Source organism: Crinia signifera, chromosome 4 (genome assembly GCF_055691185.1).
Source record: "Crinia signifera chromosome 4, ASM5569118v1, whole genome shotgun sequence".
NCBI classification, from domain to species: domain Eukaryota; kingdom Metazoa; phylum Chordata; class Amphibia; order Anura; family Myobatrachidae; genus Crinia; species Crinia signifera.
The window spans coordinates 332156873-332228343 of NC_139220.1; the positions used below are offsets into that span (position 1 = coordinate 332156873).

A 71471-nucleotide genomic window follows, 5' to 3' on the forward strand; every position below is an offset into this window, starting at 1 on the left:
CCTCTCTCTGGACAATGTTAATCTAACCCCCAATCTGGTTTATGAGGGGTCTCAGATCCTTATCAGACAGCCTAACTTCAGAGAACATTACAGATTTGTTCTGTATTCCCTCAGAGTGACAATCTCCGAGCCTCCCTGGGGTTATGTCCACAATGCTTACAATCTGCAGAGGGAAATGACAGGCAGCCTCCTTAGCCCTTTGGGTCACATTAATTCGCAAGCAGAACACAAGAAAACATTTATAATACACAGTTATAGGAAACAAGTTTTTGCGATCTGATCCTGTAATTAGGGCCGGTGCAAGGCACCGGAGCGCCCCAGGCGAGTCCGGGTGGTGGCACACCGATTCCCGGGGTACCTGTTGCACTGTCTGGGGAGCGGGCAGGGGGGTCCATGCTGGCGTCTGACAGGAGCCTCCAGTGGTGTCCTTGCCATGCAGGTACCTGTGTATAAACACTGTACACTGTGTATAAAGCTGGTGGCAGTGTACACTGTGTATAAAGCTGGCGGGGGCGGGGGGTCCTTGCAGTGAATAAGAAATAACTAGCACTATGTGGCTTCGCCTGAAGCGCTTCTGTTTTGAAAACACTGGCCGCACGCTGATTGACTGAATCTCAGCCAATCAGCGCACGGCCAGTGTTTTCAAACCCGGCAGCGCTTCCCACGCCGCCGCATAACCCGGCGGATAGTGCTATTTATTTCTTACTAGCTGACCCGCCCGGCGTTGCCTGGGAAACCCTTGGGGTTTCTTTATTTCCAAAATTGCTGAAAAATGTCATCTTACAGTATGCTGTGCCAAAGACCTAAGATTGTAATTTGTTATAGATTCCACCATAATGTTAGAATGTGTTTGCATTGATACTCAGTGACGGCAATGAAATCAGGTGTGGTGGTGTTGTTTGAAACACAATGCTCCTGAGTTGATAACTTGTATGTGTTGATGAATTCCACATCCACTCCTGAGATTTAGCACCTACTGTATGACATATCCTCCAACATCTGAGGGTCAAAAATCGGTACAAAATCAGAAAGGGACGTGGCCACACCTCCATTTCTATACTTTCAAATTGTACAGTTTCTAGGGTGTGTAATTACAGGCACTGAGTGCGAAGGGACCGGGGTGGGCGTTACTTACCGCGCCATAATTAATTAAAAATTCACTGCTCCCTGCCACTGCCACTCCCCTCACCGAACCTGCAGCAGTCTCTGAGGTCTGGGGATCTGTAAAGCACATGCACCGGGCATCTCTACCAAACAGTGGGGCAGCCCCTGAGTGTGGGAGCAGGTCCACGGCCTGGCCACATGATGTCATGACGCGACACACGCTACCCGCACCACTGTAATGCCCCACTGGGAATGGGTGCAATGGGCCAAATTCTTCCCTAGACCCGCCGAGCCAATCCACTGATCCAGCCATCACAATCATCAATGGGTGCATTGATAAGGTTTGAGTGTAAGAAGTTGAAGAATAAGACTGAGAAAAAGAATTGCCATGTTACAAAGTGTACAATTTACTCAATAAATCGTGAAAAAAATGTAAGTGTACATAGAAGTATAATCAAGAAATGAAAGTAGGATTAAAAAATAAGTTCTGATTCAAACTGATAATTGTTTGGATGGGGTGGGTTGTGAAACAAATCTATAGGTGGAGGGGGTATGGATATTGTGGGTATAATTGGTGTTTGTTACACCTACATGGGGCCCTCAATTGATGGGATTTTCACTACAGTGTCACGGTCACATTGTCACCATAGGGGGATTCCCAATTGGGGTCCAGGTGGTCTTTTAGGGACCCTTTACAATCCCGTAGGTCTCTTCTCCTTGAGCTTACGGTCTCCCTTAATGATAGTCAATTACTGATTGAGTCCATAGGCTCCAGGAGAAGAGACCAACGGAATTGTAAAGGGGTCCCTAAGAGACCACCTGAACCCCAATTGGAAATCCCCCTACGGTGACACTGTAGTGAAATTTTCTCATCATCTGGGTACAGTGTTCCCTCTAAGCTGTGCGCGTGTGCGCGGGCACACAACTCGCCAAGCATGCGCACAGACATTACAACAGAGCGCACAAAGCAGCAGTGGTCCCCTTTTTGCAGTTGTGGACTAAATTAATGTGTGTTTCACCCAATAACTACATTGTGTGCTGTGTTTTGAATGTTTAAATGTTTTGAATGTTTAATATCACGTTGTTTTCCAGTTATATATAGAAGTGACGCACAAAAATAAAAATTTCCTTCCAAAGTTGCACAGCCAAAATCTTTTGCCGCACGCAGCCTTCGTAAAATTAGAGGGAACATTGTCTGGGTACCCCCTGTAGGTGTACCAAAAACCAATTATGCCCACAATATCCATACCCCCTCCACCTATAGATTTGTTTTGCAACCCACTGCCATCCAAACAATTATCAGTTTGATACATAATTTATTTTTTAATCCTACTTTCATTTTGTGATTGTACTTCTATGTACACATTGAGTAAATTGTACACTATAACATGACAAATCTTCATCTCAGTCTTATTCTTCAACTTCTTAAGCTGGGTACACATCTATACAATCCCTGTTGTCTTGTGACCGTTTGACCGACCGTAGACCTGCTGGACCGTCCACAAATCACAGCCGATACGCACGTACACACCTGTACAATTTTACTTGCGACGTCTGATGTACTCCCGTCCAAACAGTCGCAAGAAAAAGATTGTACCACCGTACACACTCTCCCGATTTGGGCTTTTGACAAGATATATATAAACATAATTATCATAATGGGCTGGGTTAAGGGCATACCAAAACAAAGGGGCGTGATTACAGAACCTAAACAAAATATATAGGTGGACCACTATAAAGACGGGGTATGCGTCAGCCGGCAGTGTGACTAGGGACAGATATGGCAAAGTGACTAGGTAGTCGCTTTCCGCATCTTTATATCAGCCGGCAGTGTGACTAGGGACAGATACGGCAAAGTGACTAGGTAGTCGCTTTCCGCATCTTTATAGCAGCCGGCAGGGTGACTAGGGACAGATGCGGCAAAGTGACTAGGTAGACTAGATGCGGAAAGCGACTACCTAGTCACTTTGCGTTATCTAAGTCACCCTTGATTAGAATGTAGCCCTTATGTCACAACTAATATATACTGTATGCAGTGAACTTTTCTGAATCAGAACATTGTCTCCAATAAATATCTCAGGGTGTACCCGGTGGGAAGGCTGGCAGGCAGTACCCAGTGGGAAGGCTTGATGCGTAATATAATTATCCTATACTGCTGAGTTACCACACAGTACCTCAATGTCAATTAATGTGGCTCACAGGACTATTTCAAACTATGCCACCATGTTGTATCTCAAATAAATCCAAAATCATCGGTGGCTGAGGGTAATTGCTGTGTTCACACAATTAACCTATTGTTAATATTCTCAAACCAGAGCTTCAGGCTCTTTTGGTCACCATCTAACCTATATATATCTGCTGTATAATGTGATCATATAGGATGGTCCTTCATTATAATACATGAAACGGAACACGTGCAGTGTCTATTATCGGCATTATCCATAAAGCCAGCTGTTTGTTCAATTGCCGGCTCTGCTGTATGTGTTATATAAATATCAGCACCTAAATTCCATTGTTATATCGGAACTTGCAAATACACACAATATCAGTGGCGGTGAGGTGGCCTGGGTCCCGGAGACGCAGGGTAGCTCGGGCATCAAGGCTGTACGCGGTGGGAAGGCAGAGTGGTACCCGGTCGGTTGCATCAGCCGGCATTCCTCTGAGCCCCTGCATCCGTGCTGCCTACCCTGCTCCCCCGTCGCTGCACCACGGTCACTGGCGGGTGCTCCACGACTATGGAGGCGCCCGTACAGTCAGGACACAGTCGCCTCAGACTTCCTTTCACAGCGATAGCGCTGCTGCCCCGGTTCCCATAGTCGTGGATCGCCCTCCAGTGATCGTGGTGCAGTAACGGGGGAGCAGAGTAGGCAGCACGCCACGGATGCAGGGGCTCAGAGGAATGCCGGCTGATGCAAACATAGTGTAAGCTGCCCGGGTACCGCTCTGCCTTCCCACAGCTTACAGCCTGCCATTCATTCCCGAGCACTATGTGTTCCGTCTATGGTATGTGTTCCGTCTAGCAATTAAAAGGTGCTCTGTTCTGAACATGAATTTGCCAGACATGGTACACATTATGTACACTGTGGCAATGTAATGTGTAACATAATGTGTACCATGTCTGGCAAATTCATGTTCAGAACAGACCACCTTTTAATTGCTAGACGGAACACATACCATAGACGGAACACAGACGAATCAACAGCACAGTGTGACATACTCGCGCGCCAGAGCATCCAGGACAACATTACCGCAACAGGCTCCCGCGTCCTCACTGCCTCACTTCCAGTCACAGCGAGTGCTGGGGAAAGGTAAGGTGACCCTCACCAGCACAAGCAGCAGCACCACCACCACCACCACTCTCCACGTGGTATGCGGTGCACAGCACGCTGCACCTCATCTTGGGCTTGTGCCCCCCAGAGCTGCCTGTCACCAAGTACCTCCAGGGCCCCCTCTCCTCGCTTTCTGTGGCCCTGTCTGTAGGGGAAGGGGGGGTCCCCGCAGCACCCTCCCCTCGGGATGCTGCTCCAAGCTGCCCACTGTCTGCAAGTCCGGCACCCTGATCATAGTGCGCAGACACAGGGGCTCCAGCTGTAGTGCCCATCGTGCTTGCCCCTGCTGCCATCATCCTCCTCCCCCAGTCCTGTTCCTACTCTCTGCCTGCGCAGTGCATATCCTGCTGGTCCCCCATCCCCAGCACCATAACCCGCACACAGCAGCATTAACAGCCTCCAGCGAATCGCTGTTGTGCTACCGGGTCCGTGCAGTGGCCTGTGGCACCCCAGCTGTGGATATTAGGGGGGCAGGTGCAGGGGATGCTGCCTGTACCCCACACTACCCAGGTATCACCTCACCTCTCCCTGTATCCTTCCTGGACTGGGGGGGGGGGGGGCAGTGAATTTAAGGGACTGGCAGGCCACAGTGTAACATAATGTGCACCATGTCTGTGAAATTCATGTTCAGAACAGAGCACCTTTGAAATGCTAGACGGAACACATAGAATACCATAGACGCACATAGATGGAACACAGACTCTGTGATACGTCTATGTGTTCCGTCTAAGGACAGCGGCAGGGAGCTGCGGGGCTGCAATTATCTACTAACCTGAAATGTAAACTACGGTGCGGCCATACTACATAACCTATAATTTTGTTTACTGGCAACACCAACAAGCAGAGAAACCTTCCACTTTCCATTCAATCATCTTAATAGTGGCCGTGCTTTATTCCACCCGCAATAATCCCCACTGTCCAGTGTAATGACACTACACATACTTGCCGCTGCAATCGTACAAATCCATGTAGTTTTAATGTGAGAACACTAGAGACGCGGGATGTCATCAAGACATCACAATTAGCTTTACATTTATATTTATGGCAGACCATTATTTAAACGCTGCAGTTGAAAAAATCATAGGGACCATTTAGTAGACACCGGAGCCCCGCATGTGCTGTTTTTAAACACGTACTTACCTAACTTTGTTTGACAATATTTGTATGTTTTTTTAATATTTCGCAGCTATGGAGAGATTATACAGCTATGGAACGCCCACATGGGCTTTCCAGCTTTGGCAGTATAGTCGCAAGGACGGCAGCATATTGATCGAACGTGCGTACACACTACACTTTTGTTCCGATATGGGGCCGTCCTGTCGGATGAAAATTAAACAGCAAAGAACCTTCGATCGACCGAGTATGGAGGGTCAAGACAGTTTTTTGCCGTTTATCGCTCTTACGGGACAGCGTACACACCTATACAATTGAACGGCTGTCCGACCCAGAACGGAAGAACGGCCCGACAATTGTATATGTGTGTACCCAGCTTTACACTCATAACATTCAAACAAATGCATGCAGCGCTCATGCCCATCGACCAAACATTATCTATAAACCAAAAGAGTCTGGGAAACCCTTAAGGCAGAGCAGTGCCTGATATCCAACTGACTAACAGGGTGAGTGCACTGTACCCACTTTGTATTGATCAATGGGTGCATTGGCCAGGACAAAGATTTCTCAGTGCAACTGGAGGACTGGAGAGACGGATATGGGGAACAAAGTAGAAATGGTACATTAGGAACAGTTTTTATTTGCCGGTACAGACTGTTAAATAAACGGCAAATTATTTTTTATGTGTTCTGTGTGTTTGTGTGTGTTGTACTGTTTTTGTGTGTGTGTTGTAATGTATGTGGTTTTGTGTGTTATATTGTATGTATCTGTCCAATGCGTATGTGTGAGAGGTGTGCTATGTATATACAGTATGTGTGTGTTGTGTCTTTGTGTATCTGTGCAAAGTTTAAATGTGTGTTTTGTGTGTGTTGTACTGTTTTTTGGGTGTGTGTGGTGAATGTGGGTGTGTGTTGTGCTGTTAGAGGTATGTTATGTGTGTGTATCTGTGCAAAGTTTAAATGTGTGTTCTGTGTGTTGTACTGTTTTTGGGTGTGTGTTGTAGTGAATGTTGGTGTGTGTTGTACTGTGAGTTGTGTGTTATGTTGTGTGTATATCTGCCGAATGTGTAAGTTTGTGAGGTGCGCTACGTATATATGTGTGTGTAGTGTGCTGTGCATATCCTGGCAATGTTTAAGTGTGTGTGTTCTCTGTGGCGTAGCTTGGTTTGGGGCGCCCCCCCCCGCCGTTAATGGGGGGCGCCTCCCCCCCTCCCCGCCGGCCTCCCCACCCCCACCATTAATGGGGGGGCGCCCTCCCCACCCCGGCCGCCGGTGCCACACCCCCCCTATCGCCGCAGGCTTACCTGTCTGCGCGTCCCGGCTCCCCTCCTGGCTTCAATTAATAATTCTATGCAGACGGACCACGATAAAATGGCCGCCCCCATGCCGCAAACAGTTTCAGAGAACTGTCTGCTTTATGGGGCGGCCATTTTATCGTGGTCCGTCTCCATAGAATTGATTGAAGCCAGGAGTTGTGTGTTTGTTGTACTGTTTTTCGGTGTGTGTTGTAGTGTGTATGGATTTGTATTGTACTGCATGCGTTGTGTTTCCAGCAATTTCAGCCCCTATCTCCCCCGTGTGTACACAGCTTAAGTGTGTGAGGTGCTCTACGTATAAATGTGTGTGTTGTGTGCTATGTGTGCGTATGTGGTGTACTGTGTGTGTGTGCGTGTACAATGTGTACGTGTGTGTGTGTGTTATGTGTGGTCTATGTATATCCTCAATTATTTCCTAATTGTTTAAAGCCTTCACCATAATGTTAGAATGTGTCTGTCATACTCAATGACAGCAATGAAATCAGGTGTGGAGTTGTTCCTTCGTCCACGGTTTCCCAGATCGTCGATCTTTTCCCCCAGATCATCAATGAAGGAAAATTAAAACTTGGTGTTTTTTTAAATTCGAAGTGAAATTTCCCAAAAACGGCTTCGAGGTGCACACCACCGGGTCCAGAGGTATCTTGTTGCCAAATTTGGTGTCTCTGAGTGCCACGGTGTGTCCGCAATGCGACAGACACGCACACACACACACACACACGCACACAGACTCTTCAACTTATTATATACTAGCTGACCCACCCGGCGTTGCCCGGGAAAACCTGGGGTTTCTTTATTTCCAAAATTGCTGAAAAATGTCATCTTACAGTATGCTGTGCCAAAGTCCTAAGATTGTAATTTGTAATAGATTCCACCATAATGTTAGAATGTGTTTGCATTGATACTCAATGACGGCAATGAAATCAGGTGTGGTGTTGTTGTTTGAAACACAATGCTCCTGAGTTGATAACTTGTATGTGTTGATGAATTCCACATCCACTCCTGAGATTTAGCACCTACTGTATGACATACCCTCCAACATCTGAGGGTCAGAAACCAGTACAAAATCAGAAAGGGACGTGGCCACACCTCCATTTCTATACTTTCAATGGTACAGTTTCTAGGGTGTGTAATTACAGGCGCTGAGTGCGTGGGGACCCGGGGTGGGCGTTACTTACCGCGCCATCATTAATTAAAAATTCACTGCTCCCTGCCAGTGCCACTCCCCTCACCGAACCTGCCTGCAGCAGTCTCTGAGGTCTGGGGATCTGTAAAGCACATGCACCGGGCATCTCTACAAAACAGTGGGGCAGCCCCTGAGTGTGGAAGCAGGTCCGTGGGCCTGGCCACATGATGTCATGACGCGACGCACGCTACCCACACCACTGTAATGCACCACTGGGAATGGGCCAAATTCTTCCCTACACCCGCCGGGCCAATCCACTGATCCAGCCATCACAATCATCAATGGGTGCATTGATAAGGTTTGAGTGTAAGAAGTTGAAGAATAAGACTGAGAAAAAGATTTGCCATGTTAAAAAGTGTACAATTTACTCAATAAATCGTGAAAAAAAAATGTAAGTGTACATACAGTAGAAGTACAATCAAGAAATGAAAGTAGGATTAAAAAATAAGTTCTGATTCAAACTGATAATTGTTTGGATGGGGTGGGTTGTGAAACAAATCTATAGGTGTGGGTATGGATATTGTGGGCATAATTGGTGTTTGTTACACCTACAGGGGGTCCTCAATTGATGGGATTTTCACTACAGTGTCACGGTCACAGTGTCACCATAGGGGGATTCCCAATTGGGGTCCAGGTGGTCTTCTAGGTACCCTTTACAATCCTGTAGGTCTCTTCTCCTTGAGCTTACGGTCTCCCTTAATGATAGTCAATCACTGAGGGAGACTGTAGGCTCCAGGAGAAGAGACCAACGGGATTGTAAAGGGGTCCCTAAAAGACTACCTGAACCCCAATTGGAAATCTCCCTACGGTGACACTGTAGTGAAAATTTCTCATCAACTGGGGACCCCCTGTAGGTGTACCAAACACCAATTATGCCCACAATATCCATACCCCCCTCCACTTATAGATTTGTTTCGCAACCCACCCCCATCCAAACCATTATCAGTTTGAATCGGAATTTATTTTTTAATCCTACTTTCATTTCTTGATTGTACTTCTATGTACACATATTTTTTTCACGATTTATTGAGAAAATTGTACACTATAACGTGACAAATCTTCATCTCAGTCTTATTCTTCAACTTCTTACACTCATAACATTCAAACAAATGCATGCAGCGCTCATTCCCATCGACCAAACATTATCTATGAACCAAAAGAGTCTGGGAAACCCTTAAGGCAGAGCAGTGCCTGATATCCAGTGTAGCCACTTTGTATTGATCAATGGGTGCATTGGCCAGGACAAAGATTTCTCAGTGCAACTGGCCGGGGAGCGCAGTGACAGGCTGGAGGACTGGAGAGACGGATATGGGGTACAAAGTAGAAATGGTACATTAGGTACAGTTTTTATTTGCCGGTACAGACTGTTAAATAAACGGCAAATAATTTTTTATGTGTTCTGTGTGTTTGTGTGTGTTGTACTGTTTTTGTGTGTGTTGTAGTGTATGTGGTTGTGTGTGTTGTATTGTATGTATCTGTCCAATGCGTAAGTGTGTGAGGTGTGCTATGTATATACAGTATGTGTGTGTTGTGTCTTTGTGTATCTGTGCAATGTTTAAGTGTGTGTTTTCTGTGTGTTGTACTGTTTTTTGGGTGTGTGTGTGTGGTGAATGTGGGTGTGTGTTGTGCTGTTAGAGGTATGTTATGTGTGTGTTGTGTGCATCTGCCCAATGTGTAAGTGCGTAAGGTGTGCTATGTATAAATCTGTGTGTGTGTGTAGTGTGCTGTGTGTATCTGTGCAATGTTTAAGTGTGTGTGTTCTGTGTATTGTACTGTTTTTGGGTGTGTGTTATAGTGAATGTGGGTGTGTGTTGTACTGTGAGTGGTGTGTTATGTGTGTGTGTGTGTGTGTTGTGTTGTGTGTATCTGCCGAATGTGTAAGTTTGTGAGGTGTGCTACGTATATATGTGTGTGTAGTGTGCTTTGCGTATCCTGGCAATGTTTAAGTGTGTGTGTTCTGTGTGTTTGTTGTACTGTTTTTGGGTATGTGTTGTAGTGTGCATGGATTTGTATTGTACTGCATGTGGTGTATTGTGTGTGTGTGTGTGTATCTGTCCAATGTGTAAGTGTGTGAGGTGCTCTACGTATAAATGTGTGTGTTGTGTGCTATGTCTGCGTATGTGGTGTACTGTGTGTGCGTGTACAATGTGTATGTGTGTGTTATGTGTGGTCTATGTATATCCTCAATTATTTCCTAATTGTTTAAAGCCTTCACCATAATGTTAGAATGTGTCTTACATACTCAATGACAGCAATGAAATCAGGTGTGGAGTTGTTCCTTCGCAAACGGTTTCCCAGATCATCGACCTTTTCCCCAGAACATCAATGAAGGAAAATTAAAACTTGGTGTTTTTTAAATTTCTATGTGAAATTTCCCAAAAAGGGCTTCGAGGTGCACACCACTGGGTCCAGAGGTATCTTGTTGCTGAATTTGGTGTCTCTGAGTGCCACGGTGTGTCCGCAATGCGACGGACACGCACACACACACACACACACGCACACAGACTCTTCAACTTATTATATAGACTAGAGCATGGTTGCAGAGGAAAGGCTGGAACATTTTGGAGTGGCCATCGCAGTCACCAGACTTAAATCCGATTGAGAACCTATGGTGGGACTTAAAGAAAGCAGTTGCAGTGCGCAAGCCTAAGAATTTGACTGAACTGGAGGCTTTTGCCCATGAAGAATGGGCGAAGATACCCGTAGATCGCTGCAAGACACTTGTGTCAAGCTATGCTTCACGTTTAAAAGCTGTTATAACTGTAAAAGGATGTTGTACTAAGTACTAAGATTGAATGTCACTTGGGGGTTGAATAAAAACTAATAATGATGTGAGCACAGAAAAGACATTTGTGGTTATTTCATTATAAACTTAAGTTTATATTTCTCTGACCTACAAGTGCCTCTTTCATGTAAATGTAAGCAAGATGACTGAATGATCAAAATCAATGTCAAACTGGCCAAAGCATTCAATTTCAGTGGGGGTTGAATAATTTTGAATACAACTGTATAGGTGTGTGTTGTGTACTATGTGTGCGTATGTGGTGTACTTTGTGTGTGCACGTGTACAATGTGTACATTTGTGTGTGATGTGTGGTCTATGTATATCCTCATTTATTCCTAATTGTTTAAAGTCTCCACCATAGTGTTAGAATGTGTCATTCATACTCAATGACAGCAATGAAATCAGGTGTGGAGTTGTTCCTTCGCAACGGTTTCCCAGATCGTCGATCCTTTTCCCAGATCATCAATTAAGGCAAATTAAAACTTGGTGTTTTTTTTAAATTTCTAAGTGAAATTTCCCAAAAACGGCTTCGAGGTGCACACCACCGGGTACAGAGGTATCTTGTTGCAGAATTTGGTGGCTCTGAGTGCCACGGTGTGTCCGCAATGCAACAGACACGCACACACACACACACGCACGCACGCACACACGCACGCACGCACACAGACTCTTCAACTTATTATATAGAAGATTCACTGCAGGGACCCCCCACCATCGCCAGCTTTATACACAGCGCCCCAGGTACCCGCACGGCAAGGACCCCCCTGCCCGCTCCCCAGACGGCGCAGCAGGTACCCCCTTTGCACGAGGGGCAAACTGCCGCCCTCCAGTGGCTGGTGCCCTAGGCAAATGCCTAGACCTGCCTAGTGGTGGCGCCGGCCCTGCCTGTAATGGATCATGACAATCGGTAATCATGCCGGGGGTTAGCCCCACCCACCAGCTAATAAGGAGTGGCTGGTGGGTGGGACTAACCCCTGGCATGTGGGAGGAGCCGCAAATGTAAACAAACATTTATCAGCCTGATGCCCACCGCCCTCCCACTATTCTGGGAGGGGGTCCCCACTTCTCCAGGGTCCCTGCCTGTGCTGACCAGCAACAGGAATAAATGCATTGGCCAGGGGAAATGACATAAAAATTTTCTCACGGCTGTCCGCTGTTTGCTGTTTGGGTCTGGTGCTGGTTGCAAAAACACGGGGGACCCCTAGTCATATTGTCCTGGTCTGGTGCTGGTTTTAGAAAACCGTGGAATCCCCTATGTCAGGACAGGCCAACCTGTGGCTCTCCAGATGTTGTGAAACTACAAATCCCAGCATGCCTTGCCACAGTTTTAACACTCCCTTATAGCAAAACTGTGGCAAGGCATGATGGGATTTGTAGTTTGACAACATATGGAGAGCCAAAGGTTTGCCAGGCCTGCCCTATGTTTTTGTTCTCCCGAATTTGTAAAACCAGGACTGGTTCTATGAGCCACATTTTTTTAACATTACCATGTACATATCGCACTGTCATTTTGGGAAAACATAAAAGTTGAAATATTTCATCCCAGTAAATGTCACCCCTTGTGTCCATTAGCGAATGTATTGCAACACTATCACAGATCGCTATCCACTCACAAATCCATATGCAATTCCTGATGCATTGAAAGGACTTTGCTGTCTGTGACAATGAGAGGTAGGTCTGAGGCTTCCACTAATCTGCGACTGAGATGGGCAGAACGATGCCAGCACAGACATCAAAGGTCCTCTATTATAAGGCCTAAGAAATTGTCAGGTTCCCACTCCCACACGCTGGCTTCCTGTCAGACAACCTCTGGCCACTTTGTGTACCTATTGTGACAAGGAAGCACGTACACTGGAACCGATGAAGTTGTGGTCTTTATTTTTGTAGCAGGTACACAGCATACCAGGTAATCACAGCAAGAATGGTTCCAGCTTTGCAGCATACAGGTGTTACAGCATAGTACACCTCCTTGACAGGGCCGTTTCTAGAGGCGGACAAGCCGTGCAGCAGCCCGGGGCGCAGCACGGCTTGTCCGCCTCTGTTGAATAGCCAGGGCGCCCGGCAGCTCCCCCCACGCCGCTGCCCCCACCTTACTCCGCCTCTCCCCGGCTTCCGACACTGTTGGATAGCCGGGGCGCCCGGCAGCTCCCCCCACGCCGCTGCCCCCCCTTCCTCCGCCTCTCCCCGGCGTACGTACGCCGCGGCCACACCAGCAACAGATGATTTGAAAGGGGAGAAGAGGAGCGCATAGCGCGTCTCTGCCTTCCCCTGTCTGTGTCACTGGGCTGTTAGCGAATCATCTCGCGGGCCGGCAGCCAATCAGGAGCCAGCCCGCGAGTTATGATTGGCATAGTGAAGGGGAAGGAGAGATGCGCTAGAATGCGCTCCCCTGATCCCCTCCCCTCCCCTGGGAACTGATGAAGCAGCAACAGCAGCAGCAGGAGACCCGGACTCTGCTTTCCCCAGCAGCAGCAATGGTGAGTTGTGCTGCTGCTGGGATATAATATTCTAGCACTGTGGGGGCATATAGGTCTTGCACTGAGGGGGGCATATGTGTGGCACTGTGGTGGCATATATGGCACTGTGTGGGCATATGTGTAGCACTGTGGGGGCATATGTGTGGCACTGTGGGGGCATATATGTGGCACTGTTCGGGCATATTTGGCACTGTGGGGGCATATATGTGTGGCATTGTGGGGGCATAGCTGTCACTGTGGGGGCATAGCTGTCACTGTGGGGGCATGTTTGGCACTGTGGGGGCATATTTGGCATTGTGGGGGCATATATGTGTGGCACTGTGCGGGCATAGCTGTCACTGTGGGGGCATATATGTATGGCACTGTAGGGGCATATATGTGTGGCACTGAGGGGGCATATCTGCCACTGTGGGGGCATATATATGTGGCACTGTGGGGGCATATATGTGGCACTGTGGGGACATATTTGGCACTGTAGGGGCATATATGTATGGCATTGTGGGGGCATATATATGTGGCACTGTGGGGGCATATATATGTGGCACTGTGGGGGCATATATGTATGGCACTGTGGGGGCATAGCTGTCACTGTGGGGGCATATATGTATGGCACTGTGGGGGCATATCTGCCACTGTGGGGGCATATTAGTAAACAGCATCAGTTGTATGGCAGCGGCGTGTGGGGCATAATGTGTAATAGGCATTACGTTGTGGGGAGTATTGTGTAATTGCCATCATGGTGTGCGGCATAATATGTAATTGTCATCACAGTGTGCGTAATGTGTAATTGTCATCACAGTGTGCGTAATGTGTAATTGTCATCACAGTGTGCGGCGTAATGTGTGATTGTCATCACAGTGTGCAACATAATGTGTAATTGTCATCATGGTGTGCGGCGTAATATGTCATTGTCATCACAGTGTGCGGCGTAATGTGTAATTGGCATCACGGGTAAAAAGTGTATAATGAATTAAGTAGCCAGTCATTGTTTGGCCTTGATCTGTGAGGCGTACTAGGTAACTGTGTGGGCCTTTATATTTTTATGTCACTGTGTGGCCTTCAGCCCGCCAACTTAAGTGCGGGAGGACAATGTCTAGACGTGCAGGTTGCAAAAGTGAGATGAAAGGTAATTGTTTCCTGATAGACCACGCCCTTATATTAAGCCACGCCCCCTTTAAAATAAACCACGCCCCCTATTTTGGCGCGCGCCGAAGGCGCGCGCAATTTCTTCTATACCATGTTATGTGTTGGGGAGGGGGGGCGCATTTTTATTTCTTTGCCCTGGGAGCTAAATTGTCTAGAAACGGCCCTGCTCCTTGACTCACAGATCCTTATTCAGATCTGAGCTCAGTACAAATTTGTTTGGAAAATGGGCAAAACCATGTGCACTGCAGGTGGGGCAGATGTAACATGTATAGAGTCAGTTAGATTTGGGTGGGGTGTGCTGGAACTGAAATCTAAATTGCAGTGTAAAAATAATGCAGCCAGTATTTACCCTGCACAGAAACAAAATAACTCACACAAATCTAACTCTCTCTATACATGTTACATCTGCCCCACCTGCAGTGCACATGGTTTTGCCCATTTTCCAAACAAATTTGTACTGAGCTCACATCTTAATAAAGGCCACAGTCACATAATTAGAAATTGACTATTAGGATTTTTCCCCTTTCTCTCTCCGTGTTGCTGCTGCTGTTGTACTCGTCCTACAAGCGCTCTCCTGGATGGCAATGCTTTCCTCCTGATATGCCTCCACAACCTCTCTGTTGGAGGCCATGGGCCTATCCCGGCATGTCACCAATATTTTCAGCTCCCCTCTGCTGAAGAGCCTAGCTCTCCTCGGTGCACTACCATTAGCAGCCATACTGTTTATTGTAGTAGAGAGGAGACAATAAAAATGGCGCCCACATGCATCCTGTGCGGAGCAAGCGTCGCATCCTGCGCGCCCGCCAGTGAGGAGTGAAAACCAAACCAATGGGAAGCATTAGCGTCTCATTATAACCTGCCCATACCAAGTAATAAAATAGTGTAATGATACTGTACACAATTCAATGTAATTGTATTTATTAGTGTCTACAGTACTGTAGCTTACTGGACAGTACAGTAGTAGCAGAGTAGTTCCTGCGCTACAGAGCTTTATAACACTGCAGTCACTTCATGCACACGCTGCACCACACATTCCACTCATGCGCAGTGAAGATTTCAAAAAGTGACGACTGGTGGATGATTACTGGTATTACACGCTTCCGGAGACGCCACTGCGAAGCACCAAGATTTTAAAATGTATTGCGCACCTTGAGCTGTGGGTCGCCATGGCGGGCTGGCGGGACAACTGCCATACTGTAGGTAGAATGAATGAGCGACGCTACATCTGTTAATGTTAATTGATAGGGGTTTGTTGATCAATGACAGGGGCTTCATAATTGATGCCACAAAGGATTACATGCTCGCTGCCACAGGGTAGTGAAATGATTGTTGCCATGGGGGAGTGGAATGCTCATTGCATGGGGGAGTAGAATACATGTTGTCAAGGGGGAGTGTAATCAATGCTTATTGCCAAGGGGAAGTTAAGAGCAGTGAATGAGGTTGCGGCAGGCATCCGGGCAAGCAATCAGGGCAGATCCATGCTATTTCAAATCTCACACCAGATCACGGTCTGCCAGCCAATAAGGAGCCACCACTGCCACTCCCAATTGGCTGCCAGACCGCAAGCTCCGATTGGCTTACCAGACGACACATGATATGAAATAGCCAACCCAAAGAGCAGGTTCGCGGCTAACTCCTCTCATCCCACCCGCCAAGTCGAGGCACGGTTCCCAATTATTGGGGGTTATTCTGATTGCGTCGGATGTCTGTGTGTGCAGATGGACAGTCGATGTTGTGTGTGTGCGCGCGCAAGTGCGAATGCCTCGCATGTCTGAACACGGCGTGAATTCCGTGCGGAAAATGATCGTACACAACCATCCAAGCAGGGGGTGGAGAGGGGCGTGAAGGGCTGTTTGGGCTCATTACCATATGCATACGCCCCATGTTTCATGGGCGTTCCCATAAATAAATCACTGGGCGGGCATATGGAAATCCGGCCGTGACGCATGCGTAGGGGGCGGACAGCTGACATAGGATGTAAGCTGCCCGTCCATATCCCTGCTTTCACACGGATAATTGTCTGAGTGGTCTGGCTGACCACTCGGTCCATCATTCGATGGTCAGAGACTATCGGAGGATGAGGGAGGTTCCCACAGGCCAGCGAGTGGGTGTTCACATAAAACATCCACTTGCGGTCCATTTGCTTGGCGTTCTACCGCATGCGGATGGCATGAGCGATCCGTCCGACTCAATCAGAATAAGGGTCATTGTATAGTCCGGGTACGCCAACTGTCTGGACTATGGACATCGAGCTTGATTACCAGAGTATGCGGAGCAATCTTGGATGGGTGGTAACCCTATCGGCATAAGTGGGCAGGTCAGAGCGGAGGTCTCAGAAGCCAGGCTAGGGCAAGCCCATCAGGAGCAGCAGCTGCAGGACTCACCTGAGGGCTCTTCAGCATCCTCGGTTCAGAGTCAGCCTCACTCAGGCTGGGAGGAGCAGAGGGGTTTAGGGCAAGAGCAGAGCCTATGGCTTCTAGGGCAGGGGCACCGAGCTCAGCTATACCACAGCGAGGCCCTGGGGCGGATTGGGAATTAAAACCAGCCGGGAAATATCTTGAAGCAGCCCTAATGGGGGGGGGGGGGGGGGCAGGGCAGATGTTGCGTGCCATTTTCGCAGGGAGGGAGGGGGCAGTGGGTGGCATAGAATGCTGGAAGGGGAGATGCAGGGTGGCTGAGGACAAGGGGAGGAAGGACGTACACAGGGTGGCACAGGATGCAGGGTAGGAGGGGGTATGCAGAGTGGCAGGGGATGCAGGGAGGGGAGTCGCAAAGTGGTGGAGGATGCAGGGAGGGGAGACGCAGAGTGGCGTTGGTTGCATGGCAGCAGAGGATACAGGGAGGGGGAACGCAGGGTAGCGTAGGATGTGGGGTGACAGAGGATTCAGGTAGAGAGGGGGAAGCAGGGTGGCGGAGGAAGCAGGGTGGGAGGGGGTATGCAGGGTGGCATATATTTCACTGAGGCCACAAATTATTATCCAGTGCCATGTTTACCCTCCTGTGGCCGCCCTCAGAGTCAGATCGTCACCTGCTGGCTGCTGTTTAGTATCTGGTGCACTGCCTGCTCCTGCTGCCGCCGCCCATCGGATCCATCCAGCCCAGCGTGCGAGCCATTCCTACGCGCTGCTCCTGGGATGTCACGTGGGCATCGCAGGGCTGGCAACAGAAATCTTGGGGCCCCATACACTAATATCTGTGCGGGCCCCCATCACCCATGCTGGAACATAAACTGTGCCCATTACTGGATTGCTGGGGAGCAGGGAGGGATGGTTAGATTGGGATGAAAAAACAGCCAAGGAAATTTCAGGAAGCGGCCCTATTTTCTGCGGCCTGTGCTCTATCACACTGATGCACTCCCTCAACCTGCGGCCTGCCCTTTATCACACTGATGCACTCCCTCAACCTGCGGCCTGTGCTCTATCACACTGACGCACTCCCTCATCTGGTGGCCTGCACTTTACCCCACTAACGCACTCCCTCAACCTTCGGCCTGCACTCTATCACACTAACGCACTCCCTCATCCTGCAGCCTGCACTCTATCACACTGATGCACTCCCTCACCCCAGGTCCTGTACTCTATCACACTGATGCACTCCCTCATCCTGCAGCCTGCGCTCTATCACACTGATGCACTGCTTCATCCTGCAGCCTGTGCTCTATCACACTGACGCACTCCCTCAACCTGTGGCCTGCGCTCTATCACACTGATGCACTGCCTCATCCTGCAGCCTGTGCTCTATCACACTGATGCACTCCCTCAACCTGTGGCCTGTGCTCTATCACACTGATGCACTCCCTCAACCTTCGGCCTGCACTCTATCAAACTGACGCACTCCCTCATCCTGCAGCCTGCACTCTATCACACTGACGCACTCCCTCATCCTGCAGCCTGCACTCTATCACACTGATGCACTCCCTCATCCTGCAGCCTGTGCTCTATCACACTGACGCACTCCCTCAACCTGTGGCCTGCGCTCTATCACACTGATGCACTCCCTCACCCTGCTGCATGCATTCTCTATCACACTGATGCACTCCCTCATCCTGCAGCCTGCGCTCTATCACACTGATGCACTGCCTCATCCTGCAGCCTGTGCTCTATCACACTGACGCACTCCCTCAACCTGTGGCCTGCGCTCTATCACACTGATGCACTGCCTCATCCTGCAGCCTGTGCTCTATCACACTGATGCACTCCCTCAACCTGTGGCCTGTGCTCTATCACACTGACGCACTCCATCATCTGGTGGCCTGCACTTTATCCCACTAACGCACTCCCTCAACCTTCGGCCTGCACTCTATCACACTGACACAGTATTAAGAGAAAGTGCAGCCTGTCTTACTTTTGTTGATGAAAGGCATGAAAGGCAGACACAAAACAAGCCTGCACATGGTTCCTCTTCCTGTAGCAGAACTGCACTCTTCTGCAGCAACTCCCATCCCAAACGCTGAGGCAGGGCCAGGATCCCACCTCCTTCTTTCCTAGGCACCAATGAACTGATGCACTCCCCTGTCCTGATAGGTGGCGCCGGCGGCTGTCAATCATGGCAGCAGGAAGCCAAGTTGCGCGGGCCATAAACGCAGCACCGCAGAACAGATTGGTGAGTGATCCAATCTGTGTTGGTGGTGGGGGGGTCGGGGGCCTGTGGCAGCGCACCCATACGTCTTCCGGACTGCAGGAGTAGCTGTGTGCGCCCGCGCATGCGCACCAGCCCTCCTGCTGCCATTTTAAATTTTGGAGATCCCGAGGCTGGCTGCGGCCATCTTTAATTAGGGCACAGTGCCGCGGCCCAGCACGGAGATGCCGCGGCTCAGTTAGGGAGGGTGGGAGGTCCTTTCTACTAAAAATTGTGCCGGCCCACAAGTTAGGAGGCAGGAGTGGAGGTGGCTGAGTGCAGACTTTAAGAACCAGATTGCAAATGGCATAAGTGCCCGGTCACAAACGCTGAGGAGCCAGAGCACATGTGCCGGGCACAGGAAAGATCCAGCTTGAACCTGCAGATTAATATGCAGGTTACACAGCAGAATGCATATTCGGCGGCTATCTCTCGAGTCCCGCCTGCACAGCATCTCAGAGGGAGCAGCAGTGACAGACTGACTTTTTTGATGGACAGTCTGGTCCATTCTTCTGCCGGACTGCCAGTTTCCAGACATTGTATAGTCCAGGAACACCACCAGTCCAAACTCTGGGCTTAATTACCTGACTGTCCGGAGTAATCCTGGATGGGTGCTAACCATGTCTAGATTACATCAGCCTGCTGATGGTGTACTAGAGATTTGCAGTCAGTCTCTCTCTCTCTGCCAATACCTTCAGCCTAAGTCTGATCTATATTTTTATTAGATCTAAACCTACATATCTAAAAAATAAAACAAAATTTATTATACATGTATTCCTTCAATATTAAGGATATGTTAGGGACCTCGGAGGTACCCACCGAACCTGAACCCTAACTCTGTTTGTCTCTCCCCGTGGTTAGCGGACAGGTGCAGTGCTATGCTTCACCTTTAGCAGCCGTGTTCGAAGTAGCTGGTTGGGCCAGCTCCAACCCCGATGCCCCCAGGTCTTATGTGAGACAACTCATCCACGAGACAGAGAGATGAGCAAAAGGATTAACTAACTAAACCAAAATGGAACAGTGGAATACCTCCACAAGCAACAAACTTCCAGCGTGGAATCCAGGAGCAAGGCCCCACAGAACCCCTGGGAATGCAACAATGCACAAGATGGAACCGAATAACCCAAATAGTAAATGTAACAATACACAGGATGGTAACAGTGGTCAAAATATACCAACTGCGAAATGAATGCAACAATGCAAAAGATGATACCACAAGTGATAAATGCAATCAACCCCTGACTTATCTGGAAGATGGGAATCACAGGTATCAAAGAGGTTGAGCAAGCAGGAGAGCTGTGACTGGAAGCTGGCTGAGATGCTGCACACAAGAACACTGGACAGTAGGACACTGGAACTGGGAACACTGGTAGTGACAAGAAACACAGAACTATAACCAGCATCTGTGCTCAGCAGACGCCGGCCTTATATTCCAAAAACGCTGCCCTGCGGAGTATGATGTCAGCCACTGCCACTGATGCGTGCTGTCGTCTGCAGAGGGTGGAAGTTCGGGCCATTGCCTAACAACGGACCCAACTGTTCCTCCCTACCCACCTGGCTACTGCCAAGGAACATGGCCACCGCCTGCTGTGTCCCAGAGCCTCCGGCTCTGTCACTGACAGCAGCACTGCCGGAGGCAGAGGTGCAGCAGCGGTGGCGCCAAACAGGATATAGTGGGAGAAAATAATAATAAATATATTAACACATCACATGTGAATTAGAATACAGATCTTAGTAAAATTTCCCCAATGAGTTAAATATTAAACTGCAAACTGTCATTACCTTCCATAGTATAATAGTATAAGACTGAACTGTGGGCAAAAGTATATAGCTCTCACCCATTTCTACACTTGCCTGTCCTGAGACAGCTGTAACCCAACTGAACCAGACTCTACAAACTGCCCTTGATGAAGCTGCTCCAGCTACTCCCCACAATCCACGTAGGCTTAGATGCCAACCATGGCACTCTAAATTAACAAGACACCTGCAAAAACTATCACGTAGATTTGAACGTCAGCGGTGTAAATCTCAAAATCCAAGTGACTGTCACATTTAAGACAACCTACCACTCCTATCGTAATGCTCTAGACAAACTAAACAAACTTATTTTCAATCTCTCATCTCTTCTCAGGCCACTAACCCCAAGCGACTTTTGAATACATTTAAATCAATTCTTTACCCTCCTTCACCCTCCCCCCTGCCAATATCAGTGCGCAAGAGCTTGCTTCCTTGTTCAAGGAAAACATTTCTAAAATCCAAGAAGAAATGGCATGCTCTTCCTCAGCCAGTGGCTTGCTAACTTAATTCCAGAGCCCTTTGCCACTTTCTCCTCATTTGACCCCACAAGTGAGGATGAAGTATCTACAGTACACTCTTCTCATCTTCCTACTCCACTAACTCTCCTCTTGATCCTATACCCTTACAAGTCAGTAAAGTTCTGTCTCCTGTGCTTATCCAAAGCTTAACTAAAATCTGTAACCACTCTCTCTACTGGTATCTTTGCTTCTCTGTACAAGCATGCACTTATTATTCCCATTCTAAAAAAAACACAATTCTGATCCAAACTGTCTCTTTAACTACCGTCCTATCTCTCAGCTCCAATGCCTCTCCAAGCTAGTTGAGAAATTTGCCTACACTCGCCTCACAAATTTTCTTAACTCCTACAACTTATTGGACCCACTTCGGTCAGGCTTTCGCTCTCAACACTCCACAGAGACAGCACTGACTAAAGTAGTCAATAATCTGGCCACTGCTAAATCTAAAGGCCATTTCTCACTTCTTATTCTTCTAGATCTCTCAGCTGCCTTGGACACTGTCGAACACTCTCTTCTCATACACACACACTACAATCCCTAGGTCTTCAGAACACAGCCCTTTCTTGGTTTACTTCCTACTTATCTAATCGCTCTTTCAGTGTTCCCTTCTCTGATTCTACCTCCTCCTCACTACCTCTGTTTGTTGGAGTACCACAAGGTTCAGGTTTAGGTCCTCTGATTTTCTCAATCTATCCCTCCTCACTAAGGAAACTATTCACTTCTTTTGGATTTGAGTATCATCTGTACACTGATGATACTCAGATCTATCTATCCTCCTCGGAATTGTCACCTACAGTATTGCTCCGTGTCTCTGAATGTCTTTCTGCCAATTCATCTTGGATTTCATCTCACCACCTCAAACTCAACATTTCCAAAACAATGTAATTATATTCCCATCAGCCAAGAGTAGTTACCAACCTGATATCTCTATCACTGTTGAGAACACAACAATTAATCCTACTCCACAATCTCACTGCCTAGGGGTCATCCTGGACTCTGAACTGTCCTTCATTCCTCACATTCAATCTGTCTCTAAAAGATGTTACATGCATCTAAAAAACATATCCAAAATGTGTCCGTACCTTACACAAGACACTGCAAAATCTCTTATCCATGCACTCATTATATCACTCATTGATTATTGCAATGACCTCCTTACCGGTCTTCCTAAGAAGAGACTCTCCCCGCTACAATCCACTTTGAATGCAGCTGCGATGCTGATCTTCCTGGCTAGATGTTCATCGTCTGCTGATCTGCTCTGTCAGTCCCTCCATTGGTTGCCTGTATATTACCGCATTCAATATAAAATACTTCTACTTACATACAAAGCCATCACTCTGACTACATCGACTTATATCTTCGCTTATCTCAAAATATATCCCCACCCGACCTCTCCTCTCTGCACAAGATCTGCGTCTCTCATCCACACTTATTACTTGCTCCCACTTAAACTTGCAGGATTGTTGTCGGGCAGCACCCACCCTATGGAATGCCCTTCCATGCATACTAAGGCCAGTATTCAATGCCTCTGATTCTCCATATTTTCTGGGGAATCAGGCAATTCCCCGGGTTTACAGGGAATTTTCTCACTGGAAAAACAATTCGCCCTATTCAATGGACACAATTCTCTGCAAATGAAGAGCGAATGTCTGGCGATTCTCTGTTTGTGATTCTCCGCGATTCGCCAGTGGTTTTCAATGGGGTTATTAGTGGAATTCGCCGAGAGTGTATTCAATGCTGAAGTGGAGAACTGCTTTCTCCAGTGATTTTCCCCAGATTCTCCATTTTACATTCATCATCTTTTTCTGGAGAACTGGAATGTGATCTTTGAAAATAAAGCGTTTTTTTATTTTTATTTTGGTGTAAAAAAATCTGATTTTTTTTCTCTGAAGGGGTATGCTATTTTTATTCATGTGCTTGCAGCACATGAATATATTTTAATTATTATTATTTATTTTTTTTAAACAATTTTTTTTTTTTACACATTCACCAGCAGGGGGCCGAGCCGGGAGACGCTCATTAATATTCATATATTCACTGCACACTCGTCCCGATCATTACACATGCACGATCGGGACCAGTGTGTAGCAGCTCCCTAACACAGCCCCCTGCCAGCTCTGGGGGCTCTCCCCGTGTCCCCCACAGCCCTCCTTCACCCCCGCAGTGTCCGGCGCAGGCAGGGAGGCTTCCATCTCCCTGCCTGCAGCCGTCCCCCAGCTCCCCGGCGGCATTCGCCGGGGGGGGTTAAAATTCGCCGCCAGGGGCAGAGAGCCCCTGAGGCGTTGAATAGGGAGAACGGGCGGCTGCCCGGCGAATCTCCCTACAGGGAGAATTGGGGAGAAAGTGCAGCGAATCCTACACAGGATTCGCTGCAGCTCCCCAGAGCAGGCATTGAGTACCTGCCTAAGACTCTCCTCTAGCTTCCAAAATTTCAAGTATTCCCTGAAAATTCACCTCTTCAGGCAAGCTTATCATATTCAGGACCCCACACAACCTCCTGTAGCATTTACAGTGTATATTTAATTGCATCCCACCAGGACTGTCCTGTAATCTGATGGGACTGCCATGCTATGGAATTCTATCCTTATGTATCCCTCCTATTAGCCCTATAGATTGAAAGATTGCGAGCAGGGCCCTCCTACCTCCATGTCAGTTTGTATCTACCCAGTTTGTTTATTCACTGTAGATTGCAATTGTAAAGCGCAATGGAATATGCTGCGCTATATAAGAACTGGATTTGCCCTTAGTTAAAATGGCCACTGTAGCATCACCATATATACACCTCTCTAGAATAAAAAGTGGGTGGGGACTGACACAAACAGGAAGTGCAATGATAGCTGGGACCTGCAAAAGAGTGCACCAGTGTGGCCAATTCCGCTTATAATTCTGCTTGTTTTTTTCCCAATTAGCTTGTTTTCCCTGCTAGTTGTGGGTAGCTTGTTTTTGAGGTTGTTGCCTTGTTCTCAGGGCCAGTCGTGGATTGGATGCTGCAGAACAAAGCTGGCTCGTGATTTGCTGTGCAGGGATCAGGTGGGTGGGTCTGCAAGAAGTGATCACTGCTCCCTGTAGCTGCTGTATGGTGTGCTGCCTGTTATCTTCAGGGATCAGGGTGACGGATAGAAGCAGGTATGTGTATGTGTGCTGCAGCAGCCTGTACATCAGCAGCCACTCAGCCTCCACATTCCAGGCTTCCTTATAGTTACTTAGCTCACACGGAAGCCGGGGCTGCTCTGGCCGTGCTCTGTGTGCTGCTGTACATTCCTCAGCAGCAGGGAGGGGGAGGACGGGGGACTGCTGCACTAATCACAGACTTATCAGAGGTGCAGCAGGGAGGGGGAGGATTGGGGACAGAAGCAGCACTCCTCCTGTACTAAAGGTGCCCGCACTCTAGTAAGATCTGCAATCATAAGATGCGCACATAAATTAGCCTTCAAATCTTTTGTCTGTCCTAGACAAAAAATTTCAGGCCAGCGCACCTCTTTACCAGAGATTTTTCTTAAGATCCCATGCACGTTCCTATAGATCTTTTGTCAAATCATCTGATCTTTCATGCAGCACATAAGATCAGAAGATTTAGCAAAAGATCCACGGGAGCGCGCATCGGACCGAAACCGGACGATCTTCGACCAATTATCAGTAAACATCGGATGATATATCGGCCGATTTATCGGAAAACGGCCAATCGGCCAAAAAATGTTCTAGTGTGTGGGCACCTTTACACAGATTACTGTGGTCATGAGGGGTCTGTAATACCCAACAAGGTATGTGATTATTCTGACCATGCCGAATATCTCATATACAGTGCTATTTTTCAGCAGGAACTCAGTTTCTGAACCTCTAATTAAATATGACATCATTAGGAACTAAAAATGTACTTTCCATAAGATTTTCCATAAGTTTGATTTTAAAGTCACCTGTGATTGCCTTTGTTTCTAAATACAATATATACATCTATCTCACCCTCCCTCTCTTTATTATATATATATTATTTTTTATTTAATTGATCCACCCCCAGACCTGGAGTTCCTGGACCTGTTTTTCCAGAAAAATAGTACTGCTTAAATATTTAGCCATTCATTATATTTATCTGTCACTCATCCCCACTGTGTATAATGCTGGGTGGTATTAGAAGAGTGATTGACAGCGTTATACACACAAAGTTCCCACCAAGCGTTATACACAAACCCGCCCCCCAGGGAAAAGACCAGTGTTATACACACTACCACCCCCTTCACATCACCTTCCCCCACCCAGCCAGGGCTACAGTACACGGGCCACCATTACTCCACAGCCACCAGGTGAGCGGCAGGTCTGCCCGCACCCCCGCGACCCACCCTCCCATGATTCGTGGGCCCCCGCGCCCCCCCTCACGATTTGCGGACCCCTGTGACCCCCCTTCCCGTGATTCACGCCCCCTGCGATTCACGGCACCCCCTGTGACCCCCCTCGCACAATTCACGGACCCCCATGACCCCCCTACTGCGATTCGCAGCCCCCCTCCTGCGTTTCAAGGACCCCCGCCCCCCCTTTCCCGCGATTCACGCCGACCCCCCCTCTCGCGATTTGCGGCCCCACTCCCACAATTCACGGACCACCACAAACCCCCTCCCATGATTCACGCCCCCCGCGATTCATGACACCCCCCATCGCCCCCCCTCCCGCAATTCGTGGACCCCCTCAACCCCCTCCTGCAATTCGCGCCCCCCCCTTCCCGCAATTTGCGGACCCCCTCTTCCCATGATTCACGTCCCCCCCCGTGCCTCCCCCCTCCCGCGATTTGTGGACCCCCACAACCCCCCTTCCCGCAATTCACGGCACCCCCCCCCCCTTCTGCGATTTGCGGACCCCCGTGACCCCCCTCCCGCAATTCAGGGACCCTCACAACCCCCCTTCCCGCAATTTGCGGACCCCCCCTTCCCATGATTCATGTCCCCCCCCGTGCCGCCCCCTTCCCGCGATTCACGGCACCCCCCCCCTCCTGCGATTTGCGGACCCCCGCGACCCCCCCTCCCGCAATTCAGGGACCCTCACAACCCCCCCTCCCGCCATTTGCGGACCCCCCTTCCAGGGATTAGAGCAACATTCAAAAGGTCGACATGGGGTTTTTCACTGGTTTTTTTAACCGAATGTCAACACATTCGACATGGACACAGTTTATAGTGCACCACATCTCCTCGCTTCACTCGGCTCACTATTTTATTCTCCCACCACGGCCTAGTGCATGGGTCTTCAACCTGTGGCCCTCCAGATGTTGTGAAACTACATGTTCCAGCATGCATTGACACATTTTTTCCTATAAGAGCATGCCAAAACTGTCAGGGCATGCTGGGACATGTAGTTCCACAACATCTGGAGGGCCACAGGTTGAAGACCTGTGCCCTAGTGGATGGTAGGGTATGAAATACCGCCTGTCGGCACAGGGCAGTTAAAAAACTGTCGAAAATCCCATGTCAACCTTTTGAATGTCGTCCTAGACACAGTCGAACTAATGACCTGTCGAACTAATGACCTTTTTACCTTGAATCAGGTTCACCTTTTCCCATGTCGATCTAGACCTATGTCGACCTAAAGACTGTCGACCATCATTCTGTAGACCAAATGACAGCATCCCGTACTAGTGATAGCACTAACCACACTGACTGCCCTCTATAAGGAAACCACTATATATATATATATATATATATATATATATATATATATATATATATATATATATGTCACTCACCAGTCTTGCAGCTTACATAAGTGTTTTTAATCAGGCAGCATGGCAGACAATTGTCCGGTCAACATTTCGATCCACCTCTAGGACCTTTGTCATGAGTCCTATATATGGAAAGCAGACTCTTGTGTCGCGCCCAGAGAATTGATGTCATTTTTTGTATGTTGGGGCTGCCTATCTCACAAGATCCCCTGTTGGAGGGGGAATATGGGAGCACAGTTGTGAGTTGGCGCCACTAATGATGATCTTCACAATTTCATCAGTCCATCCTTAATAGAATTCACTCTAGTATATAGAATGAGTCCAAATAATAAAAAAATGTATTAAAAATGTCTCTTAATCCACACAGTGGCAACAAGTCATCCAGATCTTAATGGTTTTCATTGAGACAATTCAAACGCTTGATAACAGCAGAAGAAACCCAACGCGTTTCACCCTTAAAGGGACTTCATCAGGGGTTAACTACAAAATTAATTGATAACATTTAGAATGTAAATTTGTTTAAAAATTGTAAAAAATAAAAATGGACTACATAATGGCATACTGGTACAGTACATTTTTTGGCTACATATGTCATGATTTATTTACATGAAAGGGATAAAAACATCAAGGGAGAAAATGGAGACAGGTGAACCGACATGGAACAGCAAAACAGATATACCATTTATGGTACAAGATAATGTGGTTAATTACATACCGCATCGTAAGGATTTAATAAGGCAGTCTTTCCCAAGAGGAATTAATTCCTATTAGGTGGTAAGTGAGTTCTTGAAACAGTATAACACCTAGTAAGGGATAATGAGAATTCCTTATCATAAATAGGTTTATTCCTTATCATAAATAGGTTTCACCTACTCTAATGTGGAGTTAATTCTCCCATTCAAATGGAGATTATTTGTTAAGCCATCTGTACAATTTGAGAGGAGTGCCCCACTCCATTGGTTGAGTAGACAAATGAAAGAAGTACCAATTAGTGTGTTTTCTGTGGATAAACCAACCGGCTGGGTGGCGGAAGAACTTTCTCCTGGATATGCTGCTAATATATTTGCAGTCTGATGTTACGTTAGTGGATAAGGTCTCTCTTTAATGGCAGTACCTATGTACAAATGTTCCATTTAGTGTGAAACCACTTATTGGGACTAAGAGGGTTATTTTGGTTCACTCTTTCTGACAAATTCCTTCTTAGATGGACAAAACCATGTGCACTGCAGGCGGGCAGATGCAACTTGTGCAGGGAGAATTAGATTTGGGTGACTTATTCTCAGTACTATTGGGATGGAATCTGACATAATTAAATCCCCATAAATGTAACATCTGGTAGGAATACATAACAAACTACAGAATAATTCATTACAAGCATATATCAGTTATGCAAAGTTCTACATACTATCTGCAATAGTCAATTTAGGTTGCTTACCCTTCAATGAGTGTGCTCTGGTCACAGGCTCTCTCTGAATGAGACTGCTCTATTCTCTGATGAGGGTTAAATAGGGCTAGGGGATGACATCACTTCCTCTCATTGGCTAAATAACTGGGATAATAAGACTGTTGATACTCTGTCATTTTGATACCCAAACGCCTTCCTGGTAAAGGGTTTGCCTGGAACTGAAGCCCCGGGTGGGGGCAGACAGGATCCTGCAGACTGGTGGGTGCCTGCAGGCCAGAAGACCATGTGTGCCACGGCCGGGGGGTCCTTCTGGTCCAGCCGGGGGACTCCTCTTCCCTCATTGCGGGGGGGCTGAGCTTACTCCCGCGCGTCACAGCCGGGTGAAGCGGCCAGGGGATCCTGGATACTTTTATGTAACAAAATCAAGCGCTTGTATTGTGAATATTGCTAATGTGCATGGCCCACAAAATAAGTAAAATAAAAATCAAATTAATAATAATAATAAGGGCCAGGGGATCCTGCTGGAGGCTGCGGTGGACTCCTCTGGTGGGGCCGTGGATGCTGCCACACTCTGACGCCCTCTGTCTCCTTCTCCACCTCCCTTCCACCTCTTCCTCTGTCTCTGCCTCCCTCGTGCTCGTCCTCTCCCTTCTGCAAGGCTCCCCTTCTCCGGTGGCCGGGGAGGAAAGCTCCGGTGGATGGGAGCTTGCATGTGTGTGGCCATCCTTGGCCCCACCAGATGCAAAAATATATATATACTAGGTGATTCATCGCGCCCTACGGGCGCTCTTCACACCGTCGTAAGGGGCTGCGCCCCCTTAATTTGTGAACGTTTGTATATGAGAAATATGGTTAGAATTGTATGAGAGATGCCTGTATTGCAACTTAGGTGTCCGCGAATCGCGGGAGGGGGGGTCACGGAGGGTGCCGCGAATTGCAGGAGGGGGAGTCGCGGGGGGTGCCGCGAATTGCAGGAGGGGGGGTTGTGGGGGGGTGGATGCTGCGAATCGCGGGAGGGATTGCAGAGAATCGCGGGAGGGGGGTCGCGGGGTGGGTTGCCGCAAATCGCGGTAGGGGGGTTACGGGGGCGGGGGTTGCGGCGAATCATGGTAGGGGGGGTCGCGGGGGGTGTGCCGTGAATCACGGGAGGGGGGGTCACGGTGTGGGGTGTGTGTGTGCCGTGAATCGCGGGGGTGGGGGGGTGTGACGCGAATCGCCACAAGAAAAAATCAACACAGAAAGGTCAACACATGTAAATGTTGACATAAGTGTGGCACTTCATTGGTGTCCATGTCGACACATGATAATGAATATGAAAACATTCAAAAAATTAAAAAAAAAAACTTCAAAAACTCATGTCAACCTTTTTCATTGTTGACCATAGCCATGTCAGTGTTTTCCATGAGCAATTTAATTCTGGAGCTGCTGCGAATCGCGGGGGGGGTGCCGCGAATTGCGGGAGGGGGGGTCGCGGGGGTGGGTGCCGCGAATTGCGGGAGGGGGGGTCGCGGGGGTGGGTGCCGCGAATCGCGGGAGGGGGGTTACGTGGCGGGGGTTGCGGCGAATCATGGGAGGGGGGGGGGTCGCGGGGGTGTGCCGTGAATCACGGGAGGGGGGGGCACGGGGTGGGGTGCCGAGAATCGCGGGGGAGGTGTGTGTGTGTGCCGTGAATCACGGGAGTGGGGGTTGTGGGGGGGGGGGGGGGGTGGGGGGGTGTGACGCAAATCGCCACAAGAAAAAAATCAACACAGAAAGGTCAACACATGTAAATGTTGACATAAGTGTGGCACTTCATTGGTGTCCATGTCGACACATGAGAATGAATATGAAAACATTCAAAAAATGAAAAAAAAAAACTTCAAAAACTCATGTCAACCTTTTTCATTGTCGACCATAGCCATGTCAGTGTTTTCCATGTGCAATTTAATTCTGGAGCTGCCGCGAATCACGGGGGGTGCCGTGAATTGCGGGAGGGGGGGGTCGCGGGGTTGGGTGCTGCGAATCGCGGGAGGGCGGGGTTCACAGGGGTTCCGGTGGGGGGTTGCCGCGAATTGCGGGAGGTGGGGGGTCACGGGGGGTGCCGCGAATCGCGGGAGGGGGGGTTGCAGGGGGGTGTGACGCGAATGGCCACAAGGAAAAAATCAACACAGAATGGTCAACACATGTAAATGTTGACATAAGTGTGCCACTTCATTGGTGTCCATGTTGACACATGACAATGAATATGAAAACATTCAAAAAATGAAATAAATCTTCAAAAACTCATGTCAACCTTTTTCATTGTCGACCATAGCCGTGCCAGTGTTTTGCATGTGCCATTTAATCCTGGGGCTGCCGCGAATCGCGGGGGGTGCCGCGATTTGCGGGAGGGGGGGGGTTGCGGGGGGTGGGTGCCGCGAATCGCGGGAGAGCGGGGTTCATGGGGGTTCCGGTGGGGGGTTGCCGCGAATTGCGGGAGGGGGGGGGGGTCGCGGGGGGGTGCCGCGAATCGCCGGAGGGGGGGTTGCGGGGGGTGTGACGCGAATCGCCACAAGAAAAAAATCAACACAGAAAGGTCAACACATGTAAATGTTGACATAAGTGTTGCACTTCATTGGTGTCCATGTCAACACATGAGAATGAATATGAAAATATTCAAAAAATGACAAAAAAACTTCAAAAACTCATGTCAACCTTTTTCCATTGTCGACCATAGCCGTGTCAGTGTTTTCCATGTGCAATTTAATTCTGGAGCTGCCGCGAATCACGGGGGGGTGCCGCGAATCGCGGGAGGGGGGGTCGCAGGGGAGCGGGTGTTTTTGCCGCGAATCGCGGGAGGGGGGGGGGGAGGTTTTGCCGCAAATCGCGGGAGGGGGGCGCTCACCTGGTGGCTGTGGAGTAGCAGTGCTGGGCAACATGGGAAGGCAGTGGGTGTCTGGCACTGTCTGTGGGCTCACTGGGCTGGTTCTCTGTCACATACCTCCCAACATGACCCTCTCCAGGAGGGACACAATGCTCTGTTTCTAGACTTCCCCTTAATGTATGATTGCCATCACCTGTTTTAAACTGGTTAATTTCTCAGAAAGGTGTTCAGCACAGATGAAGGCAATCACACATTGGCCCTTATTCTGGTTGGTGCGGTCGAGCCGCATATGCGGCTCCGACCGCACCAGACGAATCCCCGCCTACAAGACGGATCGGCACGGCCGTCCGTACACGGACGGCTGCCGATCCGCATGAAAATGGCGGGGCGTACGCCTCCACCATGTTGGGAGCTGCCCCCTGCATTCGATGGTCGATGACCATCGAAGGCAGGGCCGCACGCTCCCCCCGCTCACGCAAGCTTAGAGCACACGGACAATCGTCCGTGTGAAAGCTTGTATTGGGGCGGGCAGCTGACATCCGGCGATGTCAGCTTTCCGCCCCCATCACTGGCGTCATAGCCTCATTACCATGCATACGCCCCGCGTTTGCATGGGAACGCCCATGAAACGCTGGGCGTATACATAGGGTAATGAGGCTATTAAGCCCCTCACACCCCTATACGCCCCCTTTGCGGCGTCTAAATTTTTTACTCGGCTAATTCCCCTGCACATGCGCAGAGTGACCTCTGCGCATGTGCAGAGTGTAAACATCGGCGGTACGGCCGCACGCGGGCCGTACCGCTCAGATCAAAATAAGGGCCATAAAGAGGAAAGTCCAGGAACAGAGCGTTATAGACACAGACACCCACTTTGAGTGACAGATGTAGCCAAATATATAGGAGATTTGTATATATAAATGTCCAAAAGAACAGCACTCAGGAGGCAGTTATTAAACAAAAAAAACAAGTCTGTATTAAAGAACAAGCTTTCGGGGTGTGACCCCCTTCATCAGGTCTGTACCTGATGAAGGGGGTCACACCCCGAAAGCTCGTTCTTTATTACAGACTTGTTGTTTTGTTTAATAACTGCCTCCTGAGTGCTGTTCTTTTGGACATTTGCATAATTTTTTTTTCGGGCACCGGGGCCTATTGTCATTTGAGCTACTAGAGAGTGCCGGTTGATTTGGATCTTTATTTGTATATATAGATATACTTTCTTACAGGGATGTTATTAGTCTAGTGCTATTCGGTCCCCCACACCATTAGTACCAACAAACATATTCAAAAAATAGAAAATAGAAAACTGGATGTGTTCCAGGTCCATCTCCATCACCAGAAGCAATTTAACGGACTATTTTCATTTAGGCCTTGCGGGGCTACAGTGTCCAGTGTGTAGATCGATTTCACTTTGCGTTGCCGTAAAGTTCTTTTTCGGTCCCCACCATGAATTGGTTTGGATACATGTTCACTCAACATTGATTTAATGCTGGCTTCCATATTCCAGACAATGTTTTGACACTGGTTTATCCATTTTACCAGTCTCTAAAGCCAGTCTGATAGTATACCTGTGGTTGGCCATGCGATCTCGGAATGGTCTTGTAGTCATCCCAACATAATACGACCCACAGGGACATCTCAGCATGTATATAGCAAATGCCAAAGTACGTGTTAGTCGATATCGGATCTTTATCCGCTTTCCAGTTAGTGGATGAGCCAATGTCCCTCCAATCAGGTTTATTGGCCTGCAGCCATTGTGAACAACTGATAGGGACACCTTGCTACAAGCCACCAGCCAGCATCTGGTACAACTAAAGTAAAATTTACTGATTTCCCAATTTTTACGGGTTTTACTAACAAACTCCCCAGAGGAACTTTTGGTGATACAACTAAATGAAATGAAGTTTAGATTTCTAGAGAGAGGATTTGCACCAAAAACAATTGAACAATGTCTTCACAAAGCAAAAGCTCCATATCGTTCACCAACACCAAAGACACAAGATACGAAAGATCAGAGAATGGTACATGTGAATACTTTTGATCACACAGCACAGACAGCCAACGGCATTTATCAAAAACATTGGCCCACGATTACGAGGGATCCAGGTCTGAAATGGCAAAAACATCCACCACCAATGATGGCATACCGCAGGAGTCCTAACCTGCAGCAGATCTTAGTATGACCAACTTCAAAGGGTTCACAATGGCTGCGGTCCAGTAATACATCTCATGTGAAATAGAAACTCCCATCTTAGTGACCTTCCCCCACAGAGCGTGAATCCACTCCGGATTTCCACTGTTCTCTTAATGGTTAGACCCATCTGTGTGCAGAGACAGCAGTGTCCGGTGAGCGTATCCATCACCATGGTAACTGTAAATAAGCAATACTAATCTTAAGAGCACATTGATTGGCTTATACTATACAGGTAGAGATGCAAACCTAGACGGCAAAGCCTTGCGATAAAGCGCAAGGAGAGACTGAATGGGGGGAATTTACTAAGATGTGTATTCTACTTTACATGTGATGTTGCTATGGGCAATAGAGTGACCAACTCATCCCTTTAATCCGGGACACATATTAATTACACAGGTTTTGTGGCAGTTTAAAACCAGGTGAAATGGAGTCTTGAGGTGTGGCAGTTTAAAACCAGGTGAAAGCCAGCCACAGAACCTGTGTAATTAATATGTGTCCCGGATTAAAGGGATGAGTTGGTCACCCTAATGGGCAACCAATCAGAATCCACTTCTTATTTATTTCGAACCCTCTAGAACTGGGGTAGCCAACCCTAGTCCTCGAGAGCTACCAACAGTGCATGTTTTGCAGGTCTCCTCACAGAATCACAAGTGAGCTAATTAGCTCCATCTGTGGATCTTTTAAAATGTGTCACTGATTAATGAGTGCAGCTGTGCAGCAGCTAGGTTGTCTGGAAAATGTGAACTGTTGGTAGATCTCGAGGGCTAGGGTTGGCTACCACTGCTCTAGAAGATAGTAGACAGGATCTGATTGGTTGCCCGTAGCAACATCACATGTGAGGTAGAATAAACATCTTCGTAAATTTCCCCCTTTGATTCCTATTGGGAGAAAATGCTGTATACTGCAAATAACACATTACTATTATTATTATTATTATTATTATTATTTACCGCACAAGCATTAGAGAGAGCTGTTGTTGCAGGGAGGTGGAAAGTTGTGGAAAATGAATAGCATTAGTGTTTCTGCTTTCCAGTATCATACGCTAGTCATCAAATACTGGACGAGAGATTCCACCATGTCCAAGGCACTGATAGTATTAGCTTCTGCCTGTCACATATGACTGCTCTGTTGCATTTATTGCAGTGCAGAGTGTCCGCTCGGCTGTCTGATAAATGTAGGGTAGGGATTTATATCACTGTATATGTCCCCTATAGATAGAGAGAGTCTGGGAAATTAGAGAGTATCTGTTCTGCTGTCTGACGTCTGCTATATAAGCAGATATATAAATTATAGGCCCTTATTCTGGTTGGTGCGGTAATATCCGCGTGCGTTCGTGCCGCCGATGTTTTGTGTCTGCGCATGTGCGAACGGGACGCACGGCCACATTCCGCATGAAATGTGTACACTACGAACAGGGGGTGGAGAGGGGCGTGAAGGGCTGTTTGGGCTCATTACCATATGTTTACACCCCGCGTTTCATGGGCGTTCCCATGCAAACGCTGGGCGTACGTATGGTAATGCGGTCGTGACGCACGTGTAGGGGGCGGACATATGACATTGCCGGATGTCAGCTGCCCGCCCAGATCCCTGCTTTTGCACAGAGAAATATCCGTGTGGTCTGAGGTTGCGGGAGCTGCCTGACCACTCGGTCCTGCATTCGACCATCGAATGATGGGGGAGGTTCCCTGAGATGAAGGAGGTGTATTCATGAGAAATACACTCGTGCTCCTTGCGGTCAGCAGCTTACCGTATTCGGATGGAGTGAGCGATCCATACGAAAGGTTAGGTTTAGGACGCACGGTCCTGGCCGCATATTCGGCTCCGTCCGCACCGACCAGAATAAGGCCCATAGAGACAGGTAGCGGTTTTTGCTGTCCTGAACTGGCTGTAATCACTATTTTCTGATGCTCTGGCAGCGTTTCTAGCTGTCAGAATGAGAGAACCGTTGTAGTATAGAGATCTATGTATAGAGCCACTTAGAATGCGTCAGATAGGAGTTTTAAGCAGTTTGTTTAAACTATCTAAACAGTATTACACATGAAGGCAATTTAATACAATCGTTTATAAAAAGTAGCTTTCTCAGCACACATGAAGCAATTTAAAACAATTGATATGCAGAGGTCGTTGTTTCTGTTTATTCAGAATCTCTATTTATCAAATGAATACACCCAAAATGCGAGATCTATGTATAGAGCCACTTGGAATGTATCAAACAGGAATTTTAAGCAGTTTGTTTTAAACTATCTAAGCAGTATCCAATATAAAGGCAAATTGAAACAATTGTTTCTGCAAAGTAGCTTTTTTAGACATATGAAGGAATTCAAAGCAATTGATATGTGGAGGTACTGTTCTGTTTATTCAGGACCTCTAATTGCCAAATTAATACACTCAAAATGCCAATTTCAATGTTACTGAGAAATATAACAGTATATCAGTATATCTATAGCATAGTTCAAAGGATAAGAGGGTAAGGAAAAGCCGGGAGCTTCCTATGTGGCAGGAACACATATGATATATTGTATGCAGCCCTTTCACAAGTGATGTATCACATGCGACCCCTGTTCCCCGCATGCAGGTCCGACCTTCACTCAGGCCTGATATGCACAGGGCATCGCATCGGATCCGATGGCATGTCATACAGATGGGGCCAATCCATTGCCGTGCCACCAGCTCACCATATCTCAGTAGCTGGTGGGTTAGGATGTGTGGGCACCCCGTTCTGTCGGACAGAACGATGGGAACCACTCTAATGAGAGTGGCCCCATCTGTACACATCTAGTTTGGGCCAATTTCTCAGCCCGATCCATCGGAGATGGATGAAATTGGCCCAAATCGCTGTAAAACTTCTCCGAGCTTTGTATCTCTACCCGTATAATATAAGCTAAACGATGTGCTCTTAGATCAGTATTGATTATTTACAGTTACCATGGTGATGGATACACTCTGTTAATTAAGAGAAGAACGGAAATTCAGGGCAGATTCACGCTCTTTGAACCTACACCGGAAGGTAACATTTATACCGTTGTGTCTGACGATGGTTGGAATAAAGTGAAACGTTATATGAGGTGACGGACTATCTGACTCAGTGAGACCAGTCTGTGAGTGCCGCCAATTTACACCAGTATATGTGAGTTATTCCTATCACCATTGTCTCCTTATACTCAGGTGCAGATCTGTATTGCCGTGACTGCTGTATGATCTCTGTAACTGAAGGCAGAAATATAACCGGATCCTCCTCTCCCCTCCGGTGTATGTGGGAAACTGCGGCCGGCCAGTGATACGGGAGAGTAAGGTGAGCAGAGCAGCTTTTTATGCCAAGCCAGGCAGTCCTGAACTGAAAGTGACAGCAGGTCATGTAGCCAAGCCAGGCAGTCCTGAACTGAAAGTGACAGAGCAGGTCGTGTAGCCAAGCCAGGCAGTCCTGAACTGAAAGTGACAGCAGGTCATGTAGCCAAGCCAGGCAGTCCTGAACTGAAAGTGACAGAGCAGGTCGTGTAGCCAAGCCAGGCAGTCCTGAACTGAAAGTGATAGAGCAGGTCATGTAGCCAAGCCAGGCAGTCCTGAATTGAAAGTGACAGAGCAGGTCGTGAAGCCAGGTCAGGCAGTCCTGAACTGAAAGTGACAGAGCAGGTCGTGTAGCCAAGCCAGGCAGTCCTGAACTGAAAGTGACAGAGCAGGCCGTGTAACCAAGCCAGGCTGTCCTGAACTGAAAGTGACAGAGCAGGCTGTGTAGCCAAGCCAGGCAGTCCTGAACTGAAAGTGACAGAGCAGGTTGCGTAGCCAAGCCCGGCAGTCCTGAACTGAAAGTGACAGAGCAGGTTGCGTAGCCAAGCCAGGCAGTCCTGAACTGAAAGTGATAGAGCAGGTCGTGTAGCCAAGCCAGGCAGTCCTGAACTGAAAGTGATAGAGCAGGTCGTGTAGCCAAGCCAGACAGTCCTGAACTGAAAGTGACAGAGCAGGTCATGTAGCCAAGCCAGGCAGTCCTGAACTGAAAGTGATAGAGCAGGTCGTGTAGCCAAGCCAGGCACACCTGAACTGAAAGTGACAGAGCAGGTTGCGTAGCCAAGCCAGGCAGTCCTGAACTGAAAGTGACAGAGCAGGTCATGTAGCCAAGCCAGGCAGTCCTGAACTGAAAGTGTTAGAGCAGGTCGTGTAGCCAAGCCAGGCACACCTGAACTGAAAGTGACAGAGCAGGTTGTGTAGCCAAGCCAGGCAGTCCTGAACTGAAAGTGACAGAGCAGGTCGTGTAGCCAAGCCAGGCAGTCCTGAACTGAAAGTGACAGAGCAGGTCGTGTAGCAAAGCCAGGCAGTCCTGAACTGAAAATGACATAGCAGGTCGTGTAGCCAAGCCAGGCAGTCCTGAACTAAACGTGATAGAGCAGGTCGTGTAGCCAAGCCAGGCAGTCCTGAACTGAAAGTGACAGAGCAGGTTGTGTAGCCAAGCCAGGCAGTCCTGAACTGAAAGTGACAGAGCAGGCCGTGTAGCCAAGCCAGGCAGTCCTGAACTGAAAGTGACATAGCAGGTCATGTAGCCAAGCCAGGCAGTCCTGAACTAAACGTGATAGAGCAGGTTGTGTAGCCAAGCCACGCAGTCCTGAAATGAAAGTAACAGAGCAGGTTCTGTAGCCAAACCAGGCAGTCCTGAACTGAAAGTGATAGAGCAGGTCGTCTAGCCAAGTCAGGCAGTCCTGAACTGAAAGTGACAGAGCAGGTCGTGTAGCCAAGCCAGGCAGTCCTGAACTGAAAGTGACAGAGCAGGTCGTGTAGCCAAGCCAGGCAGTCCTGAACTGAAAGTGACATAGCAGGTCATGTAGCCAAGCCAGGCAGTCCTGAACTAAACGTGATAGAGCAGGTTGTGTAGCCAAGCCACGCAGTCCTGAAATGAAAGTAACAGAGCAGGTTCTGTAGCCAAACCAGGCAGTCCTGAACTGAAAGTGATAGAGCAGGTCGTCTAGCCAAGTCAGGCAGTCCTGAACTGAAAGTGACAGAGCAGGTCGTGTAGCCAAGCCAGGCAGTCCTGAACTGAAAGTGACAGAGCAGGTCGTGTAGCCAAACCAGGCAGTCCTGAACTGAAAGTGATAGAGCAGGTCGTCTAGCCAAGTCAGGCAGTCCTGAACTGAAAGTGACAGAGCAGGTCGTGTAGCCAAGCCAGGCAGTCCTGAACTGAAAGTGACAGAGCAGGTCATGTAGCCAAGCCAGGCAGTCCTGAACTAAACGTGATAGAGCAGGTTGTGTAGCCAAGCCACGCAGTCCTGAACTGAAAGTAACAGAGCAGGTTCTGTAGCCAAACCAGGCAGTTGTGAACTGAAAGTGACAGAGCAGGTTGTGTAGCCAAGTCAGGCAGTCCTGAACTGAAAGTGATTGAGCAGGTCAGGTAGCCAAGCCAGACAGTCCTGAACTGAAAGTGACAGAGCAGATCGTCTAGCCAAGCCAGGTAGTCCTAAACTGAAAGTTACAGAGCAGGTCGTGTAGCCAAGCCAGGCAGTCCTGAACTGAAAGTGATAGAGCAGATTGTGTAGCCAAGCCAGGCAGTCCTGAACTGAAAGTGATAGAGCAAGTTGCGTAGCCAGGTCAGGCAGTCCTGAACTGAAAGTGACAGAGCAGGTCGTGTAGCCAGGTCAGACAGTCCTGAAGTGAAACTAAACTGTGCGTGTGTGTGTGCGTGTGTGTGTGTGATTGGAGAGTGAGGTGCAGGAGAGGAGTGGAGGGGCAAATATTTAACCAATATTTTTTGTTGCTCTAAGTGTCACAAATATTTGCAGTAGATTTTTCTACTGAACTCTATTCTGACGAATAAGATTATACAATTTATCCTACCCAAACAAGGGGACATAAATTCATAACCTGAAAGGTGTTCTTCTAAGAAGTGTAAATATTATATGTTTTGTGTGTCCTTATGTATGTGTGTGTGTGATGTATAGAGTTATCTTATAAAGAATTAATAAAAGCGAAGTTTTACGAAAAAAATCCATAGGGGAATTCCCCCTACTACACCCCAATAAACACTAAATTACCACTTAGATTCCTAGGACTTGTACAACCCTCTAATTGACTGAACGCTATCATAACAATCATATTGTCTGACAAGAGTGCCCCAACAAAAAGGGTCTTTTTCTTTCTATCTTCCACACTCAGACTGATACAAGCACTCACATACTCTGCCAAACAAGTGCATACTGAGCACTGGCATGGAGGGCCTTGTGATTACGTCAATGGGTCACGGATACTGACTCAAAATGCAGTGTGGAGTGTCTACTCTTTATGGGGGAAAGGTTGTTTGGGAGCGAATTAGATGACTGGATTTCTTGTATAATCAGTTTTTATTGATTATTATAGGAAATAACAGGGGATGCAAACCTTGAAACATTGAATTATGCGAACAGTCTGCTCATCTTGGCACAGCGAGACATATAGTCGTCAACAGTAAACAATCGTATAACTGTACTTAATAAGGTCCTCAAAAGTCTATGAAATCGTTTAGAAATAATAGTTTGGGGCACAAAAAGAGGAGTGTGATGTGGGTGTTCACATTAGTGTGGACAGATTGGGTACATGAAGTTGGGGGGGGATATCTGGTGAGAGGGGGGAGAAGAGGGGAGAGGAAAGAGGGGGATAACGAGGGGGGGAGGCAGGGCCGGTGCAAGCCCTGTGAGCGCCCGAGGCAACCTAACCCCCGCCCGCCCCTCCTCTCTGGGGGGGGGGGGGTGATACACGGGGATTGTCGCTGGGGGGAGGGGGGGTGCGCGGGCGATACACGGGGATTGTCGCTGGGGGGAGGGGTGGAGGGGGGGTGCGCGGGCGATACACGGGGATTGTCGCTGGGGGGGGGGGAGCGGACGCAACCGCAACCCACAGGCGTTATGAACAGCGCATGGGGGGGGGGGATCACGGACGGGAGTCAGGCGCGGGGAGGGGGGCGCACGAACTCACCTGCTGCTGACTGCTCTCAGACCTGCTGCCGGGTGCCGGGCGGGCGCAGGACTACACGGCGGCGGCAGCAGCAGAAGACAGGGGAGAGCCGGTCACCGGCGCGGCAGCAGTTAATTGCAGGAGTCGGACTATTCCGGTGCGGAGGGGGGGCGGGGAGAGAGCTGAGCTGAGCTGCACTATTGATTGGCAGCGTGCGGTGCCGCCCTCCAGTAGGCAGCGCCCTAGGCAAATGCCTAAGTCTGCCTAATGGTAGCTCCGGCCCTGGGTTGAGGGGTCTGACCTTTCCCGAGAATGGGGTGGTAGAGGCAAATTGAGGCTACTATAGTCCGAAACTGGATCCAGCTGATTTACCTGCAAATAGAATCTTTGTATTCCTGTGAAGATTTATAGTCCAGCCAGGGAAGCCATATGGCTGCAAAGTCTGAGTGTTTATCCACTGATGATAATAAGACGTCTTCCATGGACATGTAGTGATCAATTTTGGTGAACCAGGATTTGCGTGTGGGAGGGATCGTGGATTTCCACAGGACTGGTATGGCAGCTCTTGCAGCGTTACCAAGGTGTCTGAGCAATGAAGTTTTGTAGGAGGAAAGCGGGGTGGGGGACAGGTTCAGCAACCAGAAGGCAGGAGTTGCGGGAAGGGAGATATGGATTATTTTTTGTGAAGTCCTAATAACATCGGTCCAAAAGTGGGTAATTAGCGGGCAAACTTTGTGACATCCTTATCATATTGAGACCCCATATGGATGATAGAGAAAATAGGATTTTATTACCTACCAGTAAATCCTGTTCTCATAGTCCATATGGGATACTGGGCGCCCGCCTCAGTGCGGATTTCTTCTGCATCTGGTTGTCACTATTATAGTTGTGACGTTCTTGCCTGTTGCCTAAAGTATGTTGTCACTTGAGTGACTTTATGTTTATTATGTTTCAATAAGTTTTTAACAGTTCTGTTAACTGTTATTGTGTTTGTTGTGTTGTGCTGGTATGAATCTCACCACATATCATGTATACGCATATCCTTTTCTCACATACGTTCATTCTCCTTTGGGCACAGTTTTCCTTAACTGGCTTGTGGGTGGGGATGTGGAGGGGAGGAGCCAGTACACCCATTCTGAAGAAAGTTATATGTGCCTGTCTCCTGCGGAGAACCCTCAATTCTCATTATATTGAGACCCCAGTATTCCATATGGACTATGAGAATAGGATTTGCCATTAGGTAATTAAAATCCTATTTTTGTTTTTTTTTGTATCTGATTCCCAAGCACCAAACCTCTCCAGCTCTCTAACATAGAAATGTGTGAACCCTGGTTCCTCTGCACACTTCACACTGAGCTGAGTGAATGTGAGATGATCACTTTGTTCATATCCCTATGATGTGCCTGGAGAGTGTGGTGACATCCTACTGCATCAGCTGACCGTAGGGGGGATAGGATCACTAGCATGTGCTACCCATGTGTGGTCAGTATTGTATGTTCTGTACATCTGAGGTCAGAGGAAAAACATTATACAACAATGATAGACACATTAATATACCGTGTATACTGTAGGAGGGTAGAGGTCTTTGTGCTGTATGTGTGACTGCAAATAAAGTCCCAGCAATTTGGGAACACAGAGATGTGTCCACATGCATCTATCCCCCACTCACCACAAGTCGGGTTACACATAACATGTGAGCGCACTATGACTGGGTACCGCCAAGCGTCTGATCATGTGACTTTTTTTGTTATGCTCATTATTCACAAAGTGATGCGATAGGACACACAAGCAGCTTCTGCTTATTAAAATATGTGGCATTCCTATATATTGTGTGTGACCACTGCTGTATCTGCATAGCAAAAACTGGAAAACACTAAAGTAGCATTTCTTATGTAGACACAATGCAGGGATTCCACATATTTTAATTATCAGAAGCTGCTTGTGCGTCCTTGTCACATCGCTCTGCGAAGAAGATGCATTTTAATGGAAAAGACAGGTGTTTAAGCAGCGCTGGTTGGAAAAAAATGTGTGATCAATTGGAATGGTTTCACAATAGAAGCATACAATTTATTATACACAATGTAGTCAAATGATTAAGAAATGAGCAGTATTTGTATTACTAAGCAATTGCTGTAAGATAATAAAAAATGAAAAAATAAAAAAATATATAAAAATTATAAAAAAAATGCTAGTGCACTAGACTGTCCCATGATTCCTGGTGTAGCAGGGGGGATATGTGGCAATATTTGTGGGATCAGTCTGTTCATATTATGCCCTTTTTACATCATACCCAAATTATTGAGTGTATTACCGTCCACTGGTGGGTAGCCGTCCTGTGCTGTCAGCAACCTCCTCAGCAGATGTTATGCTGTGCAAGTGGATGTCCAAATTAACTTGAAAGGTGCAAGGCGCTGGCAGTAAATGGAGATACGGCTCCTGTTCTGGAACTAGTGGAGGTTTCCAATAAAGGGCTGGTTCGGATAGGTCCCAATCGAGAGTGACAGGAAAACAAATGCCAGGAATCTGGGTAGTACTCCTTCAATAGGGTCTGGGTGGCATTCCACAGCTTTACCAAAGGATAGGGTGTGTTTGTTCCCTGGGGGGTATTTATACTGCTTCAGGAAGTAGTAATTGATCACATGATACATGGTCACATGGTACATAAGAATGAAAAGGAGGCAAAGTACATTCATATCAACAACATACATAATGTTTTTTGTTTTTTTTATAAACTTTCTAGAATGGGAGTTGTTTAAGGATATTTCTAATATTATGGTGGTGATTCATTGGTGGACAGAGGTCATGTGTCCCGGCTAGTCTCGCAATAATCTGTGTTCTTACAGGTGTTGTTAGTATTGTTAGCCTGTATTGGCTGTTATACATTCACGTCTGGGGATTCCCGAAAAAAAACGCCACCAAAAAGTGTGGTGTTTATTTACTCTTTCTATAGGTTAGTTGACCAAGTGGGGTGGAAGTGTTAGCAGGAATGCTGCACTTCATTCTCCCTCCAGAGAAGTGAAGGAGCATGCACCCGGTGACCGGAAGTGTATACAGCGCACACGCCAAGGACGGAAGTGCGTCATTCGAAGTGCGGGTGTTCCCAGGAATAGTGCCCTGCATAACACTATGGTTTGGCTGCCGGAAGTGGGGCTTTAATGGGACTATAAGATGACAGAAGTGGGGCATATATGCGTCCCATTTTGGATATATAAGGATACATGTACAAAAAAAGGGTCTTTGCAAAGAATTATTGCTGAAAGTGATAAAGATTTTAATTTTATGTATACAGTGGCAGATTCTTATAATACAATAATACAATATTTGTATGAAATATTTTTGATGTGAGATTGTGTTATCGGTGAACAATTATTTCCATTCAAGTCCTTTAACTGACACATTTCCTATCAAAATATACAGAAGGGAAAGAATGGGGAGAGAGAGGGGGGGGGGGGGTTAATGCTTAGTATTCTAACAGCTCAAACTGTTGCAATATGGATTTATTTCGCATAATCTTAGTAAATAGTGATTTATGACAGAAAAAATATTTTCCTAATCAGTTGTTTATTTTTTATTAATATTTATATTATAAATTCTATGCATTATTTATTTATTTATTTATTGTAAAGGTTCCTTTTTCACTTTTTTTTATCTCAAAGTCATTTTCTCCTTTGAGAAAGCAGGGAAGGGGAGGGGGGAGGAAGGGAGAAAAAGTGGGGGGAGTGGGGCTATATCGAAAATAGGTTTAATTATTAACAGATAGCTTAGTTAGGCAAACTCATAATAGAATATTTAGTTCAACAGACTCCTTTCGGCCTCCTGGATGAATTGAACCTAGTTGATGCATCCAGAAGACCTCCTGACGGGCAAGGCTTCTAAGGAGGTCTCCCCATCTTGGTGTTGGGGCAATGTGTTCTATTCCGACAATTTTCAATTCTGAGGGGTCCATATTATGGTGAAGGAAGAAGTGTTTTGATACACTATGAGTTAGAATCCCTTTCATAATATTTTGTCGGTGCTCAAGGAACCTAATTTTTAGTTATCTGGTCATGCGACCTACATAGTGAAGGTTACGGTTACACCTCAGAACATATATGATATACGTGGAGTTACAGTTTATGAATTGTGTTATGACATAAGGTTTTTCGGTACTTATGTAGTATCTGGGCTGCCGATTTCTAAATCGGGTCGGATCGGGAGATCGCATCGCATCGCATGCGACCATGCGATTCGATGCGATGCGATGCGATGCGATGACCCGATTTTTCCATAGGAATCAATGTTAAAATGGACTGAGTCCATTTTAACATGGAATTCAATGGGAAAAATGGGTCCTTTTCATACCCCTACTATCCAAGTGGGCATGGAGTTGGATATAAACCTGTGGCGAGCGTAGCGAGCCACCGAGCCCGAAGCGTGGCGAGCGAAGCGAGCCCCGCGAGGGGACGAATACCGTCCCCTCGCGGGGCTCGCTTCGCTCGCCATGCTTCGGGCTCGGTGGCTCGCTACGCTCGCCACAGGTTTATATCCAACTCCATGCCCACTTGGATAGTAGGGGTATGAAAAGGACCCATTTTTCCATAGGAATCATTTTAACATTGATTCCTATGGAAAAATCGGGTCATCGCATCCGATATCGGATGCGATGCGATGCGATATCGCATCGCATCGCATCTGATTGTATGCCTTAACTTAAGGCATACAATCAAAAAATCGGCAGCCCAGATACTACATAAGTACCGGTTTTTCTTTTTGTGAAACTTGATAAGTCTTTGTGTTCATCATATGTGTGCACGTGTTTCATTTATAGCAGCCCTTTGGTTTGGTTGGAAGCCATGTGTTCATAGAATCCGGAATCTGATCTATATTTTTCAAAAAGCTGGGAGCCAGTTTTTTGAGAGTGGTGTTCTTCTTGAAGATGAATGGGGGTTCAACTAGAAGGGATTGGTTCAGTATTGGGTCTTGTTTGAGGATGTTGTAGTTCTTTTTTTATGATTTTTGATCTTACTGCTTGCACTGTTATAAGTGGCAATGTACGCCAGTTTTCTAGTCAAAGGTCTCTGAGGGCCTTCATCCTATCTTCTATTCTTCCCTTTAAGGAGTTGTTCTCTTTCGCAGTTTTGCGATTCCATGTATGCTTTCTCTCTTAGGTCTGGAGGATAGTCTCTTTGTAAAAAGGCGGAAGTCATTTTTTTGGATTGGAACATGACATTTTGAGTGTTGGAGCATTTCCTTCTCAGACATGTAAACTGACCTTTAGGTATTGCTCATTTCCAGGGGAGGTAGTGCTCACTTTGAAAGTGTAAATAGGCATTTATCCCTACTTCTTTGTTATGGTTCTTTGTGGCTATCTGATTTCCCACGATCTCCAATGAGATACCCAAAAATTAAATATTGGTGGGGTGAAAGTAATGGGTGAACTTGAAATTATTATCATTGTGATTTTAAATAGTCTACAAAAGATTGTTCTGAAAGTGCATCCCCATCCCAAATAATAAAAAGGTCATCGGTGTACCGCCCATAGAAAACTAGGCTTGCGCCAAACTCTCTCCCCCAAATCAGTTGGTCCTCAAATTGCCCCATATATAAATTAGCGTAGCTTGGTGCAAACCTGGTTCCCATTGCGGTATCCATGACTTGTAAATAGTGCTTGTCCAAAAAAAGAAAATAATTGTGTTGTAAAATAAAAAGAATAGCATCCCGAAGAAGGTGTTGGTGTTCCACGCTCAGGTCATTATCCTTACCTAGCCTTTCGGCTATAGCTTGGACTCCTAAGTGATGTGGAATATTGGAGAATAAGCTTTGGACGTCCAAGGTTAGAAAATGTAAGAGCTTTTCCAGGTTTGTTAATGGAAAAAATGCTCAGTGCTACAGTCCCACTATGGAATGGAGCAACTAGAAGGACTGTTTAACACACAAGGAGGCTGGATGTATGTGGACACATCTGTACACAAATGTAACATCATGGTCAGTGTCTGTAATATTTGCTATTGTGTATAAATATACGTCTTATACAATATAAGAAGCGTTATCCTGGTAACCATTATGCTTTTACATATTAACTTTCTTACAGGACATATAAGGAGCAGGATTCAAATGAAGACGACGTGGAAAGGGAAATTGTTCTCCGCTCAAGCCAACTAAATACATCATATCTCCTTACACCTCAGGAGGAGGAACAAACACTATTTTATTTTCTGGATAGAAGAAACCTTCAGCAACTAATTTGTTCTCACCTCATATATGATGAGTCTCACAGGAGAGAAACCACATGTGTGTTCTGAGTGTGACAAAGGCTTTACATGTAAATCACGGCTTCTCATACATCAGAGGAGTCACACAGGAGAGAAACCACATGTGTGCTCTGAGTGTGGCAAAGGCTTTACATGTAAATCACAGCTTTTCAGACATCAGAGGAGTCACACAGGAGAGAATCCACATGTGTGTTCTGAGTGTGACAAAGGCTTTATATATAAATCACAGCTTCTCATACATCAGAGGAGTCACACAGGAGAGAAGCCATATAAATGTTCTGAATGCAGAAAATGTTTTTCCAAGAAGTCAAAGCTTGTCCTACATCAGAGGAGTCACACAGGAGAGAAGCCATATAAATGTTCTGAATGCAGCAAATGTTTTTACCAAAAGTCACATCTTGTCCTACATCAGAGGAGTCACACAGGAGAGAAGCCACATAAATGTTCTGAATGCAACAAATGTTTTTCCCGGAAGTCACAGCTTGTCCTACATCAGATGATTCACACAGGAGAGAGGCCATATAAATGTTCTGAATGCAGCAAATGTTTTTCTCATAAGGCAGATCTTGTAATACATCAGAGGAGTCACACAGGAGAGAAGCCATATACATGTTCTGAATGCAGCAAATGTTTTACTCAGAAGTCACAGCTTGTCCTACATCAGCGGATTCACACAGGAGATAAACCATATAAATGTTCTGAATGCAGCAAATGTTTTTCTCAGAAGGCAGATCTTGTAAAACATCAGAGGAGTCACACAGGAGAGAAGCCATATAAATGTTCTGAATGCAGCAAATGGTTTTCTCTGAAGTCAGATCTTGTCCGACATCAGAGGAGTCACACAGGAGAGAAGCCATATAAATGTTCTGAATGCAGCAAATGTTTTACTCAGAAGTCAAATCTTGTCCTACATCAGAGGAGTCACACAGGAGAGAAGCCATATAAATGTTCTGAATGCAGCAAATGTTTTACTCAGAAGTCACATCTTGTCACACATCAGAGGAGTCACACAGGAGAGAAGCCATATAAATGTTCTGAATGCAGCAAATGTTTTTCCCTGAAGTCACTTCTTGTCCGACATCAGAGGAGTCACACAGGAGAGAAGCCATAAAAATGTTCTGAATGCAGGAAATGTTTTTCCCTGAAGTCACTTCTTGTCCTACATCAGAGGAGTCACACAGGAGAGAAACCATATAAATGTTCTGAATGCAGCAAATGTTTTTCCCAGAAGTCCGATCTTGTCCTACATCAGAGGAGTCACACAGGAGAGAAGCCATATAAATGCTCCGAATGCAACAAATGTTTTACCCAAGAGTCACATCTTGTCCAACATCAGAGGAGTGTGTTGGCAGTATTGATAAACAGATGGACAGACAGCACTATATGGGGTATATACAGACAGCGCCATATAGAGCAGATTGGAGGTGGTATACACAGACATATGTATGCATAGAATACCATAAGGGGGTTTTGACGGATGGATACAGTAGGTGACTAGGACAGACAGAGCACCATATGGGGGAATAGCTTGCCAGGAGAGGGCATACAGACATTCTCTGTTCTCTGCCTCCCTTCCTGTGCATGTACACTGCTGGGCTCTGCCTCCCTCCCTGTGTACATACACTGCTGGGCTCTGCCTCCCTCCCTGTGCACGTACACTGCTGGGCTCTGCCTCCCTCCCTGTGTACATACACTGCTGGGCTCTGCCCCTCTCCCTATAAATACACTGCTGTGCTTTGCCTCCCACCCTGTGTACATACACTACTGGGCTATGCCTCCCTCCCTGTGCGTACACTGCTAGGCTCTACCTCCATCCCTGTGTACATACACTGCTGAGCTCTGCCTCCCTCTTTCCCTGTGTAAGTAAGCTGCTGTGCTCTGCCTCCCTCCCTGTGTATGTACACTGCTGTGCTCTGCTTTCTTCCTGTACATACACTGCTGGGCTCTGCCTCTCTCCCTGTGTAAATACACTGCTGGGCTTTGCCTCCCCCTCTGTACGTACACTGCTGGGCTCTGCCTCCCTCCCTGTGTACATACACTGCTGGGCTCTGCCCCTCTCCCTATAAATACACTGCTGTGCTTTGCCTCCCACCCTGTGTACATACACTACTGGGCTATGCCTCCCTCCCTGTGCGTACACTGCTAGGCTCTACCTCCATCCCTGTGTACATACACTGCTGAGCTCTGCCTCCCTCTTTCCCTGTGTAAGTAAGCTGCTGTGCTCTGCCTCCCTCCCTGTGTATGTACACTGCTGTGCTCTGCTTTCTTCCTGTACATACACTGCTGGGCTCTGCCTCTCTCCCTGTGTAAATACACTGCTGGGCTTTGCCTCCCCCTCTGTACATACACTGCTGGTCTCTGACTCCCTCACTGTGTTAATACACTGCTGGGCTCCGCCTCCCTCCCTGTGTTTGTGCGCTGCTGTGCTCTGCCTCCCTCCCTGTGTATGTACACTGCTGTGCTCTGCTTTCTTCCTGTACATACACTGCTGGGCTCTGCCTCTCTCCCTGTGTAAATACACTGCTGGGCTTTGCCTCCCCCTCTGTACATACACTGCTGGTCTCTGACTCCCTCACTGTGTTAATACACTGCTGGGCTCCGCCTCCCTCCCTGTGTATGTGCACTGCTGGGCTCTGCCTCCCTCCCTGTGTTTGTGCGCTGCTGAGCTCTGCCTCCCTCCCTATGTACATACTCTGCTGGGCTCTTCCTCCCTCCCTCCCTCCCTCCCTCCCTCCCTTTGTACGTGCACTGCTGGGCTCTGCCTCCCTCCCTGTGCATGTACACCTCTGAGCTCTGCATCCCTGTGTACATACACTGCTGGACTCTGCCTCCCTCCCTGTGTACATACACTGCTGGGCTCTGCCGTTCTCCCTGTGTACATGCACTGCTGTGCTCTACCTCCCTACCTGTGTATGTTCACTGCTGGGCTCTGCCTCCCTCCCTATATACGTGCACCGCTGGGCTCCATCTCCGTCCCTGTGTATGTGCATTGCTGGGCTCCTGCTCCCTGTACATACACTTCTGGGCCCTGCTTCCCTTCCTCTCTGTGTTTGTGCAATTCTTGGATCTGCCTCCCTCTCTCCCTGTGTACCTACACTGCTGGGCTCTGCCTCACTCCCTCTACATACACTGCTGGTCTCTGCCTCCCTCCCTGTGTCCGTGCTCTGCTGGGCTTTCCCTCCCTCCCTCTCTTTGTACATGCACTGCTGGGCTATGCCTGCATCCCTGTGTACATACACTGCTGGGATCTGCCTCCCTCCCTGTGTTCATACACTGCTGGGCTCTGCCTCCCTCCCTATGTATGTGCACTACTGGGTTCTGCCTCCCTCCCTGTGTATGCACAATGCTGGTTTCTGCCTCCCTCCCTGTGCATACACTGCTGAGCTCTGCCTCCCTCCCTGTGTATGCACAATGCTGGTTTCTGCCTCCCTCCCTGTACATACAATGCTGGGCCCTGCCTCCCTCCCTCCCTCAGTACTTGCACTTGCTTCCCTCCCTGTGTACGCGCTCTGATAGGCTCTGCCTCCCTTCCTCTCTGTATATATGCACTGCTGGGCTCTGCCTCCCTCCCTCTCTGTGTATATGTGTATATGCGCTGCTGGGCTCTGCCACTCTCCCTTTGTATGTACACTACTGGGCTCTACCTCTCTCCCTCCCTGTGTATGTGCACTGCTGGGCTCTGCCACCCTCGCTGTGTACATGCTTGGCTCTGCCTCCATCCCTCTCTGTGTATGTGCACTGATGGGCTCTTCCTTCCTCCCTCCCTTTGAATGTGCACTGCTGGGTTCTGCTTCCCTCCCCATGTAGGTGCACTGCTGGGCTCTCCCCCTCCCTGTGTATGTGCACTGCTGGGCTCTGCCTCCCTCCCTCTCTGTGTAGGTGCACTGCTGGGCTCTGCCTTCTACCTCCATGTGTACGTACACTGCTGTGCTCTGGTTCCCTCCCTGTGTATGTACACTGCTGGGCTCTTCCTCCCTCCCTGTGTATATGTACTGTCACAAATTACCCCTGTTGGGTCTGTGTGAATGCAGCCTGACTCCTGTGTCCTCAAGGTGCAATGCAGCTGTTGTATAATTAGACCAATAGCTCTGGACCTTGTTTCTCAGGCTGATCATCTGTAGTAAGTCCCCTCGTTAATGGAGCTTAGGTATTCTGATTGGGAGTGTTCCCTTTATCTCCCATGCTGCCTTTCACCCAGAGGCCTGTGATTGGTACAGTCTATCTGAATCTGTTCTCTGGTCATCAGCCATATTCCTCAGCCCTCCTGACCCTTCCTTGGTCCAGTGTTCCTAGTGCTTTCTGTTCTGCAGAGGATTAAGTGCTGGTTTTTCCATCTACAGTATTTCTGCTGATCCCTGTTAGAGTGTATATGTATGGAGTGATATGGGGTTTGCCATCCAGCCCCACACGGGTTATATTGTGTATTATTAACATCTTCATGCATTGTTGCATTTATGCCAATAGCAAGGACATACTGTCTTCTGTGTTTTTGTAGTCAGTGTGGTAGTGAGGAATTACTTATTTGGTTGCATTGTTGCATTCCTGGGAGTTCAGTGGGGGATTGCTCCCATATTCTTCCACTTAACTCCCTGGTGTTCCTGACTTAAGTAGGGGTTACTTATAATTGTACGTTGGTCTGCTGAAGGATCGCTTCCAGTGGAGTAAAGCCGTGCCACATTTTGCTTTGTTTCCCATTTCAGTGGGTTTTAGTTAGTTTCCCTCTTGTCCGCTCTGGAGGTGTTGTGCATCTTCTTTCCTTTCAAACTCCTGGTGGCACTGGGGTTGTGGTGAACCTAATTTAACCCTTTTATAGTTGAAGTCTTAGCTCTGCAGGTGCCTATAAGCTCTGGAGGTATTAATAGAGTTAGGGTTGGGATTGTGGCCTGTCCATCCCGGTAACCTTTTGTCTGAAATCCCAGCAGAGTCCTAACCAGTACACTGCTGGGCTCTGCCTCCCTCCCTCCCTGTGTACATGCTCTGCAGGGCTCTGCCTCCCTCTCTCTCTGTGTATGTGCACTCCTGTTCTCTGCCACCCTCCCTGTACATACACTGCTTGGCTATGACTCCCTCCTTATGTACATGCACTGCTGGGCTCTGCCTCCCTCCCTGTGTATGTACACTGCTGGGCTCTGCCTCCCTCCCTGTGTATGTACACTGCTGGGCTCTGCCTCCATCCCTCTCTGTGTACACTGCTGGTAACTTCCTCCCACCCTCTTTTTGTATGTGCACTTCTGGGCTCTGCCTCCTTCCATGTGTATATGCACTGCTGGGCTCCACCTTCCTCGCTGTGTGCATACACTGCTGGGCTCTGCCTCCCTCCCTCCCTGTGTACATGCTCTGCAGGGCTCTGCCTCCCTCTCTCTCTGTGTATGTGCACTCCTGTTCTCTGCCACCCTCCCTGTACATACACTGCTTGGCTATGACTCCCTCCTTGTGTACATGCACTCCTGGGCTCTGCCTCCCTCCCTGTGTACATGCACTGCTGGGCTTTGCCTCCCTCCCTGTGTGCGTGCCCTGCTTGGCTCCGCCTCTCTCCCTGTACATACACTGCCGGGCCCTGCGGCCCTCCCTTTGTATGTGCACTGCTGGGCTCTGCCTCCCTCTCTCCCTGTGTACGTACACTGCTGGGCTCTTCCTCCCTCCCGTTGTACATGCTCTTTTGGGCTCGGCCTCCCTCTATCTGTGTATGTGTACTGCTTGGCTCTGCCTCCCTCAATCTGTGTATGTGTACTGCTTGGCTCTGCCTCCCTCTATCTGTGTATGTGTACTGCTTGGCTCTGCCTCCCTCTATCTGTGTATGTGTACTGCTTGGCTCTGCCTCCCTCTATCTGTGTATGTGTACTGCTTGGCTCTGCCTCCCTCAATCTGTGTATGTGTACTGCTTGGCTCTGCCTCCCTCTATCTGTGTATGTGTACTGCTTGGCTCTGCCTCCCTCTATCTGTCTGTGTATGTGTACTGCTTGGCTCTGCCTCCCTCTATCTGTCTGTGTATGTGTACTGCTTGGCTCTGCCTCCCTCTATCTGTGTATGTGTACTGCTTGGCTCTGCCTCCCTCTATCTGTGTATGTGTACTTCTTGGCTCTGCCTCCCTCTATCTGTGTATGTGTACTGCTTGGCTCTGCCTCCCTCTATCTGTGTATGTGTACTGCTTGGCTCTGCCTCCCTCTCTCCCTGTGTATGTTAACAAGTATTTATTTTTACAGAGTGGAATTACCTTTGGAGATCCTTCCAAGCAGCCAGGCTCCATAGTAATCTCTATAGTTACACCACTGATTATAGGAACCCTGTATGCGGCCTTGTACCTACAGGTCCCCTCTGGTATCTCTCCTTTCCCTCATGCCTCCATATTGCTGCCTTACCTCATGCACTCTGAATACTATGTACTACCTGTATCACATAGTAACCAATCAGTATTACATGTATTAGTTGATGACACTAGACTGCTAAGAGTGGATTTCTAGTTGCTATGGGTTACAGTAAATCCTTGCTTTTCACATGATATTATCCAGGTCTGATGGAGAGCACATTGTGTAATAGGACAATACTAACATCCTCCATAATAAATAGCAGCACAGTAACAGTATACACGTTACTATGACACAGTATATAGTGATATAACCTGCATGTAGACTGAAGGACGATGTTCTAACTAGAGATGTGCGGGCTCGGATTCCCCAGATCCGACCCTGCACAAACAGTAGCAATCTGAGCCCGGGTCCGAGCACCGCTCTGAGCTTCCCGTCTGACTCGGATCCAGGCACGTGGGCAAAATGTCATTGCCCGATGCTGGATTCTCGCGAGATCCGGACCGCTATGTAAATAGCAAGTGCCCGGCGCCATTTGTCACTCGTGAGTTAGGAGGGTTAGGGATAGGAGTGTGCTTAGTACTGTGCAGAGCTTTGTTAGGTTAGGTAGGTTAGGGACTGGAGCTGTGTTTTTATTTTTGCTCCTGGGGCAAAAGCCAGTGCCTACTAATGTCACTGTCTGCTCTGCTCTCTGCTGTTGTGTGCTCTGCACTGCCAGTGAGTGGCTGCCAGCCCAGTCAGTATTACCTCTACCTGGCCACTTCAATCAGACGTGTATATGACTGTGCAGTGTACACTGTTGTTAAACTTATTAACCACTTGTATACCAGTCTGCTGGTGCATCTGCTGGTGTATTTTTTACCTCCCTGCTGGTGTATTTTTTTTACAGCCTTATATAACTAGTAAAGATATTCTCTGCTGGTGCATCTACTGTACTGAGTCTGACATATAAATAAATATTAATGAATTAACAGTGTACTGGTGCATCTACTAAATAAAATAATATCTCTGCTGATGCATATTAATTATACTGCCGTGTATATATAATATCTCTTTGGTGATGCCTAATTAATTTACTGCCATATATATAATATCTCTCTGGTGGGGTCTAATTAATTTACTGCCGTATATATAATATCTCTCTGGTGATGCATAATTAATTTGCTGCCGTATATATAATATCTCTCTGGTGGGGTCTAATTAATTTGCTGCCGTATATATAATATCTCTCTGGTGGGGTCTAATTAATTTGCTGCCGTATATATAATATCTCTCTGGTGGTGCATAATTAATTTACTGCCATATATATATAATATCTCTCTGGTGGTGCATAATTAATTTACTGCCATATATATAATATCTCCCTGGTGGTGCATAATTAATTTACTGCCATATATATAATATCTCTCTGGTGGTGCATAATTAATTTACTGCCATATATATAATATCTCCCTGGTGGTGCATAATTAATTTACTGCCGTATATATAATATCTCTCTGGTGGGGCATAATTAATTTACTGCCATATATATAATATCTCTCTGGTGGGGCATAATTAATTTACTGCCATATATATAATATCTCTCTGGTGGGGCATAATTAATTTACTGCCGTATATATAATATCTCTCTGGTGGTGCATAATTAATTTGCTGCCGTATATATAATATCTCTCTGGTGGTGCATAATTAATTTACTGCCATATATATAATATCTCTCTGGTGGGGTCTAATTAATTTACTGCCATATATATAATATCTCTCTGGTGGTGCATAATTAATTTACTGCCATATATATATATATAATATCTCTCTGGTGGGGCATAATTCATTTACTGCCATATTTATAATATATCTCTGGTGGGGTCTAATTAATTTGCTGCCGTATATATAATATCTCTCTGGTGGGGCATAATTAATTTACTGCCATATATATATAATATCTCTCTGGTGGGGCATAATTCATTTACTGCCATATATATAATATCTCTCTGTTGGGGTCTAATTAATTTACTGCCGTATATATAATATCTCTCTGGTGGTGCATAATTAATTTACTGCCATATATATAATATCTCTCTGTTGGGGCATAATTAATTTACTGCCGTATATATAATATCTCTCTGGTGGTGCATAATTAATTTACTGCCATATATATAATATCTCTCTGTTGGGGCATAATTAATTTACTGCCGTATATATATAATATCTCGCTGGTGGTGCATAATTAATTTACTGCCGTATATATAATATCACTCTGGTGGTGCATAATTAATTTACTGCCATATATATAATATCTCTCTGGTGGTGCATAGTTAATTTTCTGCCATATATATAATATCTCTCTGGTGGTGCATAATTAATTTACTGCCATATATATAATATCTCTCTGGTGGTGCATAATTAATTTACTGCCGTATATATATAATATCTCTCTGGTGGGGCATAATTAATTTACTGCCGTATATATAATATCTCTCTGGTGGTGCATAATTAATTTACTGCCGTATATATAATATCTCTCTGGTGGGGCATAATTAATTTACTGCCGTATATATATAATATGTCTCTGGTGGGGTCTATTTAATTTACTGCCGTATATATAATATCTCTCTGGTGGGGTCTAATTAATTTACTGCCATATATATATTATCTCTCTGGTGGGGCATAATTAATTTACTGCCATATATATAATATCTCTCTGGTGGTGCATAATTAATTTACTGCCGTATATATATAATATCTCTCTGGTGGGGCATAATTAATTTACTGCCGTATATATATAATATGTCTCTGGTGGGGTCTATTTAATTTACTGCCGTATATATAATATCTCTCTGGTGGGGTCTAATTAATTTACTGCCGTATATATAATATCTCTCTGGTGGTGCATAATAAATTACTGCCGTATATATAATATCTCCCTGGTGGGGCATAATTAATTTACTGCCATATATATAATATATCTCTGGTGGGGTCTATTTAATTTATTGCCATATATATAATATCTCTCTGGTGGGGTCTAATTAATTTACTGCCATGTATATAATATCTCTCTGGTGGTGCATAATTAATTTACTGCCATATATATAATAAATCTCTGGTGGGGTCTAATTAATTTACTGCCATATATATAATATCTCTCTGGTGGGGCATAATAATTTACTGCCGTATATATAATATCTATCTTTTGGTGCATCTACTGCCATATATACTTGCACTCCAGTGGTGCTGTCCTGTAGTGTAATATATTGCACAACTCCACAAAAATAATGACAGGACAATACTAACATCCTCCATAATAAATAGCAGCACAGTAACAGTATACACGTTACTATGACACAGTATATAGTGATATAACCTGCATGTAGACTGAAGGACGATGTTCTAACTAGAGATGTGCGGGCTCGGATTCCCCAGATCCGACCCTGCACAAACAGTAGCAATCTGAGCCCGGGTCCGAGCACCGCTCTGAGCTTCCCGTCTGACTCGGATCCAGGCACGTGGGCAAAATGTCATTGCCCGATGCTGGATTCTCGCGAGATCCGGACCGCTATGTAAATAGCAAGTGCCCGGCACCATTTGTCACTCGTGAGTTAGGAGGGTTAGGGATAGGAGTGGGCTTAGTACTGTGCAGAGCTTTGTTAGGTTAGGTAAGTTAGGGACTGGAGCTGTGTTTTTATTTTTGCTGCTGGGGCAAAAGCCAGTGCCTACTAATGTCACTGTCTGCTCTGCTCTCTGCTGTTGTGTGCTCTGCACTGCCAGTGGCTGGCTGCAAGCCCAGTCAGTATTACCTCTACCTGGCCACTTCAATCAGACGTGTATATGACTGTGCAGTGTACACTGTTGTTAAACTTATTAACCACTTGTATACCAGTCTGCTGGTGCATCTGCTGGTGTATTTTTTACTTCCCTGCTGGTGTATTTTTTTTACAGCCTTATATAACTAGTAAAGATATTCTCTGCTGGTGCATCTACTGTACTGAGTCTGACATATAAATAAATATTAATGAATTAACAGTGTACTGGTGCATCTACTAAATAAAATAATATCTCTGCTGATGCATATTAATTATACTGCCGTGTATATATAATATCTCTCTGGTGGGGCCTAATTAATTAGCTGTCATATATATAATATCTCCCTGGTGGGGTCTAATTAATTTGCTGCCGTATATATAATATCTCTCTGGTGGTGCATAATTAATTTACTGCCATATATATAATATCTCTCTAGTGGGGCATAATTAATTTACTGCCATATATATAATATCTCTCTGGTGGGGCATAATTAATTTACTGCCATATATATAATATCTCTCTGGTGGGGCATAATTAATTTACTGCCGTATATATAATATCTCTCTGGTGGTGCATAATTAATTTGCTGCCGTATATATAATATCTCTCTGGTGGTGCATAATTAATTTACTGCCATATATATAATATCTCTCTGGTGGGGTCTAATTAATTTACTGCCATATATATAATATCTCTCTGGTGGTGCATAATTAATTTACTGCCATATATATATATATAATATCTCTCTGGTGGGGCATAATTAATTTATTGCCATATTTATAATATATCTCTGGTGGGGTCTAATTAATTTGCTGCCGTATATATAATATCTCTCTGGTGGGGCATAATTAATTTACTGCCATATATATATAATATCTCTCTGGTGGGGCATAATTCATTTACTGCCATATATATAATATCTCTCTGTTGGGGTCTAATTAATTTACTGCCGTATATATAATATCTCTCTGGTGGTGCATAATTAATTTACTGCCATATATATAATATCTCTCTGTTGGGGCATAATTAATTTACTGCCGTATATATAATATCTCTCTGGTGGTGCATAATTAATTTACTGCCATATATATAATATCTCTCTGTTGGGGCATAATTAATTTACTGCCGTATATATATAATATCTCTCTGGTGGTGCATAATTAATTTACTGCCGTATATATAATATCTCTCTGGTGGTGCATAATTAATTTACTGCCATATATATAATATCTCTCTGGTGGTGCATAATTAATTTACTGCCATATATATAATATCTCTCTGGTGGTGCATAATTAATTTACTGCCGTATATATATAATATCTCTCTGGTGGGGCATAATTAATTTACTGCCGTATATATAATATCTCTCTGGTGGTGCATAATTAATTTACTGCCGTATATATAATATCTCTCTGGTGGGGCATAATTAATTTACTGCCGTATATATATAATATGTCTTTGGTGGGGTCTATTTAATTTACTGCCGTATATATAATATCTCTCTGGTGGGGTCTAATTAATTTACTGCCATATATATATTATCTCTCTGGTGGGGCATAATTAATTTACTGCCATATATATAATATCTCTCTGGTGGTGCATAATTAATTTACTGCCGTATATATATAATATCTCTCTGGTGGGGCATAATTAATTTACTGCCGTATATATATAATATGTCTCTGGTGGGGTCTATTTAATTTACTGCCGTATATATAATATCTCTCTGGTGGGGTCTAATTAATTTACTGCCGTATATATAATATCTCTCTGGTGGTGCATAATAAATTACTGCCGTATATATAATATCTCCCTGGTGGGGCATAATTAATTTACTGCCATATATATAATATATCTCTGGTGGGGTCTATTTAATTTATTGCCATATATATAATATCTCTCTGGTGGGGTCTAATTAATTTACTGCCATGTATATAATATCTCTCTGGTGGTGCATAATTAATTTACTGCCATATATATAATAAATCTCTGGTGGGGTCTAATTAATTTACTGCCATATATATAATATCTCTCTGGTGGGGCATAATAATTTACTGCCGTATATATAATATCTATCTTTTGGTGCATCTACTGCCATATATGCTTGCACTCCAGTGGTGCTGTCCTGTAGTGTAATATATTGCACAACTCCACAAAAATAATGGAGATCCAAAATATGGAGAATCAAAATGGGAAAGATGATGGGCCGCTTCCTCTTCTGAATCTGCTGCAAATGCAAGTAGTAATGATGACATAGACGATGATATGCCATCAACGTCATCTGCCAAGGCTGATGTCCAGTGTCAAAGTACGGGGCATGTAAAATCCAAAAAGCCAAAGTTGAGAAAAAGGAGGACCAAAAAAAATAAATTCAAATCATTGGAGGAGAAATGTAAAATTGGCAATGTGCCATTTACGACACGGAGTGGCAAGGAACGGTTAAGGCCCTGGCCAGTATTCATGACTGGTGGTTTAACTACACATGACCATGCAAGCCCTCCTACTCCCCCCTTTAGAAATTTGAAGAGATTTCAGCTGTCATCAAAAACACAGCAAACATCTCTGCCTACTAAAGAAGCCATGTTGTCACAAACCCCCAAGCAGAGTCCAAGGGTGTTGGTGGTTGCGATGCTTGACCTTACCATCGCTGTAAGTGAAGAGCTGGCTCCTTCCACCATTTCAGCACTCCCTCTGCATATGCTGGAAGGATCACCCACAGTGCAGTTCCTGATTTAGATAATGAAGGTGTCAATGTTGTAGACCGAGGAGGATATTGATGTAGCTGGCGCTGAGGAGGAAGTTGACGAGGAGGATGCTGAGGTGGTTTGCTTAAAAGAGGCACCAGAGGGGGAAACAGTTGTTGTCCATGGGATGAAAAAGACCATCGTCCAATAAATCCACCTCTATGGTCCGGAATGTATTGCCATATGTATGGCATATGGGCAGAGGACCAATAAATACACCTCCTACAGAAGAATCCTTGGCTCAGGTAATAAACACTCTGTTCTTATCAGTGGTACCCAGAAACAAAAGAAGAGAGAAACACAATAGTGTAATACATTAAGTCACATAAGTGAATATAAATGTTCACACAGGTGGTATGACTCGTACCCTTGGTGTAAGTCTACTTTTCAAGGTAGACTACAATCGCATATAAGGGAGCGGTAACGTCACCGTCACATCCAAACAATTCCAGATCCCAACAGCATATAAAATGAAGAAAAAAGCTGATATGGTGAAGTACAGGTTTTTATTATTAAAACAATTTCATAAAACAAAAAACAAGGTATGCCACAGCTGACTCTCACCGAGTGGTGTTGTCTACAGCAGAAGTGGTAGACAATATGCGCAGATGTTACAACAACAAACAGGCGTCCCTGGAAGTTGATCACCCCAGCTGGTCAGATGTCCTCCTTGCTCTCCACAAAGCCAACGTGCTTCGAAGCTCCAAGGCTTCTTATTCAAGGCATGAAAGGGATATGTGCCTAATCCCGTATTTATACTTCTATTGGGGAATCCTAATGCCAGACACAAAATAATCTATCCTTCTAATCCCGGACCTCCCCATAGAGTAGATAAATTCCCCGATTCCATGTTTTCCTGAGCACAATGAATAGCTGTAAATTTCCCGCAATGTTATTTCCGGTTTCCGGCCTCCGCCGGAACCAGAAGCGACTTTTTACCGCCCTCCGTCATCAGCTGGAACCGGAAGTGATGTTATGCGGTTCACCGGCGGCTTGTTTGTGTTCCACTGAGTTTTATTCTCTATTTCCTGTCTTTGGTCCCGGCGGAAGTGATGATAATTTTTGCGGAACACCAAAACCGCAAAAACACCAAGGGTACGAGTCATACCACCTGTGTGAAAATGAATATTCACTTATGTGACTTAAGGCCCCCATACACTATGCGATTTTCGGCCGATTTCACCCGATTTCGGCCCTTTGGGCCGATAAATCGGATGAAATCGGACAAAAATCGCATGTGTTTGACATCTGATCTGATCTGATGCGCGTTCACGAGCGCATCAGATCGGATCAGGGCGTCGGACCTGCTGAAAATCAGATATATCGGAATCTGACCCATCATGGGCACATCGTGGGTGCTTTTTAGCACCCACGATGCTTCAGATCCGATATATCTGTGTGTACCTGTTCGGTGCTTCCACAGTAGCACACGTCACCGGAGGGGGCAGGCGCAATGGGGGAGAAAAGCCAGTGAGAGGGGTAGAGGAGACAGCAGCAGCGTCCGTCCCACATTCAAGAGCCAGCGAAGGGAAGACCCAAATATGGTTGTGGGCTGTGGGCAGAACTGTCAGCGCGAGCATCACTGCCCGACTCCCCCTCTCCCCTGATCCTGGGTGTCATGGTAAACATTAGCCAGCTTTGCCCCGTCCTGCTGCAGTTTTTCCGCCTGTGCAGCAGAAGCCCGACTCCCCTACCTCTCCCCTTCTGCTGGGTGTCATGTTCTGCTCCGGCAGCAGCCCGAAGCCAGCCCCCTCCCCCGTCCTGCTGCAGTTTATTTTCAGCCCCGTACATCTCCCCTGCTGATGGAGGTCAGTGGTGGTGTGGGCAGCAGGGCCCCCTCCTCCCTCCTCTTCCAAGCCAGCTTCCCTTCTTCGTGCTGCAGGAGTTTGTCAGTCCCGGCAGAAGTGAGACTCCCCTGCTGCTGGAGTTCTGCCGTGGTATGTGAGCATACTGTTTACTGGGGGAGGGTGAGTGTTCTGTGTAGGGATGGCCATCGGCTATCGATGTTTCCAAAACATCGATGGTCGGGACAAACATCGATGGTCAGGACCTAGTGCCCGAAGTTTTGGGCATCGATAGTCGAGAGCCAAATAGTATGATGCCATCGATGGATGGCATCCGATTTCGCTATATATATAAATATTTTTTTTTTTACCCACCACGGCACAGTGGGAGCCGGGAGTCTTACGCATGCGCAGAGGAGGAAGAATGTGCCCGGCCGGGAGGTGCGAGCATGTGTGACAGAACTAACCTGACGTGCTGGATAATAATATTTCTTCTGCGCATGCGCGCGCAGCACACGCACCCATCCCGGGTACATGCACGGCGCGCGCATGCGCAGAAGAAACATTATTATTCATTGCATCAGGTATAGCTCTATTGCGCATGCGTGCACATCCCGGCGGCGGCCACCCGTTCTTCCTCTGCGCATGCGCAAGTACACAAGAGTGCCTCACTAGTTACAAATCAGAGTGTGCAGAAAGTTAAAAGGGCCCCTGCTTTATATAGCACTGTTCAGGCCACTCCCTAGGGCCATCCCATCAGATAAATCTCATGGCACATCCAATTTGCTTCAGATAAATCACAAGTGATTTATCACGCGATAAATCACATGTGATAAATCACATGTGATTTATCTGACGCAAATTGGATGTAAAAAATTGCACATCAAGTGTCAAATTTTATGTAGGCCTCCTGGAAAGCTGCCAGGGAAGTTCAAGGGAAATCAGATGCAATTTCACAGGTCAGATAAATCTCATAGTGTATGGGGGCCTTTACTGTATTACACTATTGTGTTTCTCTCTTCTTTTGTTTCTGGGTACTACTGATAAGAACAAAGAGAGTGTTTATTACCTGTGCCAAGGATTTGTCAGTATACTCTTTTCTTCTGTATCGATGTTTGTATGATTGGTGATTCATACTACTGATTTGAATCCATAGGCTGCGGTTAGCACAAGGATCTATCCAATAGTCTTCTTTTGTAAAATCCTCCTCTACGGTTTGGATTTTTTTTTATCCGAATCCGGACGACAAATGTATTGCCATATGTAGCTTATGTAAAGCTCCAATAAGCAGGGGTAAGGATCTTACCCACCTAGGGAGATCCTCCCTTATACGTCACCTCAAGACCCTTCATAAATCAGTGTTTAGTTCAGGAACTGTGGCTAGCAGTCCACGGACACCTAAATCCCTTGGTCCTCCTGTTGGAGCCAAGCGCCTGAAAAGCACAACACCAACTCCCTCCTCGTCAAATTCCTCCTTCATTCGGATCGGGGGGAGTCCTGCAGGCCATGTCACCAGCATGACTGACTCCTCTTCTATCCACGATTGCTGCAGTGAGAATCCTGCAGCGCTACGCTGTAAGACCGCTACGTCTTTCACTAAGCAATTGACCATCCAACGGTCATTTGCCATGAGGATGAAATACGACAGCAGTCATCCTATGGCAAAGCGGATAGCTGCGGCCTTGACAGCTATTTTGGTTTTAGATGTGCATCCAGTGTCCGCCATCAGTGGAGTGGGATTTAGAAGGTTGATGGAGGTATTGTGTCCCCGGTACCAAATCCCATCTAGATTCCACTTCACTAGGCAGGCAATACGCAGGATGTACAGGGACGTCAGAAAAAGTGTCCTCAGTGCCCTGAAAAATGCGGCTGTACCCACTGTCCACTTAACTACGGACATGTGGACAAGTGGATCAGGGCAAACTAAGGACTATATGACTGTGACAGCCCACTGGGTAGATGCATCGCCTTCCTCAGCAGCAACATATCCTGTATGCCAGCTCCTTCCAAGACAGTCTATGCTGTGTATCCCTGGTTTCAGGAAGAGGCACAACACCGATAACCTCTTAGAGAAACTGAGGGAAATCATCTCCCAGTGGCTTACCCCCCTTAGACTCTCCTGGGTATTTGTGGTGTCGGACAACATGCTGGCATTACACATGGGCAATTTCCAGAAAGTGACATGTTTTGCCAACACAATACATTTGGTGGTGCAGCATTTCATCAGAAGTGACAGGAGCGTGCAGGAGATGCTTGCTGTGGCCAGCAAAATTTGCAGGCACTGTTGGCATTCTGCCACTGCCACTCCACCCTCTATATGATGCAGAGAATGGAGGAGCAGCAAAAGGCAATTCAAGCCTACACGGCCACCTATGACAAAAGCAGAGGAGCGGGGCTGTACATGACTCAAGTGCAGTGGAGGTTGATTTCCATGTTGTGCAAGGTTCTACAGCCCAAAACAGAAGAATAGAAAAGTCCCTAGACGCAATAGATCCTTGCAGCCTCACTTCCAAATGGAGGACCACCCAGTAATCCTCACTCGCCAACTCTCCAGAACAAATGAGAAAGTGCAGGCGATTGACTTGTATGTTCCGTAGTGTGATTTTTCTCTCACGTGAAAAGTAAACAGAAAAATGTGTATCAGTGACACAATATTTAATATTAAATTATGGGGGTAACATGAACCCAGGGAAGGAAATCGTACCGCAACTCACTCTGCAGTGAAGTGTGACAGGTGTATAGTGGTTTCTTTTAAAGGTTCACCACAGTGATGAATTTAGAAATATGTACCAAAATCAAGTGCCAAAGACTGCTTAAAGACTCCTGAAATATCAGTGAGTACGGTATGCATCTGAGCTCATTGGCACTTGATTTTGTTCTGGCCAGTACAGGAGAGTGGAGCAGGATTTGGAAAGGATTGTCATCTTCCTCCAGAGACTGAACTCTGTCACTTCTGTGTATTGGATTCTGGTCTGGTTCTGGACGCTGCACTCTGTTATCTTCATCTTCAGAGCCAGTGTTTCAGCTCGGATTCCACATCTAGTGGTTTAGCTCAAATACCATCTGAGAGCAGGTGTCTGGATTGGTCTTGGGCACTGGGCTCTGCTGTTCCCTCCTGCAGAGTAAGTGCTTCCAATCCAGACTCCATCCTGTGATTACTTCCAGCCTGCCCGTGGTTCAAGTGGGTCAGTTTCGTCTCACTTTTACACTTGAACGCAGAGGGAATTCTTCCTGGTAAGGAAGTTCATGGTTTTGGCCCTTATTCTGATCTGTGCGGCCGGAGCCGCATACGTTGCTCCGGCCGCACAAACCAATCCCCGCCTACAATACGGATCGCCACGGCCGTCCGTACGCGGACGGCTGGCGATCCGCATGAAAATGGTGGGGCGTACGCCTCCACCATGGTGGGAGCTGCCCCCTGCATTCGATGGTCGGCGACCATCGAAGGCAGGGCCGCACGCTCCACCAGCTCCCGCAAGCTTAGACCACACGGACAATCGTCCGTGTGAAAGCTTGTATGGGGGCGGAGAGCTGACATCCGGCGATGTCAGCTTTCCGCCCCCATCACTGGCGTCATAGCCTCATTACCATGCATACGCCCCGCGTTTGCATGGGAACGCCCATGAAACGCTGGGCGTATGCATAGGGTAATGAGGCTATTAAGCCCCTCACGCCCCTATACGCCCCCTTTGCGGCGTATACATTTTTTGTGCGGCGATTTCGCCTGCACATGCGCAGAGTGACCTCTGCGCATGTGCAGAGTGAAAACATCGGCGGTACGGCCGCACGCGGGCCGTACCGCCGAGATCAGAATAAGGGCCTTTGTTATTATTAACTCCTTCCTGAGTATTTTGCTCCAAGTGAAAGCAGATTACATCTTGCTGGTTCACTTTATCTATGTGTCTGTTTGTTCCCCATTTGTCCCCAGTGTTTGTCAGTGACACTAATAACAGATGACAAGTGACTATGACATCTTGTCTCTGTAGAGCCAGTTTATACAGGGAGATATGTGTGGGGGCCCAAACAAACCAATCATTTCAGCCAGTTTTGTAGGCCCCGTTGCTGAAATGTTTGGTATGTTAAAGTGTGCATATTTCCAAAACATAAGGGTGGGTGGGAGGGCCCAAGGACAATTCCATCTTGCATCACCATTCATTAATCCCAATGCTGAGAGTCATTGATATGTGAGATAAGTGGACTTGTCTTTAATCACATACAACTTCAGAGAGTCATTGATTGCTGCACGAATCGGCCACTGCTCCTCGGCTGGTCGTCACCTGGTTATGTCTGGTCAGTAGGTTCCATTCTATTGCCGTACATACAGTATAATATCCCTCTGCTGGTGCATCTACTGCCTTAGATAGGGTGTTAGAGGTGTCTCTGGGAAGCACTGTACCTTAAGCACAGATAACACGTACATGACTGTCACATTCACAGACTCTGTAATGCAGATGATGATATTCCCTATATTATTCTGGGAGTCCATTGCTGCCACTCTCACACTGCATCACACAACCAGACGCCGTCGGAAGATGGCCTAGGTGACAGGAGCGTTTCTGCCACTGCCTGCAGAAGGCTGCCGAATCGCCCACTGCTCCTCGGCTGGTGGTAAACACCATCAAGCCAGATAGTGGTCTTATTGGATATTAAACTAATAAAAACAGATACACAGCACAGCACCCTCACAGATGAACTAAGTACTGTAACACTTTGCCCACTTCTCCTCGGCTGGTCATCGCCTGTGGTCAGAAGATTCAACCCCTTTGCAGCTATTGCATTGCTGCACCAATCACCCACTGCTCCTCGGCTGGTCATCACCTGTGGTCAGAAGATTCAACCCCTTTGCAGCTATTGCATTGCTGCACCAATCACCCACTGCTCCTTGGCTGGTCATCACCTGTGGTCAGAAGGTTCCACCCCTTTGCAGCTATTGCATTGCTGCACCAATCACCCACTGCTCCTCGGCTGGTCATCGCCTGTGGTCAGAAGATTCAACCCCTTTGCAGCTATTGCATTGCTGCACCAATCACCCACTGCTCCTCGGCTGGTCATCACCTGTGGTCAGAAGGTTCCACCCTTTTGCAGCTATTGCATTGCTGCACCAATCACCCACTGCTCCTCGGCTGGTCATCACCTGTGGTCAGAAGGTTCACATCCCTAGTTCTAACAATATCTGTAATAACCATGTATGTTACTAGTAGCTGTTCCCAGAACAGGGGAATAAAAGCTGATCTGGATAAATGGGATTCTGTTACCGATTGTATAACTATAGACTTTGTTTCTCTATAATACTTTGTACATTCTTCTACATTTTACAGATAGTTAGGTGGTCCTGTAATGATGACCATCTGGTAACCTATAATAACACCCTAAATAAACTAATGATCCTTCAGAAAATGGATTATAGGGGCGAAATGTAATAGGGTGCGATTTTTTTCGTAAGAAAAGAATCGCACCAAATCGCACCTTTAAAAATCGCATATGTAATGAGATGCGAATTTGCGGCAAAAAAGTGCTATTTTGGGCGATTTTTAAGTCCTGAAAATGTGCGATTTTCAGTCATGAAAATCGGCACATTTTCAGTACTGTGCGGTGTGTTGAAAAAAAAAATGAAAAAAAAAACGGGGTGCGGTCCCCCTCCTAAGCATAACCAGCCCCGGGCTCAAAAAGACGGTGCTGGTATCATAAAATCAGAGGGACAAACAAATAGGGGTTCCCTTGATTTAATGAAACCAGCACAAGGTCCAGCGCTGGTTCCCAAAATACGGGGGACAAAATGACTAGGGGTCCCCCGTATTTTAAGAACCAGCACCAGACCCAACCAGCCAGCAGGGTAATGCCACAGCCGGGGGACACTTATTATATAAGGTCCCGCGGCCAAAGCATTATCCCCGTGGCTGGTCAGCATGGGCAGGGGTCCTGGGGAAGTGGGGACCCCCCAATGAATGGGTCCCCCCCTCCAGGACTTACCAGCCCATGCTGAAAGTCCGGGGCTGTCCCCGATGCCCCTGGGCGGTGGGCATCGGGCTGATGAAAAGTGTAAAAAAAAGAATAAAAACTATTGTTTTATACTGTAGAACTATGAGTCCCAGCAATCCTACCCCGCATGCTGGGACTTGGAGAACCACAAGTCCCAGCATGCGGGGCATTAAAGGGCCTGCTGGCACTTGTAGTTTCACAGTACAAAAAATAGTTAAATAAAACACACTGACAGACTGAAAAATAAAAGTTTAATACATCCACAGCCCACACATACTGATACTTACCTACCTTGAGCTCGTAGGTCGGTCCCTGGATCCTGGGTCCGGGGCTCCAGGGCTGAAGAGTCCGGTTCCGGGGCCTTGGTCCTGGCTCCAGGGCTGAAGAGTCCGGTTCCGGGGCCTTGGTCCTGGTTCCGGGGCTGGTCCGGGGTCCTGGGCTCCAGGGCTGATGTCTCCGGGGTCCAGGATCCGAAGTAATCCAAAAGGGGTACCTAAGGAAGGAAATCCTACTCACCTGGTCCCCGGCGACGACCCCGGCATCTTCTCCGGTAGACGCGCTGCTCCCGGCTGGTACCCGCTCACGGACTGGAGAGGCGCAGAGATGTTTCATCTTCCGCGCCTTTCCTCCGGATGATTATATTGGCTGCCTAGCGGACAATCAGGAGCCGAGAAAGTCGGCTCCTGATTGGCCGCTAGGCGGCCAATATAATCATTCAGAGGTGCAGCAGCAGCAGGGAGGGGAGGACAGGGACTGCTGCACTAATCTCACCCTGTACTCGGACTGAGAACACAGACTTATCAGAGGTGCAGCAGGGAAGGGAGGACAGGGACTGCTGCACTAATCTCACCCTGTACTCGGGCTGAGAACACAGATTTATCAGAGGTGCAGCAGCAGGGAGGGGTAGGACGGGGACTGCTGCACTAATCTCACCCTGTACTCGGGCTGAGAACACAGACTTATCAGAGGTGCAGCAGCAGCAGGGAGGGGAAGGACGGGGGACTGCTGCACTAATCTCACCCTGTACTCAGGCTGAGAACACAGACTTATCAGAGGTGCAGCAGCAGCAGCAGGGAGGGGGAGGACGGGGGACTGCTGCACTAATCTCACCCTCTACTCGGGCTGAGAACACAGACTTATCAGAGGTGCAGCAGGGAGGGGGAGGACGGGGACTGCTGCACTAATCTCACCCTGTACTCGGGCTGAGAACACAGACTTATCAGAGGTGCAGCAGCAGCAGCAGGGAGGGGAGGACGGGACTGCTGCACTAATCTCACCCTGTACTCGGGCTGAGAACACAGACTTATCAGAGGTGCAGCAGCAGAGAAGAGAGGACGGGAACTGCTGCACTAATCTCACCCTGTACTCGGGCTGAGAACACAGACTTGTCAGAGGTGCAGCAGCAGGGAGGGGGAGGACGGGGGACTGCTGCACTAATCTCACCCTCTACTCGGGCTGAGAACACAGACTTATCAGAGGAGCAGCAGCAGCAGCAGGGAGGGGGAGGACGGGAACTGCTGCACTAATCTCACCCTCTACTCGGGCTGAGAACACAGACTTATCAGAGGTGCAGCAGCAGCAGGGAGAGGGAGGACAGGGGACTGCTGCACTAATCTCACCCTGTACTCGGGCTGAGAACACAGACTTATCAGAGGTGCAGCAGCAGCAGGGAGGGGGAGGACAGGGACTGCTGCACTAATCTCACCCTGTACTCGGGCTGAGAACACAGACTTATCAGAGGTGCAGCAGCAGCAGGGTGGGGGAGGACGGGGGACTGCTGCACTAATCTCACCCTGTACTCGGGCTGAGAACACAGACTTATCAGAGGTGCAGCAGCAGCAGGGTGGGGGAGGACGGGGGACTGCTGCACTAATCTCACCCTGTACTCGGGCTGAGAACACAGACTTATCAGAGGTGCAGCAGCAACAGGGAGGGGGAGGACGGGGGACTGCTGCACTAATCTCACCCTGTACTCGGGCTGAGAACACAGACTTATCAGAGGTGCAGCAGCAGCAGGGAGGGGGAGGACGGGGGACTGCTGCACTAATCTCACCCTGTACTCGGGCTGAGAACACAGACTTATCAGAGATGCAGCAGCAGCAGGGAGGGGGAGGACGGGGGACTGCTGCACTAATCTCACCCTGTACTCGGGCTGAGAACACAGACTTATCAGAGGTGCAGCAGCAGCAGGGAGGGGAGGACGGGGGGACTGCTGCACTAATCTCACCCTGTACTCGGGCTGAGAACACAGACTTATCAGAGGTGCAGCAGGGAGGAGAGGACAGGGGACTGCTGCACTAATCTCACCCTGTACTCGGGCTGAGAACACAGACTTATCAGAGCAGCAGCAGCAGCAGGGAGGGGGAGGACGGGGACTGCTGCACTAATCTCACCCTGTACTCGGGCTGAGAACACAGACTTATCAGAGGTGCAGCAGAGGGAGGGGGAGGATGGGAGACAAAAGCAGCACTCCTCCTGTCAGGGCCGTCTTAACATTAGGAAGGGCCCCTGGGCAACCTAGTTCACTGGACCCCCCCCCCAAATTAGTTTGCCCTGGAGCCCACAGTCACCTCCCCAACCCTCACCTCTCTGGCTCCGTGCGGCAGCCAGTCAGCTTCCGGCGTAATGTCCCTTACACATAATTCCCCTCGTAGTGCCCCTTAAACATTGCCCATATTACTGCCCCTTACAGAATTCCCATACTGATTCCATATAAGAGGAGAGACCTCATTGCCACGTCCCTCTATCCCCACCACAAACACCCTGTCCCCCAACATACACCCCATAACCCTCTATCCCCACCTCAAACACCCTGTTCCACCCACAGACCCCCTATAAAGCTTTACTCACATATACACCCTAGTCCCCCTGTTTGTGCCACATTCACTCCCTATTCCTCTACACCACTCCCAATTACACACCCTACTCTTTCACTGTCCCCAACATACCCATACCATCCAACACCAGGGTGGTGAGTCTGGACCTCTTTTAGGTTTGTTATACTGGAGCTCGAGCATGGTCCCCCTTCTGATGGCCACAACTTACCAGCACATTGGGAGCCGGGTGGGCGGGATGATGATGTTAGATGCGGCGGCTGTGATGGCTGTCACGAGAGGGGAGCAGTGCCGTGGATAACCCCTGCGCGCGACATCTGACAGTGGGGACCCCCCAGCTGTCCGCTGCCCAGGCGCTCCCAGTCCCCGCTGTAACAGTGCACTAGTGTGTGCTGCTGCGCCTGCTATTTAAGATTCACATATCCTGCTGGACCGCGCTAGTCAATAGGCGCTCGCGGTCCAGCAGCCACCAGTTGATTGGCTGCTGGACCGCAAGCGCCTATTGGCTGGCGGTCCAGAGGGAGACGTGAATTTTAAATAGCATCACATCTCCCGCACACAGCGAGCCGCGGTGGGAGCTAGCGGGGGAGATGGAGCGGGCGAGCTGGCGGTGCTGGGACGGCTCCGGCGCCAGGATAGCTTCCATCGCCCGGGGGCCGGAGCTGGTGCTCCACCGGCACCGCCCTCGCTACGCCTCTGCCGCCACCGCCCTGATCCCCCTGCCCGGATCCCCCAGCGAGGGTGAGCGGATTCCCGGACCCCGGCCACCATCTTTCCCATTGGGCTGGGCCGGGGGCCCCTAGGTCCTAGGGCCCCCGGGCAACTGCCCATCGTGCCCAATGGGAAAGACGGCACTGCCTCCTGTACTAAAGGTGCCCACACTCTAGAAAGACATTACAACAGAGCGCACTCGACGAGCGTGCGCACAGACATTACAATAGAGCGCACAAAGCAGCAGTGGTCCCTTTTTGCAGTTGTGGACTCAATTAATGTGTGTTTCACCCATTAGCTACAGTGTGTGCTGTGTTTTGAATGTTGAAATGTTTAATATCATTTTGAAGTAAAGTTAACACAAATGCTGAATGTCATTTTCCAGTTATATATAAGTGACGCACAAAAATTTAAATTTCCTTCCAAAGTTGCGCAGCCAAAATCTTTAGCCGCACACAGCCTTAGTAAACTTAGAGGGAACATTGATTTACAGTATATCTAATTGCATCCCACCAGAACTGTCCTGTAATCTGGTGGGACTGCCATGCTATGGAATTATATCCTTATGTATCCCTCCTATTATCCCTATAGATTGTAAGATTGTGAGCAGGGCCCTCCTACCTCCATGTCAGT

At 47.4% G+C, this 71471-nt stretch overlaps 1 protein-coding gene across 1 annotated transcript; it reads left to right on the forward strand.

Annotated features, from left to right (window-relative positions):
• Positions 1-24288: 24288 nt before the first annotated feature.
• On the forward strand, positions 24289-57003 carry LOC146076001 (uncharacterized). The gene is made up of 3 exons (XM_083185759.1): positions 24289-24510; positions 36689-36815; positions 46503-57003. The coding sequence occupies exon 3, from the start codon at positions 46673-46675 to the stop codon at positions 47792-47794; it is 1122 nt and encodes a 373-aa protein (XP_083041885.1). The 5' UTR covers positions 24289-24510; positions 36689-36815; positions 46503-46672; the 3' UTR covers positions 47795-57003.
• Positions 57004-71471: the final 14468 nt, after the last annotated feature.

Coding starts and splice junctions, on each gene's coding strand:
- LOC146076001 (XM_083185759.1), top strand. CDS start 46,673: ATGATGAGTCTCACAGGAGAGAAACCACATGTGTGTTCTGAGTGTGAC.